Raw genomic sequence first — 63558 nt, 5'->3', positions numbered from 1 at the left:
TTGAATTGAATGCGCTGCGTCTGGAGTCTGTCTGAAAAGCAACATGTCTTTCAGAGCAGGGACAGCAGCCATGAAAAAGATGTTAGAGCCAAGAAACAAGAAAAGCTTCTGCTGCTGTTTCTTCCCAGTTTTTAGCAGCAGGACTGGCAGCGGGCAGCTGGCGTAGCTTCATCCACCAATCCCAGGCTGTTCCTCAGCTCTGATGGTCCCAGTGGAGGGAAACTGTCCCGAGAACGCAGCAACACACCGCCTCTAAGCTCCTCACACACTGTGCACAAATAGCTTTCATATGAGGAAACACATTTCCTGCTTTCTAATCGTCCAGTCTCCAGACAACAGGCAGGACGCTCACTGTGGGACTGTGGGGCTTCAGGCTGTAAATGAATGACGTTGCTGCAATATTAAGATTCTGTTTCTGTCCACACACAACTGAGATCTGATCTCAGTGGGACCAAGATCCATCCCTCACGCTCCGTTTGAGCCGGCTGGTTGGCTGCACCAAGGTTATTCTAGCTCACTAAAACTAAACTCACAACTAAAACTAGCTGTGAAAAACAATTTGGGTTAACGGAAAGAAAAATAAAAACTAGACTTTCAGGAAAAATTGAAAACTAATTGAAGTGATATTGTGTTTTTACAAAACTACAGTAACCTCAGTGTGTGTGTGTGTGTGTGTGTGTGTGTGTGTGTGTGTGTGTGTGTGTGTGTGTGTGTGGTCTCCCAGTGTCCTTCCAGTTCCAGTGCAGGGTGAAGCTGCTCTCTCTGGTTTCCACAGTGATGATAGTGAAGAGCATGGTGTACTGCTGTGGACTCTCTCTCCTGATCATCCACAGAAACAAGGGACCTGCTGACTGACTGTCCTGCAGCGCCGCTTGATGATGTCATCACCGACTGTCCTGCAGCGCCGCTTGATGATGTCATCACTGCCCTCCTCTTCCTGCTGTCTGTCATGGAGCTCCTCGTCTCTCCAAATGCTTCTGTGGTCTTGCTGCTGCTTGTTCTAAAGGTTCCAACAGAGAACAAACAGGAAACTCCTGGTGTCAAAGGCTCTGAATCAGCGCTGCTCTTTATGTCCTTCAGTTTTGGTGACGCTGTGTTTCTGTTGTGTTTGCTTTGTTGGGAACTGATTCAAAGAGCAGTTTTTATCCATCACATGTAAAATCAGTCAGTCTGCCTCATAGCTCAGTTCACCTGTATGAAACAGGCAGAAATCATAACAACTTCATGTCATGTTTTCCTTCTTTGTCCAGGTTGTGAGTTTGGCAGTGAACATGTTTGATGTGTGGACATGCAGAATGGATTTTAGAAGCACAGCTCTGTCTGTTTTCACCAAGAAATCTCATCCATTAAAACAGTTCCTGCACAGAACTTTCACTGTTTTCATTTGACTGTTTCTACTAATGCTCACTGACTTCATCAGTATTGTTATTATTATTATGACAACAACAATCACACTGATAATAATGATAGCGATAATAAGATTGATAACAATAATCAGAATGATAATAATAACAGTGATAATAATGACAGTGCTAATAATGATGGTGCTCATAATGAGAGCAGCAGAGGCAGCAGTGGTGGCAGCAGCTGTGTGCAGCTCAGCGGTGAGGACACATCAAAGCTGCAGTGTTGACAGTGAATCAACATTTGACTTCCTGCTGGGGGACACAGAATGTTCCAGACAGGCGCTGTGGCTTTCACAGCAGCTTCTGTGCAGCCTCCGCTCCGTTAGCTGTGGTTTCTCATATCAAGAAAACAACTGCTGCACCTCTTGGTTCTGCTCAAGAGCCCTTCCAGGAAGCCCACCACCCACTTCAACACACAGCAATCATACTCTCATATATATACTATATCTATATCTATAAATATAAATATACATACATATATATATACCAGCATGTATGCACTGGCAGTTATCAGATACCCCGCCGGGATCATAAACTGGTCAAAGGAGGAGACAGAAGCCACAGATTTGAACCCTCTGGTGCATGGTGGTCACTGCAGTGGACAGCTGGTTAAAAGTCATTTTCTCCTAAATGCAGTGGTTTCTATGGTGGAATTGCATATCAGCTATCAGATATTGCATATCTGCTTAGAATGCTCTCTGCTGCTCCCCTCCATTGAGCTTCATGCAGAGACTGTCAGTTCTTGTTGCTGAAAACATATTAATACCAGTATGATGACATGGTAATACCAGTCCTGCATCTTAAAGAAGTATGGAGATTCACAAAAATGTTCATGACCTAAGAAGAATAGAAACACATAAGAAAAAAATCTGGACTCAGGCTTTCATAATTCATAAAAGAGGAGTACAGGAGAAGAAAAAAGGAAAAATATATATAGATAAAATTCTGTGGCTGTTTAATTGGTTAATTAATAAATTACAATAACAATAATAAAATTCAAATATGAATGTATGTATATCTCATATACGTAGGACACATACACACACACACACACACACACACACACACACACAGACACTGTGATGTGGCACTTTATTGAAAAGGTCGATGCACATGAATTTTACAGAGCGATCACATCTGCAGCCACAGAAGAACCAACAGAACAGAAAATTCATCTCATGTTGGTTTTTGTTCAGAGGAGAATTTCACAACCAGGAGGGGAAACATTTGTTATGGATCCTGACCTGGAAAACAGATTTTATCAATAAACAAAAGCTCATGATCTCCTTCCAAAACATGGAGAAAATATGACGAGTCCATCAGCAAGAAATCAGCCAAAGACTGGAAGGAACCAAAGAAAACGACCAAAGAATTAGAAAGAATTCATTAAAAAATTACAACAAATCAAAAATACAATTATAATTTCATACGATCATATTTTAAGTAAATTACTTTGAAACTTCGCAAATTTAGCATACAATAAAATATACCATCACCAGAAATAACAGAAAAAAACAAACAACAAAGAAAATTATCATCAAAAACGACAAATGAACAGGCGACACTAAAAGTGAATTTTGAGAGTAAACTGCCTTTCCAAAATAAAAGCCTTTCAAAGGGTTAAACATAAAGTGACAACGTTTCCAACGACTGAGCAAAACAGGAAATGCAATTAACTGATGTCACTCTGCTCTGTGATGACATCATCAAGCGGTGCTGCAGGACAGTCGGTGATGACATCATCAGGCGGCGCTGCAGGACAGTCGGTGATGACATCATCAGGCGGCGCCGCAGGACAGTCAGTCAGCAGGTCCCTTGTTTCTGTGGATGATCAGGAGAGAGAGTCCACAGCAGTACACCATGCTCTTCACTATCATCACTGTGGAAACCAGAGAGAGCAGCTTCACCCTGCACTGGAACTGGAAGGACACTGGGAGACCACACACACACACACACACACACACACACAGACACACACACACACACACACACACACACACACATATTGATGCACAGGATTTATCATCACATCTAATGTGCGTGGCCACACACACAATCACACACAACGTGCAGTGAAATGCTGAGTGTGTCTGCAAAAGCAGCAGGACACAAAGCACCAAGCACACACAGAATAAAACACAGAAAGAACGGCAAAATCAAAACTGGCTGATAAAAATGAGGGGAAAGTAAAGTAACTAGAGTTCTCATATTCTGCCCGAACCCGACCCGACCCGACATATTCGGGTCGGGTCGGGCCTAAAATTTACGTGAATTGGGCGGGTCGGGTCGGGCTTCGGGTTCTGTGGGGGATTTTTTTTTTTTTTTTAAATAAAAAAATAGAATTATGTGTTCTGTTATTGATTATGACGTTTCATTTTTATGTGACTGGTGGAGAGAGTGAGAGACTGGATTGGATTTGGAGGGTAAACTTTCAGTGACAGACAGACAACCAGCTGTGCGAGCGCAGCGCAAACAAGTGAGAGAGAGTTGCAGCAGCATCCCGCTGTGCTGGCAGACTCGGCAGCAGGGACGGTTTTTGCTATGGGCAGTGCAACTGCCCAGGGCGCAATGTACTTGGGGGCGCACGAGAAAAAAAAAAAATCTCCAGTTTTCTAGACTACCGTATTGAATCGCACATGCCGCGGCACCATCAGTCGGCATCAGGTGGGCCGGCCGCCGCACCGTCCGATACCGTGCCCACCCGTCAGGTCTGCCGGATCTGACAGGTGAGCTGCCTGATGCTGGCCGGTGCCGCGGCCGGCCCGCCTGATACCGACTGATGGTGCCCCGGTGCCGCGGCCGACCGGCTCTGCTAAATAATGGCGAATTTGGCGATTTTTTTTTTTTTTTTTTTCGGGCTTTATCGGGCTGTCGGGCCTAAAGTTCGGCTAATTAGTCGGGTCGGGTCGGGCCTCGGGCTGGCCCAGTCAGGGTCGGGTCGGGTCGGGTCTTAATTTTCAGGCCCGATGAGAACTCTAAAAGTAACTGGCAACTGGGACACAAATGAAATTGAATGATGTGCAAGTGGAATCATGTGCAACTAATGTGTGCAAAGCCACATACGATGCAAAGGTGCAGATGTTGATGCTTGACATTATTGCAGCAGTTGAGTACGAAGAGCTGCTGTCAGAGCTCACAGTGTTACTGTCAGACAGCAGAAGAAGAAGTGAGATGCTGCTGTGCAAATGTTGAGCCTCCAGTCTTCAGGAAGCTGCTGCACTTCAGTCCAACGTGCTGATGGAAGTGAATTAGCGAAGGCAGCAGCTGATCTTACCGTCACTTTGCTCCCCGGCTGGCGGCTCTGCTGTGTCTGTGACTGGAGGGATGGAGGCTGCAGACGCTGCAAGGAGGGAAAATGTCATTTCTCTGCTCCTCTTGGCTTTTGGAAGAAGATCATCTGTGCTTTTACACCTGAACCACAATCACCTGTTGCATTTGCTGAATTATCAGAGCAGGCGTCATGTTTTCAAACTACCCATTTTGCACTAGAAAACATGAAAAAAGAGTAAAATATGAAAAAACATTTTACAGCCAGGTTGAGAGAAACTTCGCACTTTATGAAACAATCTGTCCATATTTCAATGAAATGAGTTTCTGCCTTTACAAGAAAATCAGGACCAAAGACAAACTGGCTGTGATGTGAAGCTCCCTCTCCATCTTCTTACTGGACTCTGTAGGTTCAGCTGAAGCCGTCTGATTTACTGAACTGAACTCATGATTTCTTGTGAATTAGCGAAGGCAGCAGCTGATCTTACCGTCACTTTGCTCCACGGCTGGCGGCTCTGCTGTGTCTCTGACTGGAGGGATGGAGGTTGTAGGCGCTGGAAGCTCTGAAACACAACATGAAGGACATGTTGGAGGGAAAAGTGTCATTTCTCTGCTCCTCTTGGCTTGTTGGACGTGTTTCCAGATGAAGCTAAATCACTGCTGAACACATGCAGCTAGAATTCATTACCTGGTGGTATCTTGGCCTCCACCGTGTCCCCTTGGTGTTTGACAGAGCAGATGTATTGAACACGTTTGAGCGCTTGCTGATTGATCCGCAGGATGGCAGCGGCGTGCTCTTCCTCTCTGAGCTCCACTTGCTCTCTCTCAGGAATTGTCCTCTTGTTGTCCTTTGTCCTCCAGGAGAACTGGACCTCAGGAGGAAACATGGATGTGGCCAGACACAGCAGGGAGCTCTTCCCCTTCAGGTCGACTCTGGTCGCTGGGTAGATGCTCACTTTGGGCGGCACAACTAGACGATCTGAGGTTTGACAAGAGCAACGAGCAGCACACAGTCACACTCAGTGTGAAAACCCTGTTTTGACTTGCCTGTGTCTTGTCCTGTGATCAATCTTGGCTCAGGAAGCTGCTGGATGCTGTGTCAGTCTTTGTGAGGCTCTCATCAAGTGGATTAAATGTTGCTCCAAGTTTTCCCCAAGAGTCGCTCCTGGCTCTGTTCTTGTTCTCTTCTTTACAATCTGGGTTAACAATCTGGATGACAAGTGTACGTCTGTATGCAGATGACGCCCTCATCTATTCTTACAAATATCTGGCAGCTCTTATTGATGATGGACTTTCTTCACTTTTTCAAAATTGGGGTAAAATACTAAAAACTGCTCCAAGCTGTCATGTGACATAAAATATATATTTACAATGTTTGACAATAGAAAATGTATCTGTTGTGATTTGCAAAACAAATATAATTGCTATCATATTTATTTTTCTTGTGTATTGGCAAAAAATTATCACACATCAAATCACATATTAAATCATGATAATTCATTCACCTTCATGTATCATATGAATATACATATTTTAATTTTTTTTTTTTTTTTTTAATTTTTATCCTTTCTTTAACCATTAAGTATCTTTACAATCATATACCATGTGAAATATATTTTGTAATTCATGGAATATAAAATATATTTACTATCATGTATGTAACATGTTATTGTTATCATTTATGATTTAAGGTATCATAACAGTGGAACAAGGGTTCTGGGTGATTTGTGCAGATTTTTTTCTATTGGGTGGATGTCACAACCCATCAGAGCGCTGGTCACCATGCACTTCATCTCATCCAGTTTGACATTTGGAAAAGTCACAACTCAAACTTTAATCTGACAATTCTGAAATTGATTTTAATTTTTTTTTTACTTTAATTGCAAAAATATGAGATTAAAGTCAGAAATCTGAATCAACTTTCAGAATTCTGATTGTAACCCAAACCCAATTCTGATCAGGGCTCCAGACTAACTTTTTCACAGGTAGCACTGGTGCCACCTAGCTTTTCATTTAATAGCACCAAAAGAAATTAGGTAGCACCATATTTTTCGTTGTATAGCGTGTTATTAATGCATGACCTTATCATGTTGATGAAATTTAAAGATTAAAAATGACCCAAACTTGTCTGCAAAATATTTTAATTTGAACTTTATGTTTCTCTGCAGCAGCAGTACAAAATAGATCATCTTCTTCATATAAACAAAACATAAAAATGAAAGTAGGGATGTCCCGATCACGTTTTTTTGCCCCCGAGTCCGAGTCATTTGATGACTCGGTTTCCGAGTCCAAAATTCGCTTGTTGCTTCCCTATTTTCAGACCCTCCAGCATCAGCAGCCTCCTCTGACACATTCTTTTTCTTAAAATAATCAACGATAGACCGCTTCATCTTCTTTGTTTAGTTTTTTTTAGCGGGATCGTCGGTGATCATTCAGTGAGCACGCTGCGTGTACGCGCGTGTGTACGTCTGTGCGCGTCACGCATTAAGACAGACAGGCAGGCAGAGACGGAGCGAGAGAGAGGAGAGATAGGAGTCGCAGGAATGAGCCAGAAAGTAGCCTAATATTTTTATTATCAACCACAACCATTACTGCACTAACATAGCGACGGGAGTGATGAGAGAAAAAAAATGTTTTTTTTCCCCACTCGTCCTCCTGCAAGTAGCACCGGCGCGACCTAATTAAATTTTAACTCGCACCTTAAAAAAATTAGGTCGCATATGCGACCTAATAGGTCGCACGCTGGAGCCCTGATTCTGACATATTTGTCAGGATTCTGAAATGAGTCCCAGAAGTGATTTTTCTCCATTTTGGTGTGGCCTGAATGCTCTTGGGTACAAACACAATGAGCTCAGCTCACATTTATTATCCATCAAATCCAAAGGGAAGCAGCAGAAGTTCATATGCACTCAGCGATCCTCTACATCTCTGCTGTTGTGTCACAGCCTGGTCTCAGACAAGAGCTGCTGCTGTGCAGCCTCTTCACTCTGTCAACACACACTCAAGCTGCTGGAGGAAACTTCAACAACTATTCTCTAGCAGCAGCGCACAAGCAGCAGTGGAAATAATGTGTTGTCTTTTGAAAATGTTGTCTTCATGGCTGATGGAACTTTGTTATAGAAGAGCTTCCACGGCCCGGCCCTGTCATCTTCAGCAGTTAGTAAGACATTGTAGTGCTGGCACATTGTACTGCTGTTGTATCAAACACACATCAACACAGTTTGGGAAGACGGCTTTTTCAGTTGAAGCAGCTGAACTGTGGAACTCCTCGCCAAATCAGATCAGAGAGAACACAACCTTCACAAGTTTCTAATCACACGAAGAAACAACGGCTGAAGGAGATTACTACTGTCTCTGGGAAAATCACACAAGAAACCAGAGAATACTGATATTTTTACAACAAGCTGCAGAAATATTATGCTCTCATTTATTTAGTAAATTTGTGAGTTGGTAATTAAAATTTCCAAAACAATGCAGTAAATGAAAGTTTTGTCTTCCTGTTGAAGGGCTGAGGCTGAGAGAAGAGCTTGATGAAATAAACTGTGAAGAATCATGTTCATCACAGAGACTGACTTTGATTAATTGTAGATTTGATAGAAATAGTGGATTAATGAGCCGAGCAGGAAAAGCCTCCACAATAATTCATCTATAATTGCCTTCATTTCTTTCAGGAGAGAGAAGAGAGAGAAGAAAAGCAGCCACAAGTTTCCAACAGCAGCACATTTCATTTACTGATCCTTAATACATGAACTCCAGCATCCAGCAACACACACTATGTTATTATGGGCTGTATGAAGATGAATCAATACAAGCAGTTTTCCTCCATCATGATCATTGAGTCCCAGACAGTGAATATCAGCCTGTGATAACACAGAATGGAATTAGAGGAGCACTGCTGACTTTCTCTAATCACTTGGCAGATTTTCAAGATGTTAGGATGCACAAGAAAATGATCCAGCCAAACAAACGTTCTTCACACACTCATTTAGTTTTTCATGTATGAATGGCTGCATATTGAATTGTCTGCCAGTGATGACAGACTGACATGGAAAGTCTAAAGCAGCAGAAAACAACGCTAAAGCCACATTTTCAACTTCTACAAGAAAACGAATGAAGGAAAAATGAATTTTGCCTCTTACCTGTTACATACAGCCTGGTGCCTGAGCCAAAGATCTTGTCGTCCCAGCTGTTGCTGTTGCTCCCCACAGTGAAAAGTGCTGTGACAAAAACCTGTGTGTGTTGTTGAATGTGTCAGCTGAGGTGAACACGTCCTATTTAAGTGTCATATTTGGGCTTCATGATGTGTTTCTCTGCTGTTGCTGCCAACATGACTGTCAGAGGTTGATTTCTTTTGCTTTATTTGAGCCACTGAGGTAGAAAGAGGCGGTATCCTAGATTCCTCCTCCAGCTGAAATGAGTCCAACAGATGAGACGTGCTGTCTGTCTCTTTCCAAAGATTCACAAACTTCTGCTTTAACTCTGAACTCAACGTTGAAAGTGGATTTGTCCCTGATCTGGTTTGTCACATTCAGACCTGACCATGGGTTCAGCACTTTGCTCAAGAGCTCCTCAGCAGTGGCTATTAAAGGATGGCAGAGGTGACATTTGAACAAGGAGCAGTGTGGACTTTGTTGTGCTCTAAACTGGCTCTCTTCATATCTATGGAGCAGAGAGTTTGCTGTTGCTGTTGGACACCATGTTTTGGTTTTGCTCCACTGACCTCTGAGGTTCCACAGGGATCAGTTCTAGAGCATTTTTTATTCTCTCTATATGCTTCTGTTAGCACTTATCCACAGGTTTGGCTTCATTTCTTATCAGTGTTCCTGTCTCTGGTGACTCTCAGCTTTAGGCTTTATGTTGGTCTGAGCTGAGGGGTTTTAGACAGTAATGTGTTTGCAGCACAGCTGTGTGTGTGTCATTACAGAGTGGACAGTCCACAGTTTCCTGCAGCTGAACCCAGCACCGGCAGGGGAGGACGCCGGGCAGATTATCCCTGCAGGCAGTTTCATGGCTGCAGCTAAACTTCCTACAGAGACACTCTGACCTCCTCAGCCTTCCAGATAAGCAACAGAAAATGAAGATGCATGAAGAAGCCGTTAGAGCCATTTTTCTGTTTTCCTATTAATTGTATTTATTTTGATTTTACTGCCTGCTATATGGAATTGATAATTGTTTTTGGTGTTTGATTATGAATTGAGTAATGTGTTGATTAGAGGTCACCTCCCCCTGTTGATTGAATAATCTGTGGGCACAGGGCACCTGTGCAGGAGAGGTGATAAGTGTGGGAGGCAGGGGCGGACTGGGACTAAAAAACAGCCCTGGACTTTGACTAAGCCTGGCCCAAAACAAGGCCGAGTGGGTGGGGGGTGGGTGAAAATAGAGCGGAGTGGCAACTGTTCGCTTTGTTACACAATCTATGTCAGTTCGCTGCTGTAGCTGGAGAGTTTCTCTGCCTTTTGGCTCGTGCGGTGCCGGTTCAGTTGTTATTATGTCAAATTCCGAGTTAAAAATAGATTCTGTTTTATTTGGCTAATTCCGCGATTCCGTGATCGATAAGTCGGAAGTCGGTCTGGACATGGAACAACAGTAGATTACAAGCAAAAAGGGAAAAAAAAAAGACTATTGAAAGTCTACTGGCAGCATCAGCCGTTCTGGTATTCTCCAGAACGTCCAGATGGCCAGTCCGCCCCTGGTGGGAGGTGATACGCTGGGGGAGAGAAAATGTGAGACGGGGGAAGCATTACAGTTTGTTGACCGCACAGGTTTTTTTTTTTTGTGTTTTAGTGGAAAGTTTAAGTTTATATTACGTGACGGAGTAAATAAATATTATTGTTTGACTGACGCAACTCCAAATTCCGCTATTTGTTTGTATACAAGAAGAAACGCGAGTACTCATCTATGATAGACTGCAACACCAAACCCCGATCAACAGTGGCTTTATTTAGTGAGTTATTTAAAAGCCAAAATATTAGTCAACAAACTTGAAAACACGCGGTGGAACAGGACAACGAGAGATTGTTTCATTTCAAAGTGGATGATTTCCTATGGACTGCAATCAGGCTGGGAAACGGTGATCATTGAGTGAACTTGTATGTGGACTTGGCGCTCCTCCCCGACGGCCGTGAGTAGTAGCAAACAAAGGAAATCTATGAATGAATGAAATGCTGCCCTGATGAAATGTTGTTGTTGGGATGCTTTTAAATTGGACTGAACTGGATAACTGGAGAAACGATAAAGGAAATGAATGTTAAATGAATGTCTTTGTTCAAACTGTGTTGACAACTAAATAACAATGGATGTGGATGTTTCGCCTGTTGATACCGCTGAGGCGGATGACCGATTAAAATCACTGTGCGGAAAGCGCAGAGGGAAACTAGGTGTATGCACTCGCAAAATGAATGAGATTCAAACTTTACTGGTGCAAGGTGGAAATGTTGATAAAGTGAATGACGATGTTGTCTCATTTAAAAGGTCACTGGATGAATTTAATGAATTGCATGAGTTGGTTCAAAATGTCTTACCTGCCCAAAATAAGGAGGAGGAGAGAATTCAATGGTATGAGCCAAAAATGTCTGTGTTCAATGATTTCTTCAATGGAGTGGAAATATGGAAAAATGAACAATTTCAGTTGACTGTCAATCCCCAGGACAGTATTTCCAATGTGTCAAAACGCTCAAAACACTCAAAAGCAAAATCAGCAACTTCCTCAGTTACCGCAGCCCGACTCAGGGTTGAGGCAGAGAAAGCTGCGCTCTTGGTGCGCGCAGCAGGTTTAAAAGACAAGCATGCATTGGAAATGGAGCAGGCTAAATTACAATTCAGAATGGATGAAATAGAAATGGAAATTAGCCTGGTGGAATCTGATGCAAAATTGAAAGTCCTGGCGGAATTTGAGTCCAGTTCACAAAGCCCATCACTGACTAAACCACCATCACAATTAAAATCACAGCCACAACAAAAATCAGAATGTGATGCCATGAATGAGTATCTGGAAAGTCAACAAAAACAAAGCAAACCAAATGTACCAGTGGACCCAGAGCCATTTCCAGTTAATCCGCTTGGAGCCCGGCCAAAAACACAACTGCAAATAAACCAAGGCCCAAGGCCACCAGAACAATCAGTAAACAACACAACCCAATGGCAACCAACTGGACCTGGATTTACAGTGTCAAACAATGATGACAAATTCTTAACTGTAATACAGAGGCAAAATGAGATTGCTGATTTACTGGTTCTTCAGCAAAAATTAACATCACTTCCCTCAAAGGAAATCCCAGTTTTTGATGGCAACCCTCTTGATTACCAAGCATTTATGAGGGCATTTGAACATGGTGTTGAAGAGAAAACCAGAAGCTACCAAGACAGATTATATTACTTGGAACAATACACCTCTGGTCCCTGCAGAGAACTGGTTAGGAGCTGTTTTCATATGCGTGCTGACAGAGGCTATATCCATGCTAAAATACTGTTAAAAAAGCATTTTGGAGATGACATAAAAATTGCTAGTGCCTATATGGAAAAAGGATCCACTTTTTGGAAACATTTATGATTCTCTTGCCAGTGTAAAGATTTCAAAACCCAGGACTGTTGCTGAGTCAAAATCAAGCCGATTTAAAAGCAAAGGAAGCAGTTTTGCTACTACAGTGGCAATAGTGTCAGACAGCAAAGCTGAAAAGTTACAATGCCAAAAGCAACATTGCTCTCAGTGTTTATGATCCACAATGTCTCTTCTGTACTGGCAAGCATCCTTTATCTGACTGTCAGAAAATTAATGCACAGGCACATGAAGCTAAAGGTCAGTTTCTCAGAGAAAAAGGACTATGCTTTGGATGTGTAAAAGTGGGACATTTGAGCAGAAATTGTAAAAGGAGAATGACCTGCCAGACTTGTCAGGACAAACATCCTACTATTCTGCACATTAATAGAACCAAAGTAGAGATGGCCAACTCTAAACTTAAGGCAGAACAGAGTACTGTGAAGCCTGAGGAGACATCATCTGTAACCAGTGCTTTGGTGTCACTAGGAGAGGGTGAAGGAACCGGGGCTGGTAAAGACTGCATACTTGCTATAGTGCCAGTTCAGGTGAAACTTTGCAATGGAAGTAAAAGTGTATTTACCTATACCTTCCTGGACCCAGGAAGTACAGACACTTTCTGTACAGAGAAGCTCATGAGACAGCTGAACGCTAAGGGACAGAGAACTGATGTTCCTCTGCAGACTATGTTAACAGAGAAAACTGTTAAGAGCTATGAGTTAACTGGTCTGGAAGTAGGTGATGTGGAAAGTGATACATATTTGCCATTGCCAAAGTTATATACCTAGAACAAGATACCTGTTACAAAAAGAAACATACTTACCCAAAGGGATCTTGACAAATGGCCTTACCTGCAGGAGATCAAGGTAAAGGAAATTGACGCAGATGTGGAACTTCTTATTGGAATGAATACTCCAAAAGCTATGGAGCCATGGAAAATTATCAGTAGCCAGGGTAATGGCCCCTACGCGGTGAGAACACTGTTAGGATGGGTGGTTAATGGACCACTTCATGTTTCCACTGCTATGGATGAAGAATGTCATGTGGCATCTGTGAATCAAATCTCAATTGTTCATCTTGAGAACCTTCTGAAAATCCAATATGCACATGACTTCCCAGAGAAGGAATATGATGAGAAACAGGAGATGTCAGCTGATGACCGAAGGTTCATGCAGATTGCATCAAGTTCTGTTACCCTCAAAGATGGACACTACCACTTACCTTTGCCACTTCATGATCAGAATACCATCATGCCAAACAACTACCAAATGGCAGAACAATGAGCATCATACCTCAAAAGAAAATTCCAAAAGGATGAGGTTTACGCAGCTGAATATAAGAACTTCATGAGTGACATGATCAGGAAAGGCTATGCGGAGAAGGTACCCTCTGAAGACCTACACCAGGAGAATGGTAAACTCTGGTATATACCACACCATGGTGTCTACCATAAACATAAGAAAACTCTCCGTGTGGTCTTTGATTGTGGATCATCTTATAAAGGTACATCACTCAACAAAATACTCCTTCAGGGCCCTGATCTGGCCAACTCGCTCATTGGGATTCTGCTCAGGTTCAGGCAGGAACCCATTGCTATTATGGCAGATATTGAGAGCATGTTTCACCAAGTGTGTGTTAGTGAAGAGAACATAAACCTGCTCAGATTTCTGTGGTGGCCAGATGGCGACACCAGCAAAAGTCTGGAGGAGTACCGAATGAGAGTTCATCTCTTTGGCGCTGTATCTTCTCCAACCTGTGCCAACTTTGCTCTGCAAAAGACTGCAGAGGACAACGGTGAGAAATTTGACTCAGAAGTGGCTAACACAGTCAAATCAAATTTCTACATTGATGACTGTCTCAAATCAGAAAACAGACAGAAAACCAAGCTATAAAACTTGTTAAAGATCTGAGAGAAATCTGTTCTCTTGGTGGATTCAAATTGACCAAGTGGGTTTGTAATAGTCAAGCTGTTCTGGCATCCATCCCTGATGAAGGCAAAGCTAAACAAATCAAGAACTTGGATCTAGACAGGGAGACGTTGCCTAATGAAAGAGCACTAGGGATGTACTGGGACATTGAGAGTGATACATTCAGCTTCCGTGTTACTGTTAACAACAGAACCCTTCCCAGAAGATCTATACTCTCAACTGTCAGCTCGGTATATGATCCCCTTGGTCTTCTTGCTCCTTTCATTTTGAAGGCAAAACAAATCCTTCAGCAGCTCTGTAAGGACAAGTATGGATGGGATGAAGCATTTCCTGTGGAACTGTCAAAACCATGGCAGCAATGGCTCAAGGATTTGGACCAGCTGGCCAGATTCCAAATTGACAGATGTGTCAAACCAAAGAACTTTGGTCAAGTAAAGACTGCACAATTGCATCACTTTTGTGATGCAAGTGAACAAGGTTATGGTACTGCAAGTTATTTGAGGTTCACAAATAGCATGGATGAAGTTCACGCTGCATTTGTGATGGGGAAATCGAGAGTCACTCCTCTTAAGACAATGACAATTCCGAGATTGGAACTCACTGCAGCAACACTGGCTGCAAGAATGGACAGAATGCTTCGATCAGAGCTCCAAATAGAGCTCCAAGAATCCATTATTTGGACAGACAGACAGCCTGTATTGAAATATCTGCTAAACAAGACCAGGAGGTTCCACTCTTTTGTGGCCAATCGAATTGCAGTAATCCATAATCTATCACAAGTCAAACAGTGGAGGTTTGTAGACTCCAAATATAACCCCACTGATGATGCATCGCGAGGACTGAGCATTGGCTCCTTCTTCAGTTCAAAAAGATGGCTTCAAGGACCAAAGTTTCTGGGAAAATCTGAAACACAATGGCCAAGAACCCCAGAAAATCTGGGCTCTATTCTCCCAGATGACCCTGAAGTAAGGAAAGAAGTAACTGTTTCCAGCAATGTCATCAATATGATGGAGAAATTTCCCACAATCAAGCTCATTGAGTATTACTCATCATGGTATAGCTTAAAACGAGCTATAGCTTGGATGATGAAAATAAAGAAACTTCTTTTGGAAATGGTACGAAGGTGGAAAGAGACTTACTCGCTAAGATCAAGTAGCAACAAGGGAAGGTCATTGAAAGACCAGATGCTGCTGCTAAAAGTGCCTTCATTTTCTTTGAACCTTTCTGTGAAAGACTTGGAAAATGCTGAAAACACCATTATTTGCCATGAGCAAAGACAGCATTTCAAGGAGGAAGTATCCTCACTGGAGAAAGGGAAACAGTGCAATAAAGGAAGTTCACTATACAAACTAGACCCAGTCATTGACTCTGGCATTCTGAGAGTGGGAGGAAGGACTAGAAAGATGGCTATGCCAACTGAGATCAAACACCCCATGATACTACCCAGACATTCCCATGTTTCAAAGTTGATATTGAACCACATTCACCAACAAGTTGGACATGCTGGGAGAGGGCACATGATCTCTAAACTTCATCAGAAGTATTGGCTGTCTGGGGCTAACTCTTCAGCAAGAAAGATTATTAAGAGAGCTGTGTTTTCTGTAGACGATTGCAGGCCAAAGCTGGAGAGCAAAAAATGGCAGCTCTTCCCCTAGATCGAATAACACCTGATCTTCCGCCTTTCACCCATGTGGGTATAGATTACTTTGGACCCATTGAGGTAAGACGTGGCCGTGCTCATGTCAAGACATGGGGAGTAATCTGAATGCAGCGTGAGGGAGGCTAATAGGTAAGTGGAGGACAATGCCACCTGGGGAATTTCACCCCAGGAAATTAGTGATTGAGGAAGCTAATGCACAGGGGCCCCATTCAAGTTCGAAACATCACACGCAGAGACGGTTTAAATAAAGACATATTTATTAAACAAAAAGAAATTAAGAACAAATAAAGCACCAGGGTATAAACACAATTTACTAAAACCGCTGGTAGGGAGAAAGGTCGGACAGGGCTGGGGCTTACCACAGCAGCAGGGGAATAATATAACAAAAAAAGGGATAGGTCCAAAAATCATCCACCCGTGTCACTGCACACCAACCGAAAAGGGAACGTGAGGAAAACACCGCCACCAGGAAACGGGAATGCTGCCGGGAGCCTCAGCACCTGTCCAGAGAGAGAGAGGGAGAAAATTAAAACCCTACCAGCCCCTTTGCCCTGGTGCATCTTTAACTAATCAAAATAATACATCTAATTTAGAAAACAAACAAACAAACAAACCAAAACAAACAAACAATTCACTTAAACCAAAGAAGGAAAAACAAACAAACAAAAGAACCCAATGCTAAACATTAACATTATAAAAGCAGGTCGCCGTGCCCAGACGCTCCTTCTAGTACCAGCCTCCAGGGTGTGGGGTCCGGCCACACCCGGCCTTTAAACTTTGACAGCGCAGCCTCGCCTTGGAGGGCGGGAGTGATAAACACATAACAAATGCAAACCGACAGACAACCACGCACAGCGGGCCTCCAGCGGAGCAGTCCTCCACTCCTGGACCAGTGGTCAGCCACACTGGGTGATAATATAACTTTCGTCGGCCGCCACGCCAAACAAAGGAGCCAAACTGCCCAGCACACTGCCTCTACCCCGGAAGATGCATCGGGGAAAGAGGAAGGCCCAGGCATGGGTGCCACCGACATATATAGGCTCCACTGATAATTAAAGTGTTGGAAGGCTGGCACAGTGCCACACAGTGGCCGGGAGGGAAGAACCACTTGCCACATCTACTTGCCTAATAAGCCGAGCTCTTCATCTGGAAGTTGCCAGTCACCTGAACACAGATGCATGCATAAATGCTCTTCGTCGATTTGTCTGTCGCCGAGGCTCGGTGAAAAGCATCAGATCAGACCAATGCACCAATTTCATTGCAGCACAAAAAGAGCTGGGGGAGTCAGTGAAACAACTGGACAATAACAAAATTCAGAAAGCACTGCTCAAAAAAGGTATTGACTGGATATTCAACCCTCCCTCAGGAGCTCACCACGGTGGAGTATGGGAGCGACTGATTCGACTGGTCAAAAAGATTCTCTTCAGTCCTGAAAGAACAAATATTGAATGATGATGTTCTACACACAATCTTGTGTGAGGTCGAGGCAATAATGAACGATAGGCCCATCACAACAGTAATGACCCAAACGACCTTGAGCCCCTAACACCAAATCATCTACTCCAGTTGAAGACAAATCCAATCTTGCCCCCAGGACTGTTTCAAAGAGAGGACCTATATTCACGGAGGAGATGGAGGCAGGTACAATACCTTGCCAACTTATTTTGGAAACGATGGACCAGGGAATACATTCCACTTATGCAAGAATGTCACAAATGCAATAAAATCAGACGTAATATTATCCCTGGAGATCTTGTTGTCATTATTGATGACAACGCACCAAGGAATTCATGGCTTCTGGGACGAGTAGTCAAGACCCTTCCAGGACCAAAAGGACTTGTTCGCAGTGTCTTGGTAAAAACCAAAACCAATGTTATCCAAAGACCTATCACCAAGCTCTGTCTGCTCCTGGAAGCAGCTGACTGAGCCAACCATGCCCTATTCTACTGGTCACGTGCACCTCTGACTGGTGGATAAATGGACTTTGTTGGGCTCTTGTCAGATTTTTTTCCCTGGAACAATAAACTAATGCATGCATACACACACATTTATGTACACATTTGCCTGGATCTAATGGATTTCAGATCTTTCATGGACTTTGAAATTATGAACACTTACACGGATTATGAACTTTGGGATTATGAACTTTTGTGTATGCAATACAAGGGACTTGAATAAGTATATACTATATGCCAAGGACCTTTGTTCTGTTTTCATTGTAATGGCTCTATGATGTATTATTATTTTGTAATTGCTATGTAATAAACAATTCGGGGCTGGTATGTTAGAGCCATTTTCTGTTTTCCTATTAATTGTGTTTATTTTGATTTTACTGCCTGCTATATGGAATTGATAATTATTTTTGGTGTTTGATTATGAATTGAGTAACGTGTTGATTAGAGGTCACCTCCCCCTGTTGATTGAATAATCTGTGGGCGCAGGGCACCTGTGCAGGAGAGGTGATAAGTGTGGGAGGTGATACGCTGGGGGAGAGAAAATGTGAGAAGGGGGAAGCATTACAGTTTGTTGACTGCACAGGGTTTTTTTTGTGTGTTTTAGTGGAAAGTTTAAGTTTATATTACGTGATGGAGTAAATAAATATTATTGTGTGACTGACGCAACTAGAAATTCCGCTATTTGTCTGTATACAAGAAGAAACGCGAGTACTCATCTACGATAGACTGCAACACCAAATCCCGATCAGCAGATTTAGTGAGTTATTGAAAAGCCACAATGCCGTTTGTGTGGCTTCAGCAGTGTCCTGGAAGAACCAGATGACAGCTGAGATGGGAGCTGAAATATGTGAAGCTGGGCTCAAATCAAGCTCTCTTCCTGTGGTAAACAGGGTTTGCCATCTGTTCATTTCTTGGTTAACGCTGCAGAGTTTTTGTACAGCGACGAGCCAACACTTCTCACTGTGGGAAACATACTTCCAACAGGCACAGTAGTAGGTGGCTTCATGGGAGGCTTTTACTTTGTTGATCACCAACTCACAGCCATTTGTGTCTTTTACAGCTGAGAAATCATTTTTTTGAGGATGGTTGTAACCTTTATGAACTGTACCGTCGTTAAAATCAATATGAAGAATCAGTTTGAAGGTTTCTGTCTCTTTCTTCTGGTACCAGTGCACATAGTTGTAGCTACACAGGTCAGTTCCTGTACATGTGAAGTAGACTCTCTCATTGGTTCTGCTGGTGAGTGATACCTGGTCCTGATGCAGCTGTGCTGCCATGGCAACCCCTGCTGTGGAGAAAGGGACAGGTAAATGAAGGTGAGTGTGCCAGAGTTTGCTGGATGCTGATTGGTTGGAAACACTCACCTAAACACAGAGAGCACAGAGCAACACTTGGCAGTGAAAGCATTTTGTCCAGTGAGGTTTCCTCTGTTGAAGCTGGGTACAAGTGGGGCTCCGATTCAGCCGAGGCCAAATAAGGACGGCCGCTGACATCACATGAGGGCGGCGTGCTTTCTAACGCCTCCTCAGATGATTGACAGCTGAGTGGGACCTATGGTGGAGGTTTGCGTGGCGTGGGAGCTTCTGGAGGGCGGAGGATTCATACGGCACTTTTCAAAGCAGCTTCCATCCTGACTTGTGTGTGGACCTCCTCCCCCCAGGATCCCAACCCCACTGTGACTGAGATCCTGGCCTCTCCCACAGAAAAACTGTGTGTGTGCTCAGTGGGAGCTCTGCTACCTCACTTTCACATGATTTGTCTGGCTGGATTTTGATCTCAGCAGCTCTTCACCTCTTCTAGAAGCTGCACTCAGTGCAGATGTTGTTTCACACTGAAGTTTGACAGAAGCCCGTCTTGGATTTCCACCTGCACACCTTTTCTTTGTCTTTTCTGGATCTGCTGACATTTCTCTCTCTCTCTCTCTCTCTCTCTCTCTCTCTCTCTCTCTCTCTCCCTCTCTCTCTCTCTCTCTCTGTGTATGTGTGTGTGTGTCTGTGTGTGTGTGTGTGGGGGGGGGGGGGGGGGGGGGATGAGTAAAAACATGTTGTGTGCAACATGAAGTCAGCTGTTGTCGTGTCTTAGAATTGGCGATAAAACAAAGCAACATGATGACAGAGAAATGTGTCCACAGAAATGGCCTTTATTCATGAAAATCTCATCAAACAAGGAAATCTGACATGGATGACATCATGTGGAAAATATAAGATACATGTTGGGAAATATACATACATTACATAGCATATATAGAACAGTGTAACATATCTATAAGACATGTTTGGTCCTAAATGATCAAATGTGGTCCCTGTTCCAGTAAAATGGACAAACTGAGTCAAGTCACTTTGATTTGTTCAGCCCATTTAAAACCAACAGGAGTCGAGTAAAAGTGCCTCACAGTCGTCACACACACACACACACACACACACACACACACACACACACACCACTTAGAAATTACAGTTTCTTTTTCAAAGATCACTCAAATAAAATCCAGGTATGGGTCGAAAATCCCATTTCATAATTTGGGGACAATAAACAGCAAAATGTCAGAGAGTAATTCCTGGAGGGGACATGAAAAAATTGCTGTCTGGCACGACTTGCTTTTATTCTGTACTCTGTCTGTTTATGCTCATTTCATGTAAATTATATTGCTGTGAAGCACTTTGGGCTGCAACCACTGCATGAAAGGTGCTATATAAATAAAGTTGATTATTATTGTTATTATTATTGTTATTATTATTGTTGTTGTTGTTGTTGTTGTTGCTGTTGTTGTTATCATCATCATTATTATTATTATTATTATTACTGTATCTCCCTCTTTCTCTCCTTTGAAACTTGCTGTACAGTGTTGAGCCCTCAGCATGTTCATATGTTTTAAAAAATGCTATTTAAATCAATAATCCTCTAACCAAATGTCTTTGCTCACTGTTCTAATTTCCACTACAGTCCATCAAAGCAGCTTTACAAGAACTAGAAACTCAAAAGAAGCTCTAAAACTAGAGGAAATACCTTGAATAATCCAACTACATAAAACTATTCTTCAAAAAACACATTTATTGTAGTGTCAACAAAAAACAAAGCACGATATGACATCAAATAGTGACATACAGTATATGTTTGAGCTGTACACTGTCCCTTTGAGATCAAATTAGAAACTGAAATGAAACTATGACACAAAATAATGCAACTTAAAATACACAGCCCTTATACATTTAAATTGTAAAGTGTAACTGTGGGCCGATACAACATCAAACTCAAAGTACAAATAGCCTACTTTAAATAATAATTAAAAAAAATAAATATCTGTCTAGATACAAATTCAAAATATCAGTCAAATATGAACTATTTCTGACATTAATATCCTGACAGACTTTTTGCCTTTTTGATTTTTGCCTATGATCGAGGTCACACAAAATCACATCAAAGATGATAAAGTCTCTCGGGAAATTCTCAATTTCAAATTCACTATGGATTATTTTTCAATGAATATTAGACATTTTAATATCCATTGTATGTTAACCCAGTGTCTGCTGTTTTTTAATTTTGTCATTGAATGTTTTTGTGAAGGCGTCATATTTAAAATGTGCATGAAAAAGTGAAATGTGTGAGTTTTGCTGTTTGCTGCTCAGATTAAAGTCAGGGCTCAGTTATCAAACAGGCTGAAGTTTGGTTTCTTTCATTTCTTCAAATCTCATTCACATGAACTGTCAGCAAATCCCAAACTAAAGCAGAAAAACACAGAATCCACAAGAACATGAGTTTCCTGTGAAAAGCATCAGCGCTGTGTAGATATGTGCCGACTATATTTAACAGCTGGAAAGTGAAATAATCCACAACAAATATTTGTCACGTCAGCGCCTTTAAGAAAGAAGGAGAAGAAGAAACGGAGCAGGAAAAAACTCCTAGAGGGAGAGCGATTCCAAAACAATCCAAGTTGAGAATGATCCAGGAAATGATTTGTCCAAGAAAAGTGTCTTTGTCCTGATGGAAGTGAGATATTTCAAGGTGCGATCAGTGATGCTGGACAACAAACCCAAATAAAGACGATCCCAAGCTGCTTTGTGAAGAAGCTCCAACAGGAGGCTGCACACTTCAAAATGTGGCTTGTGCTTGTGTTGCTGTCAGATGTGGAATGAGGCTGCGCTCTAAGAAGCGTCCTGAAGCCTCGTCAGCAGCACTAGTGAGGGATTTGTCAGCCGCCACACTGGACCGTGTGTGGCTCCCACTCCAACCAGTGCAAAAGCATTGTTTGGCCTGCTGGCTGAACTGGCCTGTGTGGTAAGAAGAGGTAGAAATGCTGCCAGCTGTTTCCTGTGCTGCTCTCTGTGCTGCTGAGCTCAGGATGTGTTGAATGAAAGCATTTTAGTGAAAGTCCCAGCCTGACATGATCCACGGCTTTATTCAAACTAAAGGACGTCCATCTGAACAAGTCCAGCGGCTCACTTTGAGCCTGTGCTGCCGCTGCTGTGAAACGGAGTCATTATCCAGAGAAACTTACGGCGCTCGTCGGGGAGACGCGTTCCCCGTGCGGTCCGGTGACCTCTGACCTCTGACCTCTGACCTGTGACCTCCACAGTGACGTAGAAATGAAAGAGGAGGCGACACGCGAGGAGCCGGAGGAGCCGCAGAGCGATGCCGTCGGGCCGCAGGTGAACTGTGTCTGTGGGACTCTTCCTGCAGAGCTGCCAGGAGGCGTTCAGGGCCCTCCTTCACAAACACAGCACACGCTCTCCACTCAGCACAGAGCCCCTCTGCTGCCCAAACACCACAGCGCCATCTAGTGGAGGAGCTGAACACAGACCCTGCCCCACACACTGAGCACAGCTGCACTGGAAAGCAGACAACATGAAGTGGAGAGTCAACAGCATCATGGAAACGTCCTGCAGCACTGACTCACTGACGGCTCCACTCCTCATTCAGACCAGGGCCTTCCAAACTTTGTCCTGCTCCTCACCCCGAGCTGACCTGCAACAAGCCGCCGGCCCCGTCTGAAGAGACTCTGCCCTGCAGAGACCCTGAGGTCCACACAGATTTGGCTGAGACAAAAGCAAAATGGAAAGACAAGAAATGTGATCCAGCATCACTGAGCTGACCTCTAAACACATCATTTTAATATCAGCACATGTATACAGTCAGCTCCATCAGTATGTGGACAGAGACACAATATTCATCATGTTGGCCTTGGACACACCTCAGTGGATTTGACATGGACTAATCAAGACTGAAGTGCAGACTTTCAGCTTTAATTTAAGGGGTTAAAGAAAAATATGGCATTAACCTTTTAGGGATTACAGTCCGTTTTATATTCAGTTTCATATTCAATTTTATATTCAGTTTTATATTCTAGTTTCATATTCAGTTTATATTCAGTTTTATATTCTAGTTTTGTGTTGCTGCTGTGAGGATGAAGTCGTCCTGTTTGTTGTCAACTTGTGGGCCTGAAAAGCCACAGAGAGGAAACAGAGATCCTGAGACAGTTTTACGGGTTGGTTCTGCCACGTCGGCTCTCTCTCTTAATTCACTGTCTAGCTCACTCGACCACCTCTTCTCGTATATTACTGTGTTGATCTCATTCCACGACTTGTGTCTTTTGTTATTCCACAATAAAAGCCCTCGATACATCCACTGTGTAACTGCTTGCAGACGGAAGTTAGATGTGTGTGGAGGTTGTTTCACCTGTGGAGACATTATCCAGGAGCCAGGTAACCGTAGCGACTGTCAGGTGACCGTAACAACCATCAGGTGACCTTAAGGACCCTCATTCAGTCCTGGACTCCTGGAGTGTGTAATAAAGTGAAACACACACCAGTATAATAATAATAACATCATTCATAATAGTGATAATCATGATTTTTTATTTGTTTATCTGAAGCTCTTTGAATCTACTTCAGTATGAAATCTGCCGTACAAATCAGCTGACTTGACTCGACTTCTCTGTTTTTTATTGATTTTAAACCAGTTGGTGACGACGTGTGTGTGCAGTGAGAACTTCAAGAAAATCTCCAGCAATAACACACTGGAGAGAAACTTTTCATTCAAACTGTGAACATGGTGTATTTCACCATGAAAAATGAATCAGCCTGTCCTATGGTTTGAGTTTTATAAGCAACATAAACAATAATTGATGCTGATTAATAACTGGGGTGACTGGTCTGGTCTGAGCAGCAATAATAAGTCACTGCAGAGAAGTCTTTGAGTTCAGAGCGGGACAGAAAAGCTGTCAGCATGATGGAAAATGTGGTGAAACTGTTGGTTGGTTTTCTAGTAAAGGCTGAGCCGGTGTTTCCTGGGAGCGGAGGCGGGGCTAAACCACAGTTTGATTGACAGCCGCTTAGCGCCGCGCAGCAGGAAGCTTGTGCTCTGCGGCGTTGGTCGGCCTGTTGGAAGGAACAGATGGAGGAAGCTCAGCTGATCTGCTCTGTTGTCCATCACTACAAACACACAGCATCACATGGTCTTTCCACCGCCTCCCTGTTGGTCTCAGAAAAACACTCCCATGCTGCTGGAAGGCTCTGACACCAACACTACATCCAGCAGAGCAGCACATCCACCTCACCTGTTGGTGTGTGACCAACAGGAGGATGTTACTGACGTGTTTGAAAAGCTCTGACACCATAGGTCCCACTCAGCTGTCAATCATCTGAGGAGGCGTTAGAAAGCACGCCGCCCTCATGTGATGTCAGCGGCCGTCCTTATTTGGCCTCGGCTGAATCGGAGCCCCACTTGTACCCAGCTTCAACAGAGGAAACCTCACTGGACAAAATGCTTTCACTGCCAAGTGTTGCTCTGTGCTCTCTGTGTTTAGGTGAGTGTTTCCAACCAATCAGCATCCAGCAAACTCTGGCACACTCACCTTCATTTACCTGTCCCTTTCTCCACAGCAGGGGTTGCCATGGCAGAACAGCTGGATCAGGACCAGTTATCACTGACCAGCAGAACCAATGAGAGTGTCTCCTTCAGATGTACAGGAACTGACCTGTGTAACACCTATGTGTTCTGGTACCAGAAGAAAGAGACAGAAACATTCAAAGTGATTCTTCGTATTAATGTGAATGACGGTACAGTTAAAAAAGGTTACAACCATCCTGAAGAAGATGATTTCTCAGCTAAAGGGAGAGGCAGCAGCTGTGAGTTGGTGATCGACAAAGTAAAAGCCTCCCATGAAGCCACCTACTACTGTGCCTGTTATGATTCCCACAGTGAGAAGTGTTGGCTCGTCGCTGTACAAAAACTCTGCAGCGTTAACCAAGAAATGAACAGATGGCAAACCCTGTTTACCACAGGAAGAGAGCTTGATTTGAGCCCAGCTTCACATATTTCAGCTCCCATCTCAGCTGTCATCTGGTTCTTCCAGGACACTGCTGAAGACACACAAACGGCTCTGAGCTCTGAAGCTTTGCTTTACATTGTGTCGTTGTGAGCATGATGTTAACTGTTGTGTTGTATTTTGTTTTGTGTTTGACTCTCTCCTGTCTGCTCTGGTTGCTGGTTGGTGTGTGACCTGTGTGGATCCATCATTATAAACTGTATAAAATGAATAAAATAATGATGATGATGAATAAATAAATAAATAAATAAACTGTATAAAAGTGAGAGCCAACCTGCTGGTCAGGTGGTGGGAATGAAACCCTGTCAGGTAGAGCACAAAGTCAGCTGAGAAAGGGACGGCAGCAACATCAAATACAACTCATCTCCTTGCCTGACGGTTTGAGCCCATGGGCTCTAGTTTCGCAGACCTGGCGAGGCGGGGGCGTAGCGCAGATGCGCTTCGCCAACTGGGTGTGGCCAAGCGGATTTTCCAAGTTTGGCACGCCGTGCTCGGTGGCGCAAGTACTCCGCCATCCCTCCTACCGGCGGAGGGGAGGAGAGAAGGCGTGGAGTGGGTTTGACACAGCCGATTCACATTTAACCAATCAAATGAGCCCCTGTCCTTGCCTTTAAAATGCGCTGCGTGAAGGCGTAATGAAAGTTTACACAGCTGACATGGAGGTCTATTGCCGCGGGCGGAGCGGAGCCCAGGAGACCGGCGCGGAGCGGAGACCGGCGAGCAGTGCGGACACGTCACCAAAACCTCACAGGCAGGCTTCCGGAATGTCAGACACATGAACAATGCAATAAATACCGAAAAAAACACTATTCAATGCTACGATCACAATCAGCACATACATATATCTCCATATCAACTGTCCCGTCACAGCTGATGTCAGATCAAAGGAGATTGGCACCGTTTGTGCTGATTGTGAGGTTTTGGTGATGTGCGCCAGGCAGCCAAACTTCCACTGCGCCAGCTCCGCTCCGCCTTGCGCTGAAAGTAGACGTGGTTTCAGATGGCGAGCTGTTGGCGCACCTCAGCGAAGCCTTTTGGCACGAAACTGTCACTGCGCCAAGCCGAACCTGTCGGCACCTCCCCCCGCTGCGCCGCCACTCCCATCTCGGCGAACCTCCGCCTGCGAAACTTGGAAACTGTCCGCCTCTGCCGTTTCGCCGGTCGAAACTAGCTCTGCGCGGGGTTCGCCTCATTGCGCCACCCCGCGCTGCGCCGGGAAACTAGAGCCCCATGTGTTTGTGTAAAGTGAGGACCTGTTCATGTTTCCATCACCTGCTGATGGGACATTTATTACTGTGACACCGTACCGACAATAACACGTCACCTCAGCCAGGACGTGCACGAAAAGGCAACGCTCACCTCAACACATCGTTAAATGGAATAAAATGGTGAATGGACTGCATTTCTAACCTACTGACCCCTCAAAGCACCTTATAACGTTTGCCTCACATTCACACTGATGGGAGAAGCTGCCATGCACGGCGCCTAGCTGTCCATCAGGAGCGGTGAGGGGGTCAGTATCTTGCTCAAGGACACTTCGACGCACTGTGGAGGAGCCGGGAATTGAACCGGGAACCCTCCGGTTACTGGACGACCGCTCTGCCACCTGAGCCATGCCGCCCCCTTCTGCCCTGGAACTGGAGATTATTTCAAAGTGGAAATAAATGATATTTTTCTAAAACGTGTCAACAATTTCATGAAGTGGAAAGAAACATTTTTGATGAAAACAGGCTGATTTGTGAACGCTAATTAACATTAAAGGCACAATGAGAAGGATTTGTGAGGCGGGGGGCCGCCATCCAAACAGGCCCCGCCCCCACAACTATTATGATACGAATAAAAAAATAAGTTTTTAATTATCTTTTGATTTTAGTTTGATTTGAAAGTTTTATATTGAACAACAAAAAAAAAAAAAGAGAGAAAAAGAGCAAAAAAAAAAAAAAAAAAAAAAAAAACAGACAATGAAAGATCATTGCTGGTCCATAGTTTTCTTCTGGGGTGTGGCATCCGTTATGGGCAGCAGAGTAACGCCCTTCATGCAGTTCCAATTGTGAAATATTTTAATGAAACTTGATTTTGTTAGTGTTTTGTGTGTGTGTGTGTGTGTGTGTGTGTGTGTAAATTTCAGCTGTTAGTCTCACATAAATAATATATTATGACAGAAACATGCGATGACCAAGGAAAAAGCTCTGCCTGCCCCAGGAGCGCCGCATTCACTAAAGAAGTTGGGGCCAAAAAGTGCCGAGTTGTGTTCAGCTCATTCACTGTGCCTCTATTCTGTGCACCTCATCCATGCCCCTATATTACAACACTTACGGTATAAAAATAAAAAGACGTTCGGCTCATTCCCGTCAGATAGCTAACTTTACAGTGTTACATTGCATTGTTTAATGTGGTTTTCCTGTTCAACCACTAGATGGCAGCACCAGACATGAATTGTACACACAGTAGTATTTTTGTATAGCTATATCAAGTTAAATGCCTCAAATACAATAGACTCAGCTGCTTGATATTTAAATTTGGTCTGGGTGGTCCCAATTCTTTAATAGCCAGTTTATCTATATTATTTCGACGACTGAATGGTAATTCTTTCAATGAAATGATGGAGTTGCTGCAGATCCTCATCATGTTCATCTTGCGGTCTCCCACCCGACGCATCACGGTACGGTATGTATCGTCCGAGCACGCATCAGTGCGTATGACCAAATCACGATGGGGCAATTCTATTGGTTGAGGTACAGTACATTGTATGTGTTTGAATTGTGTGAGGTCCTCTTTGATTGGATTAAAAATGTAAATATTCTTCCTCTCTTGTTTTATGTTTGTTTACTGCGGAGCCGCGGAGGGGCCATAGAGAGAAAAATAAAACACACCAGGCCACGTTTTACTACATTGTGCACTGGAAATGGTTGAATGCGAACCAGATATAATTTGAGTCGCTTTTTGAATAAATCATTTTTGTATAACTGTAGTCCTCCTTACAATCTGGTGCCAGGGTGAGGGCTTCCTGCTGCTGCTGGGGCAAAGCTCTCAAGTCTCACACATTGGGGGTGAGACACACACATTTCAACCCGTTCACACGCTCACACGCCACACCTTGTATTTCTCATGCAGAGAAATTACAAGGATAATGCCACTAAGTTGTGCCGCAATGGAACAGGTCAGTGGAATCAAGTGAGTTCTGGCTAGAGTTCAGAGGCCCTGCCACGCAGCAGCTGATCAAATAAAAAGAATATTCCAAGGATACATTGAATACATTGAAGTAGCTACAGGTGTTTCTGCTCTATACATCACACAGCATGCACGAGAGAACGAGAGAACGAGAGAACTGTTTTTTCCTCAATGACAGTAAGTCCGAGCAGAAATAAAAGGTATCATGAGAAAGGCAAGGCTTTGGGCTTTCAAACTGTGTCAAAATTATTTTCTAACTCCCAAAAATGTATGTGTTTTTGCGAGTTGAAAAAGCGTGTGTTTCTCCCTCTCTCCCCAGATTTTGAGTTCCAGATATAATGGGAGTCTATGGGGGAGAGAGCTGGCACTCCTGCCTCGTTAAGTGTCACTGTTTAAAAAGTTTAAGCTACTTTGCTTTTGTATTTACATTTTTCAAAGCAAAACTATTTTTCCTACTACTTTACCCGAAATTTTTGCATGTGGAGTGAAAATAGTGGCCAGTGGAGCAATTTTAAGACAGGATTTTTAGGTGATTTTCCAGGGCTGCTCCACTCTAGCCATCAGGTCTCTCACTCTAGCTCACGCAATGCCAAAGAATGACTGAGCTGTGAGGCTTTGAAAATACATGGGTGTCGGCCGGTTCCCCATTATTTTTCAATGAAGGTGAAAATCGCAATTTTAAACATAAATTACGAAAAATCGCAATGTCAGATCAGTTTGAAAATCGTCACACCGCTTCTACTCGATAAGACGCACGTTTCTTGTATTTGGTGCGTGGACGCAGGTCAAAAGCTCTGTTTTAACGAAATATGGACGTTATATAGACGTTCATATCTCAACGTCTATCCTCGACTAGTTCTGGCTGTCTGTTAACGTCTAGAATTATTGACATTCAGATTATGTTCTGGACGGACTGACGTGATACCTACTTCTTTTGGACGTCCATGGACGTTGCTTGCTCAGTGGGAAGTGTTGCAATATAGGAACCTCTGATTGTGCTTAAAAATAATGTGGGAGGATGTTAAAAGTGGGCACTTCCGGCACCATTTTCCTACACTCTTTGACAGCAAAATGTGTGGCCAGTTGATCAGGACCTTCAGTGTCGTGTCCCATGTGATGTGAGGCCTCGTTTGTCGCAGGTCACCTGGTTTTCTGTAAAGCGACACAAGCCTCATGTGACTCGTCCCGTCGTGCTCGGGACATGCCTCGACTTCAAATGTCCCAGCACTGCCAGTACTTTAAACTGTAGGTTACTCAATACAGTCAACTTCATAATCTGTGTCCAGTGTTCTGAAGTGCTCTGTTTAATTTTGTCGTGTGTTTGATATGATAAGTATCATCTCTGTGACAGATGTTAAAATTCACCGGCTCTGTGCTGTGAGCCAGTCAGGGTTTGGCTGCAGAGGGACTTTGTTTGTGTTATGATGCTACACAATATGTAATAAATCTCCCAGAGACAAATATAAAAAGGCTCTGGAACTGATCCCTGTGGAACCTCAGAGGTCAGTGGAGCAAAACCAAAACATGGTGTCCAACACCAACAGCAAACTCTCTGCTCCATAGATATGAAGAGAGCCACTTTAGAGCACAACAAAGTCCACGCGCTCCTTGTTCAAATGTGACGTCTGCCCTCCTTTAACAGCCACTGCTGAGGAGCCCTTGAGCAAAGTGCTGAACCCCTGGTCAGGTCTGAATGTGACAAACCGGATCAGGGACAAATCCACTTTCAACGTTGAGTTCAGAGTTAAAGCAGAAGTTTGTGAATCTTTGGAAAGTGACAGACAGCACGTCTCATCTGTTGGACTCATTTCAACTGGAGGAGGAATCTAGGATACCGCCTCTTTCTACCTCAGTGGCTCAAATAAAGCAAAAGAAATCAACCTCTGACAGTCATGTTGGCAGCAACAGCAGAGAAACACATCATGAAGCCCAAATATGACACTTGTTCAATAATTTGGACGTGTTCACCTCAGCTGACACATTCAACAACACACACAGGTTTTTGTCACAGCACTTTTCACTGTGGGGGGCAGCAAGATCTTTGGCTCAGGCACCAGACTGTATGTAACAGGTAAGACACAAAATTCAATTTTCCTTCATTTGTTTTCTTGTAGAAGTTGAAAATGGGGCTTTAGGTTTGTTTTCTGCTGCTTTAGACTTTCCATGTCAGTGTGTCATCACTGGCAGACAATTCAATCTGCAGCCATTCATACATGAAAAACTAAATGAGTGTGTGAAGAACGTTTGTTTGGCTGGATCATTTTCTTGTGCATCCTAACATCTTGAAAATCTGACAAGTGATTAGAGAAAGTCAGCAGTGCTCCTCTAATTCCATTCTGTGTTATCACAGAATGGAATACAGCCCATAATAGCATAGTGTGTGTTGCTGGATGCTGAAGTTCATGTATTAAGGATCAGTAAATGAAATGTGCTGCTGTTGGAAACTTGTGGCTGCTTTTCTTCTCTCTCTTCTCTGTCCTGAAAGAAATGGAGGCATGAAATTATAGATGAATTATTGTGGAGGCTTTTCCTGCTCGGCTCATTAGTCCACTATTTGTATCAAATCTACAATTAATCAAAGTCAGTCTCTGTGATGAACATGATTCTTCACAGTTTGTTTCATGAAGCTCTACTCTCAGCCTCAGCCCTTCAATGGGAAGACAAAACTCTTATTCACTGCATTGTTTTCAACGGAAATTTTAATTACCAACTCGAGAATTTAATAAATAAATGACAGCATAATATTTCTGCAGCCTGTTGTAAAAATATCAGTATTTTCTGGTTTCTTGTGTGATTTTCCCAGAGACAGTAGTAATCTCCTTCAGCCGTTGTTTCTCCGTGTGATTAGAAACTTGTGAAGGTTGTGTTCTCTCTGATCTGATTTGGCGAGGAGTTCCACAGTTCAGCTGCTTCAACTGAAAAAGCCGTCTTCCCAAACTGTGTTGATGTGTGTTTGGTATACGATTGTAAAGAGACTTAATGGTTAAAGAAGGGCTCAAAATGAAAATTAAAAATATGTATATTTTCATGATACATGAAGATGAATATATACATATGTTTTAAAATGTGATTTGATATTTGATTTTTTTTTGTTATGAGACAAAAAAATAAATATGATAGGGACTAAATGTTTTTTTTTTTTTTTTTTTTGGTTAAACATTGAAAATATATTGGGCGCACCGGTGGCTCATCGGTAAAGAGCGCGTACCAGGGCTCAGTCCTGATCACAGCGACCGGCGTTCAAATCCGACCTCAGGTCCTTGGCTGCAGGTCATCCCCTCTCTCTCCCCTGCCCTTCCTGTCTCTCTCCCCTGTGACTGTCAAATGAAAGAGAAAAGCCAGAAAAAAAAAAAATCTTCAATAAATAAATCTTTTAGGAAATATGTTTGTTTTGGAAATGACAGCAGATACATTTTCTTTTGTTAAACATTGTAAAAATATATGTTTATGCCACATGATAGGTTAGAGCAGTTTTTAGTATTTTACCCCGATTCTGAAAAAGTGAAGAAAGTCCATCATCAATAAGAGCTGCCAGATATCTGTAAGAATAGATGAGGGCGTCATCTGCATACAGACGTACATTTGTGATTCAGATTGTTAATCCAGATGGACAGAAGAAAACAAGAACAGAGCCAGGAGCGACTCTTGGGGAAAACTTGGAGCAACATTTAATCCACTTGATGAGAGCCTCACAAAGACTGACACAGCATCCAGCAGCTTCCTGAGCCCAGACTGATCACAGGACAAGACACAGGCAAGTCAAAACAGGGTTTTCACACTGACTGTGACTGTGTGCCGCTCGTTGCTCTTGTCAAACCTCAGGTCGTCCAGTTGTGCCGCCCAAAGTGAGCATCTACCCAGCGACCAGAGCCGACCTGAAGGGGAAGAGCTCCCTGCTGTGTCTGGCCACATCCATGTTTCCTCCTCAGGTCCAGTTCTCCTGGAGGACACAGGAGAACAACGGGCCGACTTCTGAGGGAGAGCGAGTGGAGCTCAGAGAGGAAGAGCACGCCGCCGCCATCGTGCTGATCGATCAGCAAGAGCTCATCACGTATCAATACATCTGCTCCGTCAAACACCAAGGGGGCACGGTGGAGGCCCTGATAAAAGGAGGTAATGAGGAAACAAACTGTGGGGTTGATTAGTAAAGTGTGCCGTGTTGCTGTGCGTCTCAGTCTCTCAGTGATTTACCAAATAACAAAATAGAAATAGTGTAAAATAAGTTGAATTGAATGCGCTGCGTCTGGAGTCTGTCTGAAAAGCAACATGTCTTTCAGAGCAGGGACAGCAGCCATGAAAAAGATGTTAGAGCCAAGAAACAAGAAAAGCTTCTGCTGCTGTTTCTTCCCAGTTTTTAGCAGCAGGACTGGCAGCGGGCAGCTGGCGTAGCTTCATCCACCAATCCCAGGCTGTTCCTCAGCTCTGATGGTCCCAGTGGAGGGAAACTGTCCCGAGAACGCAGCAACACACCGCCTCTAAGCTCCTCACACACTGTGCACAAATAGCTTTCATATGAGGAAACCCATTTCCTGCTTTCTAATCGTCCAGTCTCCAGACAACAGGCAGGACGCTCACTGTGGGACTGTGGGGCTTCAGGCTGTAAATGAATGACGTTGCTGCAATATTAAGATTCTGTTTCTGTCCACACACAACTGAGATCTGATCTCAGTGGGACCAAGATCCATCCCTCACGTTCCATTTGAGCCGGCTGGTTGTCTGCACCAAGGTTATTCTAGCTCACTTAAACTAAACTCAAAACTAAAACTAGCTGTGAAAAACAATTTGGGTTAACGGAAAGAAAAATAAAAACTAGACTTTCAGGAAAAATTGAAAACTAACTGAAGTGATATTGTGTTTTTACAAAACTATAGTAACCTCAGTGTGTGTGTGTGTGTGTGTGTGTGTGTGTGTGTGTGTGTGTGTGGTCTCCCAGTGTCCTTCCAGTTCCAGTGCAGGGTGAAGCTGCTCTCTCTGGTTTCCACAGTGATGATAGTGAAGAGCATGGTGTACTGCTGTGGACTCTCTCTCCTGATCATCCACAGAAACAAGGGACCTGCTGACTGACTGTCCTGCAGCGCCACCTGATGATGTCATCACCGACTGTCCTGCAGCACCTCTTGATGATGTCATCACTGCCCTCCTCTTCCTGCGGTCTGTCATGGAGCTCCTCGTCTCTCCAAATGCTTCTGTGGTCTTGCTGCTGCTTGTTCTAAAGGTTCCAACAGAGAACAAACAGGAAACTCCTGGTGTCAAAGGCTCTGAATCAGCGCTGCTCTTTATGTCCTTCAGTTTTGGTGACGCTGTGTTTCTGTTGTGTTTGCTTTGTTGGGAACTGATTCAAAGAGCAGTTTTCATCCATCAGATGTAAAATCAGTCAGTCTGCCTCATAGCTCAGTTCACCTGTATGAAACAGGCAGAAATCATAACAACTTCATGTCATGTTTTCCTTCTTTGTCCAGGTTGTGAGTTTGACAGTGAACATGTTTGATGTGTGGACATGCAGAATGGATTTTAGAAGCACAGCTCTGTCTGTTTTCACCAAGAAATCTCATCCATTAAAACAGTTCCTGCACAGAACTTTCACTGTTTTCATTTGACTGTTTCTACGAATGCTCACTGACTTTATCAGTATTATTATTATTATTATTATTATTAGTCATGGTGGTAGTACAAACAGTAGTAGTAGTAGTAGTAACACTAATAGTAGTAGTAGTAGCAGTAGTAGTAGTAGTAACAGATGTAGTAGTACTGGTAACTGCAGTAATAGTAGTAGTAGTAAAAGTAGCAGTCGTAGTACCAGTAGCAGTAGTAGTAGTAACAGATGTAGTAGTAGCAGTAGTAGTAGTAACAGTAGTATTAATGTAGTAGTAGTAGTATTTGTATCAGTAGCAGCAGTAAAAGCAGTAGTAGTAGTAGTAGTAGTAGTCACAGTAGTATTAGTAGTAGTAGTAGTAATAACAGTAGTATTAGTAGCAGAGACAGACAGACAGACTGACAGACAGACAGACAGGCTGCACGTCTCCTCAGGGCTGTATAGTGATAGCAGTGGTGATAACAGCAGTAACGACAAAGCGAACTGTGGTTGCTATGACAACAACAATCACACTGATAATAATGATAGCGATAATAAGATTGATAACAATAATCAAAATGATAATAATAATAGTGATAATAATGATAGTGATGATAATAATAGTGATTATAATGATGGTGTTAATAATGATGGTGCTCATAATGAGAGCAGCAGAGGCAGCAGTGGTGGCAGCAGCTGTGTGCAGCTCAGCGGTGAGGACACATCAAAGCTGCAGTGTTGACAGTGAATCAACATTTGACTTCCTGCTGGGGGACACAGAATGTTCCAGACAGGCGCTGTGGCTTTCACAGCAGCTTCTGTGCAGCCTCCGCTCCGTTAGCTGTGGTTTCTCATATCAAGAAAACAACTGCTGCACCTCTTGGTTCTGCTCAAGAGCCCTTCCAGGAAGCCAACCGCCCACTTCAACACACAGCGCTGATACTCTCATATATATATTACATCTATATCTATGAATATAAATATCAATATAAATATAAATATATACCAACATGTATGCACTGGCAGTTATCAGATACCCCTCCAGGATCATGAGCTGGCCAAAGGAGGAGATAGAAGCCACAGATTTGACCCCTCTGGTGCATGGCAGTCACTGCAGTGGACAGCTGGTTAAAAGTCATTTTCTCCTAAATGCAGTGGTTTCTATGGTGGAATTGCATATCAGCTGTTAGAATGCTCTCTGCTGCTCCCCTCCATTGAGCTTCATGCAGAGACTGTCAGTACTTGTTGCTGAAAACATAGTAATACCATTATAAAATACCAGTATAATGACATGGTAATACCAGGCCTGCATCTTAAAGAAGTATGGAGACTCACAAAAATGTTCATGCCCTAAGAAGAGTAAAAACACTTAAGAAAAAAATCTTGACTCAGGCTTTCATAATTCATAAAGGAGGAGTAGAGGAAAACAGAAAGGGACAAATATATATAGATGTTTTTTTTTTAATTGGTTAATTAATTAATAGCAATAACAATAATTAAAATCAAATATAAATGTATGTATATATCATATACGTAAGACACAAACACACACACACTGTGATGTGACACTTTATTGAAAAGGTCGATAGAACAGAACAGAAAATTCATCTCATGTTGGTTTTTGTTCAGAGGAGAATTTCACAACCAGGAAGGGAAACATTTGTTATGGATCCTGACCTGGAAAACAGATTTTATCAATAAACAAAAGCTCATGATGTCCTTCCAAAACATTGAAAAAATATGACGAGTTCATCAGCAAGAAATCAGCCAAAGACTGGAAGGAACCAAAGAAAACGACCAAAGAATTAGAAAGAATTCATTAAAAAATTAGAACAAAACAAAAAGTACAATTATAATTTCATACAATCATATTTTAAGTCAATTACTCTGAAACATCGCAAATTTAGCATCCAAAAAAATATCGTCACCAGAAATAATGGAAAAAAAAAAACAAACAAACAAAAAACAAGAAAATTGCCACCAAGAATACAATGAACAGGCGATACTAAAAGTGAATTTTGAGAATAAATTTCCTTTCCAAAATAAAAGCCTTTCAAAGGGTTAAACATAAAGTGACAACGTTTCCAACGACTGAGCAAAACAGGAAATGCAATTAACTGATGACACTTCGCTCAGTGATGACATCATCAAGCGGCACTGCAGGACAGTCAGTGATGACATCATCAGGCGGCGCTGTAGGACAGTCAGTCAGCAGGTCCCTTGTTTCTGTGGATGATCAGGAGAGAGAGTCCACAGCAGTACACCATGCTCTTCACTATCATCACTGTGGAAACCAGAGAGAGCAGCTTCACCCTGCACTGGAACTGGAAGGACACTGGGAGACCACACACACACACACACACACACACACACACACATTGATGCACAGGATTTATCATCACATCTAATGTGCGTGGCCACACACACAATCACACACCACATGCAGTGAAATGCTGAGTGTGTGTGTGCAAAAGCAGCAGGACACAAAGCACCAAGCACACACAGAATAAAACACATAGAAAGAACGGCAAAATAAAAACTGGCTGATAAAAATGAGGGGAAAGTAAAGTAACTGGCAACTGGGACACAAATGAAATTGAATGATGTGCAAATGGAATCATGTGCAACTAATGTGTGCAAAGCCACATACGATGCAAAGGTGCAGATGTTGATGCTTGACATTATTGCAGCAGTTGAGTATGAAGAGCTGCTGTCAGAGCTCACAGTGTTACTGTCAGACAGCAGAAGAAGAAGTGAGATGCTGCTGTGCAAATGTTGAGCCTCCAGTCTTCAGGAAGCTGCTGCACTTCAGTCCAACGTGCTGATGGAAGTGAATTAGCGAAGGCAGCAGCTGATCTTACCGTCACTTTGCTCCCCGGCTGGCGGCTCTGCTGTGTCTGTGACTGGAGGGATGGAGGCTGCAGACACTGCAAGGAGGGAAAATGTCATTTCTCTGCTCCTCTTGGCTTTTGGAAGAAGATCATCTGTGCTTTTACACCTGAACCATGATCACCTGTTGCATTTGCTGAATTATGAGAGCAGGCCTCATGTTTTCAAATTACCCATATTTCACTAGAAAACATGAAAAAAATAGTAAATTATGGCAAAACTAATTTTACAGCCAGGTTGAGAGAAACCTCCCACTTCATCAAACAATCTGTCCGTATTTCAATGAAATGAGTGAGAAAATCAGGACCAAAGACAAACTGGCTGTGATGTGAAGCTCCCTCTCCATCTTCTTACTGGACTCTGTAGATTCAGCTGAAGCCGTTGATTTACTGAACTGAACACATGATTTCTTGTATATTAGAGAAGGCAGCAGCTGATCTTACCGTCACTTTGCTCCACGGCTGGCAGCGCTGTTGTGTCTCTGACTGGAGGGAGGGAGGTTGCAGATGCTGGAAGCTCTGAAACACAACATGAAGGACATGTTGGAGGGAAAAGTGTCATTTCTCTGCTCCTCTTGGCTTGTTGGACGTGTTTCCAGATGAAGCTAAATCACTGCTGAACACATGCAGCTAGAATTCATTACCTGGTGGTATCTTGGCCTCCACCGTGCCCCCTTGGTGTTTGACAGAGCAGATGTATTGATACGTGATGAGCTCTTGGTGATCGATCAGCACGATGGCGGCGGCGTGCTCTTCCTCTCTGAGCTCCACTCGCTCTCTCTCAGGAATTGTCCTCTTGTTGTCCTTTGTCCTCCAGGAGAACTGGACCTCAGGAGGAAACATGGATGTGGCCAGACACAACAGGGAGCTCTTCCCCTTCTGGTCGGCTGTAGTTGCTGGGTAGATGCTCACTTTGGGCGGCACAACTGGATGATCTGAGGTTTGACAAGAGCAACAAGAGGCACACAGTCACAGTCAGTGTGAAAACCCTGTTTTGACTTGCCTGTGTCTTGTCCTGTGATCAGTCTGGGCTCAGGAAGCTGCTGGATGCTGTGTCAGTCTTTGTGAGGCTCTCATCAAGTGGATGAAATGTTGCTCCAAGTTTTCCCCAAGAGTCGCTCCTGCCTCTGTTCTTGTTCTCTTCTTTACAATCTGGGTTCACAATCTAGATCACAAATGTACGTCTGTATGCAGATGATGCCCTCATCTATTCTTATAGATATCTGGCAGCTCTTATTGATGATGGACTTTCTTCACTTTTTCAGAATTGGGGTCAAATACTAAAAACTGCTCTAAGCAGTCATGTGACATAAAAATTCATATTTACAATGATTTTTTCCAAAGATTTTATTCATTTATTTTTTGGGCATTTCTGCTTTATTTGACAGTCACAGTGCAGAGAGACAGGAAGGGCAGGGGAGAGAGAAGGGATGACCTGCAGCAAAGGACCTCAGGTAGGTTTTGAACCCCGGTCGCTGCGATCAGGACTGAACCCTGGTACGCTCTCTTTACCAATAAGCCACCAGTGCGCACAATAAATTTACAGAGTTTAACAAAAGAAAATGTATCTGTTGTAATTTGCAAAATATTTTTTTCCCTATGATATCTATTTTTTTTTTTTTTTTTTGTCCATCGGCAAAAAATTACCATCACATATCAATTCACATATTAAATCATACTGATATATTCACCTTCATGTATCATATAAATATACATATTTTTTAATTTTCATTTTTATCCTTTCTTTAACCATGAAGTCTCTTTAAGTTCATATACGATACTAAATGTATTTTGTAATGCATGGAATATAAAAAAATATTTACTATCATGTATGTAACATGTCATTGTTATCATTTATTATTTCATTTATCATAACAGTGGACCAATGTCTCTGGGTGATTTTTGTAGATTTTTTTCTATTGGCTGTATGTCACAGCCCCTCAGAGCGCTGGTCACCGTCCACTTCATCTCATCCAGTTTGGCTTTTGGAAAGGTCACGACTCAAACTTTAATCTGACAATTCTGAATTTGATTTTCAATTTTTTACTTAAACTACAAAAAGTTGAGATTAATGTCAGTTAGTAAGACATTGTAGTGCTGGCACATTGTACTGCTGTTGTATCAAACACACATCAACACAGTTTGGGAAGACGGCTTTTTCAGTTGAAGCAGCTGAACTGTGGAACTCCTCGCCAAATCAGATCAGAGAGAACACAACCTTCACAAGTTTCTAATCACACGGAGAAACAACGGCTGAAGGAGATTACTACTGTCTCTGGGAAAATCACACAATGAACCAGAAAATACTGATAATTTTCCAACAGGCTGCAGAAATATTATGCTGTCATTTATTTATTAAATTTGTGAGTTGGAAATTAAAATTCCATTGAAAACAATGCAGTGAATTAGAGTTTTATCTTCCCGTTAAAGGGCTGAGGCTGAGAGTAGAGCTTGATCAAATAGTGTGAAGAATCATGTTCATCACAGAGACTGACTTTGATTAATTGTAGATTTGATACAAATAGTCGATTAATGAGCCGAGCAGGAAAAGTCTCCACAATAATTCATCTATAATTTCATTCCTTCATTTCTTTCAGGAGAGAGAAGAGAGAGAAGAAAAGCAGCCACAAGTTTCCAACAGCAGCACATTTCATTTACTGATCCTTAATATATGAACTTCAGCATCCAGCAACACACACTATGTTATTATGGGCTGTATGAATATGAATCAATACAAGCAGTTTTCCTCCATCATGATCATTGAGTCTCAGACAGTGAATATCAGCCTGTGATAACACAGAATGGAATTAGAGGAGCACTGCTGACTTTCTCTAATCACTTGTCAGATTTTCAAGATGTTAGGATGCACAAGAAAATGATCCAGCCAAACAAACGTTCTTCACACACTCATTTAGTTTTTCATGTATGAATGGCTGCATATTGAATTGTCTGCCAGTGATGACAGACTGACATGGAAAGTCTAAAGCAGCAGAAAACAAACCTAAAGCCCCATTTTCAACTTCTACAAGAAAACAAATGAAGGAAAATTGAATTTTGTGTCTTACCTCTTACATACAGTCTGGTGCCTGAGCCAAAGATCTTGTAGCTGTAGCCGCTGCTCCCCACAGTGAAAAGTGCTGTGACAAAAACCTGTGTGTGTTGTTGAATGTGTCAGCTGAGGTCAACATGTCCAAATTATTGAACAAGTGTCATATTTGGGCTTCATGATGTGTTTCTCTGCTGTTGCTGCCAACATGACTGTCAGAGGTTGATTTCTTTTGCTTTATTTGAGCCACTGAGGTAGAAAGAGGCGGTATCCTAGATTCCTCCTCCAGTTGAAATGAGTCCAACAGATGAGACGTGCTGTCTGTCACTTTCCAAAGATTCACAAACTTCTGCTTTAACTCTGAACTCAACATTGAAAGTGGATTTGTCCCTGATCCGGTTTGTCACATTCAGACGTGACCAGGGGTTCAGCACTTTGCTCAAGGGCTCCTCAGCAGTGGCTATTAAAGGAGGGCAGAGGTCACATTTGAACAAGGAGCGTGTGGACTTTGTTGTGCTCTAAACAGGCTCTCTTCATATCTATGGAGCAGAGAGTTTGCTGTTGCTGTTGGACACCATGTTTTCGTTTTGCTCCACTGACCTCTGAGGTTCCACAGGGATCAGTTCCAGAGCCTTTTTTATTCTCTCTATATGCTTCTGTTAGCACCTATCCACAGGTTTGGCTTCATTTCTTATCAGTGTTCCTGTCTCTGGTGACTCTCAGCTTTAGGCTTTATGTTGGTCTGACCTGAGGGGTTTTAGACAGTAATGTGTTTGCAGCACAGCTGTGTGTGTGTCATTACAGAGTGGACAGTCCACAGTTTCCTGCAGCTGAACCCAGCACCGGCAGGGGAGGACGCCGGGCAGATTATCCCTGCAGGCAGTTTGACGGCTGCAGCTAAACTTCCTACAGAGACACTCTGACCTCCTCAGCCTTCCAGATAAGCAGCAGAAAATGAAGATGTATGAAGAAGCCGTTTGTGTGGCTTCAGCAGTGTCCTGGAAGAACTAGATGACAGCTGAGATGGGAGCTGAAATATGTGAAGCTGGGCTCAAATCAAGCTCTCTTCCTGTGGTAAACAGGGTTTGCCATCTGTTCATTTCTTGGTTAACGCTGCAGAGTTTTTGTACAGCGACGAGCCAACACTTCTCACTGTGGTAATCATACTTCCAACAGGCACAGTAGTAGGTGGCTTCATGGGAGGCTTTTACTTTTTTGATCACCAACTCACAGCTGCTGTGTTTTCTTTCAGATGAGAAATCATCTTTTTGAGTATGGTTGTAACTTGAATCAACTCCACAGGTCTGCCGATTGATATCAAGAATCACTTTGAATGTTTCTGTCTCTTTCTTCTGGTACCAGAACACATAGCTGCTGTCACACTGGTTAGTTCCTGTACATCTGAAGGAGACTCTCTCATTGGTTCTGCTGGTCAGTGATACCTGGTCCTGCTGCAGCTGTGCTGCCATGGCAACCCCTGCTGTGGAGAAAGGGACAGGTAAATGAAGGTGAGAATTCCAGAGTTTGCTGGATGCTGATTGGTTGGAAACACTCACCTAAACACAGAGAGCACAGAGCAACACTTGGCAGTGAAAGCATTTTGTCCAGTGAGGTTTCCTCTGTTGAAGCTGGGTACAAGTGGTGCTCCGATTCAGCCGAGGCCAAATAAGGACGGCCGCTGACATCACATGAGGGCGGCGTGCTTTCTAACGCCTCCTCAAATGATTGACAGCTGAGTGGGACCTATGGTGGAGGTTTGCGTGGCGTGGGAGCTTCTGGAGGGCGGAGGATTCATACGGCACTTTTCAAAGCAGCTTCCATCCTGACTTGTGTGTGGACCTCCTCCCCCCAGGATCCCAACCCCACTGTGACTGAGATCCTGGCCTCTCCCACAGAAAAACTGTGTGTGTGCTCAGTGGGAGCTCTGCTACCTCACTTTCACATGATTTGTCTGGCTGGATTTGGACCTCAGCAGCTCTTCACCTCTTCTAGAAGCTGCACTCAGTGCAGATGTTGTTTCACGCTGAAGTTTGACAGAAGCTCGTCTTGGGTTTCCACCTGCACACCTTTTCTTTGTCTTTTCTGGATCTGCTGACATTTCTGTGTGTGTGTGTGTGTGTGTGTGTGTGTGTGTGTGTTTGTGTGTGAGAAATAAAAATGAGTAAAAACATGAAGTCAGCTGTTGTCGTGTCTTAGAATTGGTGATAAAACAAAGCAACATGATGACAGAGAAATGTGTCCACAGAAATGGCCTTTATTCATGAAAATCTCATCAAACAAGGAAATCTGACATGGATGACATCATGTGGAAAATATAACATGCATGTTGGGAAATATACATACATTACATAGGATATATAGAACAGTGTAACATATCTATAAGACATGTTTGGTCCTAAATGATCAAATGTGGTCCCTGTTCCAGTAAAATGGACAAACTGAGTCAAGTCACTTTGATTTGTTCAGCCCATTTAAAACCAACAGGAGTCGAGCCAAAGAGCCTCACAGTCATCACACACACACACACACACACACACACACACACACACACACACACACACACACACACACACACACACACACACATAACACTTAGACATTACAGGTTCTTCTCAAACATCACTCAAATAAAATCGAGGTCAGGATCAAAAATCCCATTTCATTATTTGGGGACAATAAACAGCAAAATGTCAGAGAGTAATTCCTGGAGGGGACATGAAAAAATTGCTGTCTGGCACGACTTGCTTTTATTCTGTACTCTGTCTGTTTATGCTCATTTCATGTAAATTATATTGCTGTGAAGCACTTTGGGCTGCAACCACTGAATGAGAGGTGCTATATCAATAAAATTGATTCTTATTGTTATAATAATAATAATAATAATAATAATTATTATTATTATTATTATTGCTGTTGTTGTTGTTGTTATTGTTATTGTTATTATTATTATTATTATTATTATTATTATTATTACTGTATCTCCCTCTTTCTCTCCTTTGAAACTTGCTGTACAGTGTTGAGACCTCAGCATGTTCATATATTTTAAATAATTCTATTAAAAGCAATAATCCTCTGACCAAATGTCTTTGCTCACTGTTCTATTTCCACTACAGTCTATCAAAGCAGCTTTACAAGAACTAGAAACTCAAAAGAAGCTCTAAAACTAGAGGAAATACCTTGAATAATCCAACTACATCAAACTATTCTTCAAAAAACACATTTATTGTAGTGTCAACAAAAAACAAAGCAAGATATGGCATCAAATAGTGACATACAGTATATGTTTGAGCTGTACACTGTCCCTTTGAGATCAAATAAGAAAATGAAATGAAACTATGACACAAAATAATGCAACTTAAAATGTACAGCCCTTATACATTTAAATTATAAAGTGTAACTGTGGGCCGATACAACATCAAACTCAAATTACAAATAGCCTACTTTAAATAAAAAAAAAATAGATATCTATCTAGAGACAAAATCAAAATATCAGTAAAATATAAACTATTTCTGACATTAATATCCTGGCCAGTTCAGCCTGCTGGCTGAACTGGCTGTGTGGTAAGTGTTACTAAAATTCTGAGATCACCTACTGACAAAGGAGACAGATAACGACCAGTTGAGTAGTAAATTTTTACTTGCAAGGAGTGAGTAGCTTACCCCGTTGGGCAGCGACCTCTCACTGAGGCACTTGTTCACACATCAACAGTTATCTATTCTATTCTAACAGGAAATGAATCCTTATATGGTAATATTCAACAATCCAGCTACAATACAAGGATACAAGGTCATATTACACTCTCACTTGGGTGAAGAGTGGAAAACTACTGTCTACACACTTCTATATAGTGTCATGGAAATAATGGTAATATAATGTAATTTTATAAGATTAAAATGCAATTTTTATAACAGTAAGAAGAGGTAGAAATGCTGCCAGCTGTTTCCTGTGCTGCTCTCTGTGCTGCTGAGCTCAGGATGTGTTGAATGAAAGCATTTTAGTGAAAGTCCCAGCCTGACATGATCCACGGCTTTATTCAAACTAAAGGACGTCCATCTGAACAAGTCCGGCGGCTCACTTTGAGCCTGTGCTGCCGCTGCTGTGAAACCGAGTCATTATCCAGAGAAACTTACGGCGCTCGTCGGGGAGACGCGTTCCCTCTGCGGTCCGGCCGCCGTGACCTCTGACCTCTGAGCTCCACAGTGACGTAGAAATGAAAGAGGAGGCAACACGCGAGGAGCCGGAGGAGCCGCAGAGCGATGCCGTCGGGCCGCAGGTGAACTGTGTCTGTGGGACTCTTCCTGCAGAGCTGCCAGGAGGCGTTCAGGGCCCTCCTTCACAAACACAGCACACGCTCTCCACTCAGCACAGAGCCCCTCTGCTGCCCAAACACCACAGTGCCATCTAGTGGAGGAGCTGAACACAGACCCTGCCCCACACACTGAGCACAGCTGCACTGGAAAGCAGACAACATGAAGTGGAGAGTCAACAGCATCATGGAAACGTCCTGCAGCACTGACTCACTGACGGCTCTGCTCTGCAGGGGATTAAAATATGTTAACTAGTCAGATATAGAACTGTTCTGATGTGACTCAGCTGTGAAATGAAGTTTTAGATAGATAGATAGATAGATATACTTTATTGATCCCAACCAGGGAAATTCTGGTGTTCCAGCAGCAACAGTAGAAACATACAATAAAGTTAACTAAAAAAAGAATAAAGGCTAAAAATATACAATAGAGACTATAAAGACTAAAGACTCAAAAAATACAATAAGGGCTAACCTAAGGAAAGGAGATACGAGATGTGAAAATATACATATGGAATGAGCATGACAATATACAGATGGCGCTGAAGTATATGCATGATTGTATAGATTGTATAGATAAGGAGAGTTAGTATGAAACCAGGAGACTAAGAACCAAGTGGCAGAACCTGAACGCCCGGGACTGGGACAAGGAACTAACCGCCTTGTCCCTATTACACTATTTAGTGAGATCTTGACTTGGCTTTTGGAAACACTTTAATTAAAACAGATTGTAGATCCTTAAACACATATTATAGATCAGTGGTTAGAAATGAAAGATATATATTTTCAAAATGTCCTTGTGATTTTTCATTGTTTATATGATTGAAAATGTCACTTCTTTTAAGACACATTTAACACATTCTGTTTATAGCGTTAGACCTCTGCTCAACAGCAGAGATCTGAAAATACATTTTGTTAAAATGTCATGAAAACAAGAAGTAAACACATCGATTTGCACTCATCATGTCTCCAAAAAAAGGCCCCAGGCCCCCGGCTGCCCCAGGCCCCCGGCTGCCCCAGGCCCCCGGCTGCCCCAGGCCCCGGGCTGCCCCAGGCCCCCCGGCTGCCCCAGGCCCCGGGCTGCCCCAGGCCCCCGGCTGCCCCAGGCCCCGGGCTGCCCCAGGCCCCCGGCTGCCCCAGGCCCCCGGCTGCCCCAGGCCCCGGGCTGCCCCAGGCCCCCGGCTGCCCCAGGCCCCGGGCTGCCCCAGGCCCCCGGCTGCCCCAGGCCCCCGGCTGCCCCAGGCTCCGGGCCACCAGGTGAACACAGAGCAGGAACAGCAGGACGTGTCCCTGGATGGAAAAGCTGCAGCGTTGCAGGAGACAGACTGAGCTCCAGGTTCATTTTCAGTCTCCCAGCTCCATCTAGTGGCAGAGTGGAGGAACAGCGCTCAGCTGACCCAGCAGCTTCAGCTCTTTACACTTTGATTTGTCATTCCAGCAGGAAGTGGCTGGAGATCCTGGTGAGTTGTGTGACACTCAGTTTAACCACAATCACATGCAACAGACAGGGAACACACACACACACACACACACACACACACACACACTCACTCACACACACACACACACACACACACACACACACACACGGCGAGGCAGCGGCATTCCTCATCACACAAACAGATTATTAATCTGCAGCTGTGCAGATTATTCCTGCAGGTTTTACCCTCTCAGCTCAGCTCCGTGAAGAAGACGACATCAGTGCTCCTGCAAACCCGTCAACACGAGCTTTACTTTGAAAATATCAGTTTCAGCTTCTTCACAGTTCAGTGTGTACTTCAAAATAAAAGTCTGCCTCCTGTTCTGTACCACTTGGATGACAGCTTTTATTGTGAAAGAGTTTTAAATAAACCTAAATGCTCCTGTTCATTCTGACAAGATCATTTCTGAACTGACACACATGCACACGTGCACGCACACACACACACACACACACACACACACACACACACACACACACACACACACACACCAGTTCAGCCCCCCAGCAGCTGAAATTAACCCTTTGAAAACAAGAAACAACCCAAAAATAAACAATAAAGGCACAAGAAAATCAAATGGAAATTATTAAAATAATAACAATAATAATAATAACGAGAAAAACAGAGAAAATGACAATAAAATAAATGAATAAAAAGGACAGAGAAAATTCTGAGAATTATTCTAAAATTTATATTTGTAATTATTTTAAGAATTTAAATTTTAACAGAAAAAAATAGAAGAAAATCACCTGAAAATTGCTACAAAAAAGAATAAAATGAAATAAAACAAAAAATAAATAAAGTTTAATAAATACATTAATTGAAAGAAAGAAAATTATTCCAAAACTGGAATATGTACCTAAAAAAACCTTTTATAATTAATAATAATTGTATCTTTAAAATAATGCTTTAGCGAAGTTTAAAAATATAAAAAAAAAACCAAATAATAATACTAAAAAAACAAGAGAATCACCTGTAAATTAAAAAACAAAGAATAATAGCAAGCAAAATAAAATAAAGTGAAACAAAATGAATAAAAAATTAAACAGACAAGAAAATTATCCAAAAACCAGGAGAAAATGTCCAGAAAACTGTATTTATCATTAATATAATTATATAAAATAATGTTTAAAATAAGTGTAAGAAAGCAAAATAAAAATAAAGTCAAATTAATTCATTAATTAAACATAAAAAGGAGAGAAGACTGATGACCATTCGGTCCATCATGAGCTCCAGTGACCACAACATACCAAACACGTGAAGGAAGTCCTTTTATTGTTGGGTTGAAAATCCGTCACACATGCAAACAGCGATGTTGAAGCCGTGGTGTCATCAATATTTTATTAGCAAACGAGAGAAAAGTTAACGAAAAAAAAAAATGCAGGAACTGAACAATCTGTGTTTCTGTACAGGTCAAAGTATACTACAGTATATACTATTATACAACTGGATTACAATACATGGCGTTAGTACAGCAGTCACACAGGAAACTGAGTTCAGGCGTGTGGTCGCGGCGTGGGCCGACAGCAGGACGAGCCCACACGCTAACATTCCCTCTTTCTCAAAGTGCTAGGTCTCAGGTTTTGTTCACTCAAACGCAGAAATCAACCTTAGAAGCTGAAGAAGGAGAAGAAGAAGAAAACAGTAATTCACATTTTGAGACGCTGCGAACAGAACCGGGGGGTTGTTGTTGCCAAAAAAAAAAAAAAATAAAATAAAAAAAATAAAAAATAAAGAAAATTCATTCAGAAGTCAGGCCGAGAAAAAAAAACTAAAGGAGTTAAAGTGAAGCGAGGGGACTGAAGGTGAACGCTGAGGGGCCTGCGGGTCCAACTGAGCGACTTTAAGGCCGAAACGCTGACGGCGGCGGCGGCGGCGCTTCAAGAGCAATGGCTGGGATCATCTTGTGTCGGCAACAGAGGTGTGAACCGCCTCCAGCTTCTACTTCTCAGTTTTGTCATTTAAAAGTGCCTTTAAAGTGACAGTTGTGTTATTTTCTCCTCCATACGAGTGTAATACACCCCCCGTACCCCAGGGGGCGCTGACGGGGTGCAGAGAGAAAGTAGTTCCTGCAGTGTGGCGGCCGCAGCGCTGCGACAGAGCCTGGACGCTGACGCCCAAACAAACGTGTTGCTGCTCCTCCTTCTAAACATTTTCCAGCTCGGAACAGAGAGGAGCAGCGGCGGTGCAGCGCTCGCTCTCTCCACAGGGGGGCGCCGACGGGGCCAACCTGCAGGATCTGGTTCTCGTACGGAGGAGAAGACGCCACAGCTACCACTTTAACCCTCTGAGCCCTGAGCAGATTGGCTGCATTTCTCTCAGAAACATGAGGAAAAAAACACAACAAGCGACTTGGCGAGAAATGACCCGAGAATTTGCAAAAAAAAAAATCAGTACGAGGTCGTAAGAAAACGACAAACATTTCAAAAACAAATCTGCCGTCCATCCAGGATTCAAAGGGTTAACCTGCAGACAGCCGCCGCCGCCGCCGCCACCGCCACCGCCACGAGTCGACTCAACAAAATGAAGAAGAGACGAAGAGTCAATGTCTTCCCCGGTCTGGGTCACATTACTGCGACAGGCTCCTCGGCTGCAGCGCCCCCCAGTGGTCAACCTGGAAACTAATTTGTGGAAGTTCAGTGGAGATTTTTTTTTTTTTTTTTTTTTTTTGCATAGGACAGGAAGTGGAGAGGCCCCGTTCAGGCCCCGGGCGACTGAACAGCTCGACCGGTGACATTTCACCTATTTTCAAAAATATTTTTAAAAGGTTTTACTTTGGCCTTTGAAGATTACATCTGTTGTTGGAAAACATCTTGCCGTTACCAAAAAGTTAAAAAAAAAAAAAAAAAAAAGAAAAAAAAATTACATGACAAAAGCAAGAAAAAAATGAAAGAAAAGTGTGGTGAATATTTTAATTTTATAAGAATTTTCTTTTTTATTATTATCATTATTTATATCGCTGGAATAACAATGTGGCTTCTCCAATATAAAAACTGCATCCTCGTGAGCCAAAGTAGCATTTCTTAAAATATTTTTGAAATGAAATAAAGGGGTTTTGTTCAGAGAAGTAAATAAAAGCCCATCCATGGGTTCACGAGTTTCAAACTTCTTTTATCTTTGGCCATATTCTAGTATTTATGGGACGTTTCAAGCATAAAGCAACTACTGAACCATATGAACAAGAAAAGCAGCGTGAACAGATTCATCTCAACACTGAAACAAGAGCATTCTCTTTTCCATTGGCTACAGGCTCTTAATGGCATTCTCATGAATTACATTTTTAGTAACATCTGAAGTGATTTTTCAAACCAAACCAACAGCAAAACAGGAAGTTGAAATCTGTGAGAGGCGGCGAGTGTCACGACGCTTCTTCTTCCAAGAAAAAAGAAAAAGAAGAGCAGGCTGCAGGGTCAAAGGTCAGAGAAACAAACAGGGAGCCGGCGGCGGCCCTGCAGCCCGGCGGGGCGGCGGGAGAGCGGGTCATGTGATGAAGGCGACACGTGCACGTCGGAGCGTGCGCGATGGAAGCGGGACGTTACGGTGCCGGCGTGGGGGCGGGGCCTCTGCTCCCGCTCGGCCTTAAGACTCGGAGGATTCTTCTATCTACAGGAATGCGTTTGACGCGAGGCGAGCGGCGGCTCCTCGGCTCTCGTGGTTCTGTGGCGGCGAGACGAGGCTCCACCTTCTCTTGAGTCATGCAGCGAAGACAACGAAACACAATGAAGACCGAAGCTGTTGGATCCCGCCCGAGGCGTCGCCCGGAGGTGCCGGCGGCGGCGAGCCAGAAGAAACCCGCCCATCAGGAGTGATCCATGGGCTCGGCGGCGCCGCTCTGCTCGGCGTCCTGGCTCTCCATCTCCTCCGGCTCCTCCGAGCTCGCCGCCTTCCCGTCCGCTTTGCCGCCGAGCGCCGCGTCCGCAGGCGCCGGCTCCCGGCGGCCGGCGGCAGGGGAGGGCTGGGTCGCGCCCGCCTTAGCCCCACCTGTCCGCTCCCTGTTGGCCCCGCCCCCTCCGGCCGCCATGCTCTGCTGCTCCCGCAGGTGGCGCTCCATGGAGGCCTGGATGGAGGAGACCATCTCCTGCAGCTTCCTCCTCTGCTGCTCCATCAGGCCGGGGTCCAGGCTGCGCCCGTCCTTCGTGGTCACGAAGCCCGGCGCCATGCGCACCAGCTCCCTGGTGGCGTCCTCGGGGATGTCCGACAGGTCGGGGGGGCCTCGGGACACGCTGGCGCTCAGGTCCACGCCGCTGCTGTGCTGGCGGGTGATTGGCCGGTGCTCGGGGGGGGAGGAGCCTCCGGCGCTGCCCAGGGAGTGGCCTTTTCCCTGGAAGGCGGTGACGTTCTGAAGCTGCTCCTTCTTGCGGACGACGCCGCCGCTGCCCAGCCGCAGCACGCCGTGCGACGGGCTGCCCTCGCGGCTCCCCCTGCTGGCCTCCGAGCGCAGCTGCACCAGCGCCTCCTTCACCAGCTCCTCCACGTCCGGCCCCACCGGGAAGTGGCCGGCGGCGTCCACGCACAGCTCCAGCCGCTGCTCCGCCGCGTTGTACACAAACGTCTTCCCCGTCAGGTGAGGCAGCGTGCAGTGCTTCCCGTCCATCAGACCTGAGGGGGCGGGGCCACAAACAGGAAACATCATCAGAGAGGGACAAGGCCGCGTTTCCAAACAGATTACAACTGAGGGACCAGGATTATTTAGTCCCAGTCAGATTAGAGCAGGATTTAGTGGAAGCTGACCTGAACAAACAGGCAGTCATAATACTGTGATGCATGCTGGGATTAAACGGGTGAATCACGACACGGCACATGGCGGCGGGGGGCGGAGCTTACCCATGTCCTTCTTGACGATGTTGTAGAAGACGCCGCCCTGCTGGAACAGGTGGGGCAGCTTCTTGGCGTAGGACCACACGTCCTCACCTGGACGACAAACACACAGGTTAGCTCTCCAACGGAGGCGCCGAGGCTTCTGGGAGAAATGTGCCTCATCAGCGAGCGGCTCCAGCATCCTGACCTCATACTGACATCTGACATTTCAACAAGCAGGAATACGATTTTGTTGAAAAAAAAAAAAGTTTCGTTAATTTTTGGAAATTTTCTAGTAATTTTCTAGTAATTCATCTTCATCAGCATGGTTATTAGTAGTACTAATGGGGGGCCAGGCCGGGGCCCGGGGCCTCAGGGGGCCAGGCCGGGGGCCCGGGGCCTCAGGGGGCCAGGCGGGGGGTCCAGGACATGCAGAGGTGTGCAGGCCCCCCTCAGGTTATTTTCCCAGCACAGCAGTTTGTGCTGGAGGCTGCGGCCGCAGAGCCGGCGGCTCAGAGAGCAGAGAAAACGAGCGGCGCTGCGACTCGCCCTTTGTCACGCACTCTGTTGGCCGGCGTGTGTGTTTATCTGAATGTTCTCCAGCGTTGTAGCTCGCTGAACGCAGCCCCGACCTTTGACCCCGTTGGCAGGTGATAGAGGGCGAGGTGCCCGCGTCAGCACATTCACAGTCCCACCAAACGCTGAACAACAGGAGCGGCGGGCCGGCCCGCTCGCTCACCACCTGCACTCTGCTCTGCAGCCCGGGACCGTCCACACCCCATCCCACCTGGGACTCCTCTGACCAATCACACACTCTGATGGGCTCTATCACAGAGACTTCCTGTCTTAAAGGAACATTCCAACATTTTAGGCAAAATCCCCTTTTTTCCAACAAGATGTTGGGCACCAGTTTCCCCTCCAGTGGTTCAGTAACTATGGGTAGCACTTCCTGTTAGCTTAGCATAAAGACTTAAAGTCTATGGGAGTTGTTAGCCTGGCTCTCTCAAAGTGAAAAAATAAACCTTGCAGCAGCTCTGAAGCTGTCTGCTTCACACAGTGGATCATGTGGATTTGTACGACGGCATATTAGGGCTGCTGAAAAAAAAATGACAAAGCCACGGGGTTAATATGCTACTATTACCATTACTACCCTCTCAGATTTTTCCTTTTTTTTCCTCATAAATTACAGACATTATAAGGCTTTTTGTGATAGGCCCCGCCCCCTTTGGACCAAGGGGTGTGGAAATGATGTAATTAGGACGAACAAACAGACGCACATGACTCAGAATTTCCAGGATTAAAGTCAAACATTTATGAGAAAACTAAATTAGATGTTTCTCTCAGATTAAAGTTGTAAATTTAGGAGAAAAAAAACTCACAAATTCATGAGAAAAAAATATTCTGATATTAAATAGTCACGAATTTCCAAGAAAAAAATTTGGAGTTCTTTTATCTCATAAATTCATGACTTTAATCTCAGAGAATATCCTTCTGAGCTACGCTAAGCTAACAGGAAATGCTACCCAGTGGAACTGAACCAGTGGACGTCCACAGGTGAAACTGGTACCCGACATCATGTTGAGAAAAGGAGATTTTGCCCAAAACATTGGAATATCCCTTTAAATCCTACAAAAGGAAGAGTCTCACACAAGATTTTTCCAATCTGAAATTCCAAATTGAGGAAATCCAAAAGAGTCGATCAGACATCGCTTATCAACTCTGATGTCTGTTACCTAGCAACCGACGCTACAGTTCTCATGCCGGCCCCATGTGACCCGGCGGCAGCTGCTGGGCCACCGCCCGGGGGCGGAGCCTGGAGCTACTAACGAGCGTGATGTCATCAAACCTTCACAAATCTTCAAACATCCTCTCTCATCCACCTGTCCCTTCAAAATAAAAGTGTGTCTCTCTCTGCACCGTGTCCCGCCCACACTTCCTGTTTCAACAGGAAACACCTCACATCAAGACAGTAAGAGTCCATTTCATGAGGTCTTAAAGACAAAAAAAAAAAAAAAAGCATCTTCCAGACCTCTGTTTGAGTTACTGTGATTTTTCATTTGTTATAAAATGGAATAAAATAATTTAAAAGTTGTTCATCAATTACCTGCAGAATCTTCAATCTCGTGTGACTGACAGCTGACATGTCTCTCTTTCTTTTTTTTAATCTAATTTTATTTATTTTTCCATTGCTTTACTTAGTTTAGTTTTCACTTGTTATGTCCTAATATATTTTATTGTTGGTTAATTTATTTTTCAGACGTCTGTAATGTACAGTAAGTGTTTCTGTGCTGTTAGTGTGCTCTTGTGTGGTTTGTACACTATATGAAAAACCAAAATAAAATACTCCAAAAAATTCTATTTGTAGTAACAGGCTCTGCCAGTGTAGCTAAATATCTACACACTGCACCTTTAACACTCGTCCTGAGGCTTTTCGATCTGGGGAAGTTCGGACCTTTCCTGTTTTAGGATAAGATAGGGCCGCTGACCTAGGAATTATTAATTTGTAATAACTATTTTCAGGTCCAATCAGGTCCTAACCCTGGTTACCATGGTTACCAGACAGGTAAGAGGCTCTGCAGGTTGGTGGACTCGCCTCCTGTTTCCGAGCTGCTCGTCAAAACGGTTTAAATGATGTACAAAAAAAAAAGAAAAGACAGAAAAATCAGTGAGTCAACATGAACACACAGTGGAACCCCCTTCTCATTTCAATCCATCAAGTCGGGTCACACGTCGGGTCACACGTCGGGTCACACGTCGGGTCACACGTCGGGTCACACGTCGGGTCACACGTCGGGTCACTCCATGGAAACTCAGCCAGGTTCTCCCACCTGATGCCCTCACATCAGCTGTTTTTTCCTACAATATCTTTTGCATATTCAGTGGAGCCATGCAAAAGCTTACATTCATACTGTGAGTGAGTTACAGCTCCTCAAAGTTCATCCGGGTAGGTCCAAATTTCAGGCTGTTTTATTCACATTGGGTTTTTTTTTATTTGTTTTTTTTTTTCGTGTTTTTGAGCCTCCTAACTTTGTTCCTAACAGAGATCACCACATGAAATGTTCAGGGCTGAAAAACAAACTTGAGCTCTGTTACAAACTGCAGCCGAGTCAGTTTTACATCCGTCCTCAGTGTCACAATCTTAAATCTGTTTTTTCTTCGACATGGCCAGAGCATGAGCCCGGTCTCAAAACACAGCTAAACCTGAGAGCTTTCATCTGCCACAACTGGTTTTAACAGCCACCTGTCCCACATGCTGACGGGACCCTTCAAAATGCACTTTATCCAGTTTTCTCTGAATTATCAGAAGACACCTGACACCTCCAGGACACCAGCGCTGGTCTCTGTTCCCCTGAGACTCAGACATGAAACTGCTCCAGTTTTACTGCTGAAACTTTCATTTTTCCCAACATACTGATGCTCAAAGTTGGCTACAGAAAAAATCCAGTTGCAGAAACATCAGATTTTGTCTTAGGACTGTGACACCGAGGACGGATATAAAACTGACTCGGCTGCAGTTTGTAACAGAGCTCAAGTTTGTTTTCCAGCCCTGACAGTTTGATGTGGTTTGTTTCTGTTGGGTATGAAGTTATGAGGCTCAAAATGCTAGGGAGCAAAAAAAAATAGTGTGAATAAAAAAGCCTGAAATTTGGAAACGTATTAACTTATAACTTAAATATTTATAGCATGAATCTAAGCTTTTGCATGGCTTCACTGAATATACAAAAGATATTGTCAGAAAAAAATCAGATGATTCTGAGGAGATCAGGTGGGAATTTTTTTTCTGAATTGTTTGATTTTATCTGGAATGACCCATTACACATGATGCCCACCCCCCTCCTCACACTGCAGAACTACAAGCACGTCCACCAGCCCTGAAAGTACCTGCCTTTTCTGGCTCGACGTTCCTTTGTGGAGCAGCTTTTCCTGATATGAAAGTCATCAAATCTAAATTGAGAACAAGGCTGACAGATGAACATTTAAACGACTGCAGGAGAGTGAAAAGACGAGGAAAAAGCTCCTCCAGGAAAAGCCTCTACAGTGTCAGTCATCTCACTGTGAGAATGCACTCATTACACACATGCTGATGTGCCATGTTTGTTTTTTTTCTGTTGGTGTTTTTTTATGCACTATGTGGCCTTTAGAGAACATTTGATAAATGGAAAACATTTGCTGCATTCAGCTGGTAAGGATTTAAAGTTAATTGATGAATGGTTTGATACGCTGTGAATAAAAGTAAGTATATAAGACATGAGGAGCTCCTGGCTACTTTCACTCTTAATTTAATTAATTCGTTTATTTTACAATAATTTAAGTAGCTCTTGGAATTAAAAAGGTTGGAGACCCTTGCTCTAACGGGAGGCTGTAATTGATCTGAGGGATTAGAAATTGGGGAAACAAACCTGAGCAGACTAAACATTCATCAAGAAACTTTAATTACGGAGCAAAAATCGATCGCCATGCTCGTTAACGTCAAGAAATAACTGCCTGTATAATTTGATTGGGCCAGGATCTGACCTCAGACCTGCTCTCTGCGGCGGGCACGCGGCTCAGCTGGCGGGCTGAGCCATAAAACTTTGCCAGCAGCAGAAACACAGAGGAGCAGGGCGAAGCCCGGCGGAGGCGGCCTACATGTCAAGCTCTTCCGTGCTCTTACCCATCAAGGTTGCTAGGAGACAGAGGGAGGACATCTCAAGGTCGATGCTGTCCTGGAGCTCCCGGCTGCTCATCCTGCCAGATGTGACGGCATCCTCGCTCTTCACCGAGTGCAGGGACGAGTGGGAGCTGGAGGCGCGGGGTATGGAGGCCGGGCTCTTGTCCTCTGAACCCCGCAGGATCTCCACCGTCACCCTGTCGCCGTGCTGCAGGGCCACCGGCTCGTTCTCCTCGCCGTCCTTCGGGGGGACGAGCTCTTTGGGCGGGAAGCCGTAGCGGATGCACTGCTGGGCCGGCGGCACGGCGAACTGGTTGGCAATGCTCCTCTGCAGCTCGGAGAAGGTGGTCTGAGCCTGCAGGGTCAGCATGGCCTGCCGGCCATCGCTGGTTGTGACGCGGATCTTCTTCTCCTTATAGGACGACGGCGAGGAGGCGGATTTGGTGGGCGTGGCTGGAGCAGAGGAGGAAGAGGTTTCTGGGGAGCCACCGGGGGAAGACGTCCGACCATGTCCCCTCTGCTCCTGCTTCAGCCTGTCGGTCCGTCGCTTCTGGCTGACAAAGGCCTGCTCGCTGATGCTCTGCTGGAGGCTGCGCTCCGTTCTGCTCATGGTCAGCTCCTCTTTGTGAAGCGTCTTCGCTTTCTGACCCGTCAAGATAATCTTTGTGGGTGGCTGCGGGTCCGCGGCCTGCGGACTTTCCGTGGCATCGGTGAGCCTCTGGGCGTGGGCGCCGTCAATGGACACGGGGTTGTACTCGTCTGGGTTCTTCTTGGCAGTATGATGCAGGATGGTGTTGACCACCTTCTGCACCAGGATCTCACTGCCGAACTCGCCTGGGAAGTGCTTGGTGACCAGCTTCATGGCCACATCATAGACGTTGCTATTTAAAGCGGCGTCTGTCTCGTACTGGAACCAGTACACCGTCTCCCGAACCACTCGCCCCCCCCACTCCAGGGTGATGGGAAACGCCTCAGGAAGGTTGTCATATTCCTTCCCTTCCCAGAAATGCTTGAAGCCGCATCCGCATTTCCCTCCCTGGGAGCGGGTGTTGGTTCTGTCTCCGTCCAGGTACACCACCGACCCATCTCCGCGGACGTGGCGGACCGAGGTGCCATGGCACCAGTTGCAAGTGTTGAGGGAGCTCAGCTTGTAGTCAGGGACGAGGACGTCTCTCTGAGGGTCGTAGGAGCAGACCACATTGTTGAGCGGGAAGCTGTAGTTCTTGTCTGGACGCAGCTGGCCATGTGTCGACTTGGCTAGGTTGTAGAGCTTGCCGCCAGGTGCCAGCCACTCTGGTGGCACGTGGAGCTCGGAGAGGGCGCCACAGATCAGGCAGCGGTGCAGCCGGTTCTCCATCACGGACTTCTTGGTGGCCTCGGTCACCTCCTCAGGCTGGACGCCGATCACCCCGGTCCGCCTGTAGACGTACTGGTGCATGTCGGCCACCAGCGAGGGGTGGATGCCGTGCTTCTCCATGAAGACCTCCTCCATGGCGTTGACCAGTCTCATCAGGTACTTGTCCTGCAGGCTGCGGTCTCCGCCGATCACGCAGCTCCCGTCCGTCTCCAGCTTGATGTACTTCCTGATGAGCTCCTGAGGGACTCCCCAGGCCTTTGGGAGGAGGCGAGCAGCCAGCTTGGGCAGCACCGTGTTCTTGATTCCCACCAGGGGGATGTAGTGGTTGCGTCCCGAGCTGCTCCAGGCGATGCAGATGGGCTTGTTCAGCTTCCCATCTTTCCCCTTGCACTGCTCCTCTGGCACCAGCCCCGGCAGGAAGGTGGCCGAATAATCTCCCGAGCTCCTCATCCCACTCAGGGAATCCAGGAGGATTATGGGCCGGTGCAGCACGTTGGCCAGGCCAAATATGTGGATGTTTCGCAGTCCTAGCGGGACGCCTTCGGGCGGGATGAACAGCGGGTCACATTCGTTGATTATGTCCTCCCATTCGGCAGCGTCGATAAAATCCTGGAACAGGGCCTTGTAGCGGTCCAGGTTTTGTTTGAAGTTTTGTTTCAGGTTTTCCCTCAGCGCATGCCAGAACAATTCCCGGCCCACCAGCGCCCTGGACACGGCGTGCACCAGGCAGTGTCCGTCTCCGTCCACGTGAACGGGGATGAGGCATTCTCTGTTGCCGTTGGCTTTCTTGATCTCCTCCAGGGTGTCGTGGAGGTAGATGAGGCTGCCTGACCTGTCCTTCCCATATCCCACCGTGGAAACGTGGTCCGGCTCAATCAGGAAAGCCCGGTCACCCAGCAGCGAGCAGTCAAAGATCTCACCTTGGTTCATTTCCCTCAACAGCTTGGCTTTGCCGGTTTGTTTATCCATGCCGTACCTGGTCAGAACCGGAGACAGGAGCTTGCAGTGGTAGTTGGAGAGCCCCATCACCTTCACCAGCTCGGTTCCTTTCTTCGGGGCTCCGGTGACGCCGAGCAGGGCGTTCCTCAGCAGGTTGTGAAGCACCACATCCGGATCGGTCACCTCCTCGACGTTCAGAAGGTTCTTCTGTTCGTGGCGTTGCCCACACTCGGTGCACTCGATGCTAATGGAGCCATAAGCAGGGAAGAACAGCCTCGCCTGGCATTTCGGATCTGGGCAGGTACCAGACAAAATGCGCTTGTCCTTCTTCTTGGAGCTTTGCAGCAGCGACATGTCGGATGTTAGAGGTGGCCTGAGCGTCAGGTTCACAGGATCATGATAGTTTGACTCGTTGCGGGGCTGTCAGACGCGCTTTCACTCTCCTAACGTTAGTTATTTGCTAGAATAACAGAAGAACAACACGGAAGCGGTCGGTTTTTTCTCCACCGACTGGTTGTTGCAAAACGTAATCTGCGTGATGACGTCACGTTATGGGAGTTGTAGTGCGGTGCTGTGTTTTTGCTTTCAATTCTTTCATAAATACGAGTCAAAGACTCTGTTTTCTCGTCGGCCTCTGTCGATAATCTAAAATTAAAGGGAAGAATCGATCTTATTTAACATCCTTTTACTCGTTTAACGGGTAAAGTTAGCGACATTAGTGACCCGATGTGCCTCCATTTCCCAGAATGCAACGCGCAGCAGCAATGTTTTGCTTTATCAGGAAGTCGATAGGGCAGAATCAGAGTAGATGGATCGGTTTTCTCTGTCTTGTTGATTTGGGCCTCACAGGTTGAATAAAAATATTGTTATTACTATTATTGTTATTGTTCCGTTACTGGCTGAACAGTGTGACCCGGTGTTTTACTGAGATGTGGTTTGTATCAGTGGACATGAAGCCCGGCACATCACAGCCGGGCGGAGTTTATCCCTGCCAGCGTAAATCGAGCGCATCCGCGCAGGAGGCCCGGCTGAGCAGCCGGATCGACCTGCAGGGTCCAGATGTTTAGCTGGCAGCTGGCAGCTCACTGTGTGTACAGTTTGTAGATGTATATATGTTTTAATGGCATCCTTAGTGACAGTGCGCTGCGTGGACAGCAGAAGCTAATGCTAGCTCCGGTTAGCTTGCCGTCTGTTAGCCGAGGTTTGGCTGCTGATCCCGGCTCAGAGCTCTCAGCCCGCCGCACGCCGCACGCCGCCGCCGGCTCACAGGGCCAGGGGTCCGGCTGTGGCTGTGAGGCGTGCCGCTGCGGCGTGGCTCACAGCCACAGCCGCCGGTGCGTGTGGAGGCTGGCTGCCTGACGACGGAGTTGGGACGAACCTCCGCGGATAAACGTGCTGAAGTTCTGACTGACTGACTGACTGACAGACAGACAGACAGACAGACAGACAGCTTCTGGAACAAGACGGCTGGCTGACTAGCAGAGAGCAGATGCTTTTATTCAGTGTTAGGTGCTTTTATACTTTTCCTCTTAACTTTAATTTATTTTAACACTTTACGTTTTTTTTCTCGTCTTGGCTTTTATATATTATTCTTTTAATCTTTGCATTGTCAACCCCTCTGCCACGATTGTAAAGTACTTTGGGTCACTTTTTTTTTTTTTTTTGTAATAAGTGCTGTATTAATAAAAGTGACTTGATCCATCAAACAGCATCTTAATTCAATGAGATTTCAGTATTTCCTGTTGCTGGTGGTTGAAAACCCACCTCTTGGGCCAGGACAGTGATGGCCTCCTCTTCCACACTTTTGCTTATTCAGTAACTCAGATTGAACGCAGAATGTGACGCAGTGAAGTGGTTTATTATCAAACCTCATTATACCTATATTGTACCTCAGTCAGAGAACAATAAACCGAGTCGGCCCATGGAGCAGCTGATTCAAAATCTGTATTTCAGCTGCTGTTATACCTTTCATTGTCTATTTATTCTGTTGAGGGACCAAGATGAAGATCTCCTCTGCCAGTTTTATTTTTACAGTCAGTATGAATCTTTTACACCATTAATACTTCTCAATTAACATTTCAGTTATATAATGGAGTCTTGTATTTGCGCCCCCCGCTAAAAAATAATGTATATTTAATAATAAACTGTACTGTACATCATCAGGTTACATATCAAGGGCACTGTTTTAATAACTTAAAACTGTAGTAAAATATTTTTCCACATGCTCCGCACGATAGCTTTAGTAGAGTAAAACTGGGAATAACAAGGGAAGCGGTTTTATGGAGACGATTGGCCCAGAGGAACAGCGGTGTTAAAATGACAGCTTTTTGAATGGAGTCTGGTGCGCGGTGAGCAGCTGGAGTTCATGTTCAGTGTAAACTGACGGGTCTGCTGTGCAGTGAAGTGACGCGGTGGCGAGTTGATCATCACCTTCAGCTCCATTTAAACACTTTTCCAAGAGGCTGTTAAAAGCGCCTTTCAAAATAAGAGGAATATGGAACAGGACGCAAGAGTAGACAAAATGGAAGCCAGTAAAAATGTTAAATAAATTAATTATAAACAGGATTGTGAAGTTGCTTTCTTCAACAGTTTCCAGAAGTAATTTAAACAATGAAGGTGTGAAGTCACACCTTTTACTTCATGCAGAGTTGTCCTCAAAACATGACAATGTTTGGTAGAGGTCCACTGATACTGATTTCTCAAGACCAATTAGATTGTTTTCAGTTTGATTCTTTTGATTATTAGTAATTCAGCACACTAATAACCAATATATAGAGCTGATGGAGCTGATTCATTTGTAGTTAATTTGAAAATTGATTAATTTTGTAAAAAAAAAAAACAAACAAACAAAAAAAAAACTTATAATTAAAAAAAAATACATGAAAACTGTATTTATAATTATGAAAATGCTATATTTGCAGGTCAGATTTTTTGTAAAATTACAAATGTAAACTGCAACCCGCACACTGTTTCAGACAAGGAGACGAAGCCTGAGCTGTTTTCATATCAGCCGTCATGTCGATCAGAGTCCCTGAACAGAGGACCTCCAGCAGCCTCATGGCAGCTGCAGGTCAGCTCTGAGGCCTGCAGGGGGCGCCAGGCGGCAGCAGCTTTGAGTTTCCATGTAGAGAAGACTGGAGTGTTTGAGCTGTGTTTGTGTCTTTTTTCTTTTCCCAACATCATCATTCATTCACTGATCTTCAAGCAGCAGTTTGTTCCACAGTATGAAGCAGTTACAGCAGTGGACACATGACGGCTGTGGAACATCTTCAGGATGAGGTCAAAGGTCACCAGTAGAAACCAAACAGCAGTGGTGAACATCATCTGAAAACTGGAACCTGAAGATTAATTTGAGCTGCAGCTCAGCTCTGAGTGTCAGTTACACTAGTCATAAATCTGGAATAAACATGATGTTTATTGATTCAGAGTGTATGAAGCCATTCTCATGTTCAGGTATGTCTCATAAGTTGTTGCAGTCGATGTTGTGCAAACTTAATCATTTTTGACCTCTGGAGATTTAATAAAAATGGTCAGAAATCCTCCAAAATCCCACATTAGGACCCCAAGACCTTGAGGAACACTACAGAAAAATTCAGGCTTTAATTTGGAGTCAAAAACTTCTGCAGATTTCTGTAGGACCTGCATGTTTCCTGTGATGGGATGTTGAGCGTTGTGTTGTGTAAATGTGTCAGAAAGTGTCCCTCACTGTCAGTCCAGCTGGAGAAGCAGAGCTCCTCTGAACGGCCTCGCTCTCTAGTTTGTGTCTGTAAAGTCTGATGAGGCTGTGATTCTCCTAGAGGTCACTAGAGGTCATTTTCTCCAGCGACGTCCAGTGTGACAAAAGTCTCTGCCTGCAGTGAAATGGCTGCTATGGGGGCCAACATCATCACACAGGAATCAAATGTGGCTCATTGAATCCACAAGAGTCTCAGCTTTCCAGTCAAAGCAACTGATGCAGCTCCAAGACTGTTTTTATATAGTGGTTGTATTTTTTTTTTTTTTTTTAATTTGTATTTGTTTATATATATATATAAACAAATATATATATATATTATAATATATATATATTAATAAAGGATTCTCAAGACCTTCCCTGTTTAAATGAATGAATACGCGACATTTCATTGTGTTCAGTGTGTACGGCATATTCCACACGCGTCTATTTTTTTTTTTTTTTTTCAAATCTTTATTGACAATTCAGATTAATACAAACACGTTTGGATAGAAACAAAAACAACAACAACAAAAACAAACAGACAAAAATATAGAGTAATACTCAGTGTCATGCAATTACAATAAATGATGGTAGTAAATAAATAAGAAAATAAATTAAAAGGACGTAAAATTAAGTAAAGAGGGAAGGAAAAGAGTACATACATTGGTCACGCAAAGAACAAGATTACATTCATTGATTGTAACAAAAGTCCAGGCTGTCGTAATACTGTAAGAATAGTTCGTTTTTTTTTTTTTATCGTTTATAATTCTTAGAGACTTTAGATTAAAGTTGAATTCAAGCAAAAAGACTTTAAAAAGTGGTTTGGTTTTGAGAAATCTATGTTTGTGTATAAAGAACTTACAACAAAGTATGAAGTAATTGGTTATGAATTCAATAGATTTGTTGTTATGTGTAAAATAGCAAAATACATCTTTTTTTGGTGAACAAGTATGACAGACCAAGAAATCCAGAAAAGTAATTTCTCAGGTCAGTCCAAAAATCCCAAAAAATCCACACGCGTCAATGAGCGTGTGGGTTCTGAAGCCATGACGTCACGCAGAGCCCCGGCCAATCACAGGAGCGTCCGCGCGCCCCTCCACTGCCCTGCTGGTCTGGGAGCTCGAGCGGCTCCTGCCTGCGCCAACCGCCGCTGGACGTCACCGGGACACACACCTGGACACACACACACCTGGACACACTGACACACACACCTGGACACACACACACCTGGACACACTGACACACACACCTGGACGCACCGGGTCGCAGCAGGGAAGTCCACCTGTGCTTTTATAATTCACATTTTGGTAGTTGTGTAGTTCTCCGAGCAGCTAGCTACCCGCTGTTAGCCTCGGCAGCTAACGCTAACCGGGCTGATGCTAACGGCTGCTAGCTAAGCCCGCGGCGGGTTTTGACGTGTGTCCGCTGTGTGTCCCGGCAGGCTCTGCTCACCTGACCGGGGAGACGTTTGGACGGTTTAGACTCGGCATGAAGGTGGAAGCAGAGTGTGAGTGAGCGGTAAGCACGGATACTGATGATCAGGGCTGATCGATCCAAATCTGGTTCCGATCCAACCAAGTGGTACCAAGTGATGGACAGAACCACCAATAACCATATCAATACCTTTCACTAATCAAAAGCTAAGGTGGAACAGTTAACATAAATACCTTAGATATGGCAGTCTGATCAATCAAAATCAGATCAGAATCAGAAATATTTTATTGATCCCTTCGGGGAAATCGGCTCAGTTGCAGTTGTTCAGATTCTCAAGAGAAGAATTAAAATTTTAGAAGTCATAAGAAATATATCATTATCTGCATTAGAAATGTGTATAATTTCCAAACTGAGGACTGGGGAACTGCAGGGGTCCTAGACAGGGTCCCAGCGGCACACCGGCGCCAGGAACTAGAACCAGCCTGCGTTCCAAATCACATACTTATACTTTTTACTTTTAGTATGTACTGCAGCTGCCCTTACCAAGTATGTAGTTTAGTATGTATTGGGACATACTAATTATTTTTTTCCCTACTAAATAGTATGGTAGTATGAGTATTGGAACGCAGGGCCAGTTTCAGAATCAGAAACGGAAATGCGTTATTGATCACTAAAAGTTAAATCGGCTCAGTTGCAGTTGCTCAAATTCTCAAGTGAAGAATGAAATGATAGGAAAATAGAAAAAGAAATGAGAAATAAAAAATTAAATGTGTGACAAAATTTTGTAAATGATAGATAACCTGTTTGTGTGGCACATCAGACCCCAGTATCATGTGAATAACTCTCAGTGAAGCCACGGGGAGCAGGGACTTTTATTCTGAAAAGATGAATTCCTTTCAAAAAACATTTTTCAAAAAAGGGGCCAAAAATAATGCTTAAATATTAGAATAAACTCACCTTCCTTTGCTTTTTCTTTATTTTCTATTTTCAACACTTTCCAACCAAATCAGGTTTGAGAGATGAAGGAGAAAGAAAAGGAAATTTGTGCAGTGAATTAAATCAAAGCGTTTCAGAGTTTTTCATGTTCTGGACCCCAAATAGACTTTGAGTGAGCCGAGGACGCCGT

At 44.1% G+C, this 63558-nt stretch overlaps 5 protein-coding genes and 1 gene segment (V, D, J or C); 3 read left to right on the top strand and 3 right to left on the bottom strand.

Moving 5' to 3' along the window:
• Positions 1–3159: 3159 nt before the first annotated feature.
• Positions 3160–19270, bottom strand: LOC115374958 (immunoglobulin lambda-1 light chain-like). Of its 2 annotated transcripts, XM_030074155.1 has the most exons (6): positions 19115–19270; positions 18695–19038; positions 8813–8846; positions 5362–5652; positions 5162–5236; positions 3160–3336 (listed from the first exon to the last, which is right to left on the bottom strand). In XM_030074155.1, the coding sequence occupies exons 1-6, from the start codon at positions 19155–19157 to the stop codon at positions 3206–3208; spliced, it is 918 nt and encodes a 305-aa protein (XP_029930015.1). In that variant the 5' UTR covers positions 19158–19270; the 3' UTR covers positions 3160–3205. The 2 variants fall into 2 exon arrangements, 1 of the variants encoding a protein (XP_029930015.1); XR_003929675.1 differs by lacking the exons at positions 5162–5236; positions 5362–5652; positions 8813–8846; positions 18695–19038; positions 19115–19270 and adding an exon at positions 4681–4927 and having other exon boundaries at positions 3250–3336.
• Positions 19271–24396: 5126 nt separating this feature from the next.
• LOC115375417 (T-cell receptor gamma chain V region DFL12-like) lies at positions 24397–25167 on the top strand. The segment is given in 2 exon segments: positions 24397–24552; positions 24629–25167. Coding segments are annotated over 2 exon segments (582 nt in total).
• Positions 25168–27676: 2509 nt separating this feature from the next.
• Positions 27677–33822, top strand: LOC115375415 (uncharacterized). Its single transcript, XM_030074806.1, has 5 exons — positions 27677–27736; positions 28189–28248; positions 30223–30316; positions 32068–32358; positions 33179–33822. Exons 1-5 carry the CDS (start codon positions 27677–27679, stop codon positions 33307–33309), a joined length of 636 nt encoding a protein of 211 aa, XP_029930666.1. The 3' UTR covers positions 33310–33822.
• Positions 33823–35855: 2033 nt separating this feature from the next.
• Positions 35856–41220, bottom strand: LOC115375414 (uncharacterized). Its single transcript, XM_030074805.1, has 6 exons — positions 41111–41220; positions 39771–39874; positions 37350–37640; positions 37150–37224; positions 36679–36744; positions 35856–36152 (listed from the first exon to the last, which is right to left on the bottom strand). The coding sequence occupies exons 1-6, from the start codon at positions 41218–41220 to the stop codon at positions 36022–36024; spliced, it is 777 nt and encodes a 258-aa protein (XP_029930665.1). The 3' UTR covers positions 35856–36021.
• Positions 41221–46797: 5577 nt separating this feature from the next.
• On the bottom strand, positions 46798–57637 carry vcpip1 (valosin containing protein (p97)/p47 complex interacting protein 1). The gene is made up of 3 exons (XM_030074095.1): positions 54991–57637; positions 50364–50450; positions 46798–50138 (listed from the first exon to the last, which is right to left on the bottom strand). The coding sequence occupies exons 1-3, from the start codon at positions 57635–57637 to the stop codon at positions 49339–49341; spliced, it is 3534 nt and encodes a 1177-aa protein (XP_029929955.1). The 3' UTR covers positions 46798–49338.
• Positions 57638–62185: 4548 nt separating this feature from the next.
• Positions 62186–63558, top strand: part of LOC115374941 (myb-related protein B-like) — a 17729-nt gene continuing 16356 nt past the window's right edge. For all 3 annotated transcript variants that reach the window (XM_030074124.1, XM_030074126.1, XM_030074123.1), the window contains exon 1: positions 62186–62516. The gene's annotated coding sequence lies outside the window, so the exon portion shown is untranslated. The remainder of the gene's footprint in view (positions 62517–63558) is intronic.

Source organism: Myripristis murdjan, chromosome 17 (assembly GCF_902150065.1).
Source record: "Myripristis murdjan chromosome 17, fMyrMur1.1, whole genome shotgun sequence".
NCBI lineage: Eukaryota > Metazoa > Chordata > Actinopteri > Holocentriformes > Holocentridae > Myripristis > Myripristis murdjan.
The sequence above is the reverse complement of the archived record's forward strand: the minus strand, read 5'-3'. Positions and strand labels throughout refer to the sequence as shown.

Bases quoted from the DNA above. Each gene is read 5' to 3' on its own strand.
- LOC115375415 (XM_030074806.1), top strand. From the start codon at position 27,677: ATGGAGTTGCTGCAGATCCTCATCATGTTCATCTTGCGGTCTCCCACC. The intron at 28,249-30,222 runs GTGAGTTCTGGC...CACCTCAGCTGA, and splicing joins GAACAGGTCAGTGGAATCAA to CACATTCAACAACACACACA. The intron at 32,359-33,178 runs GTAATGAGGAAA...GTGGTCTCCCAG, and splicing joins GGAGGCCCTGATAAAAGGAG to TGTCCTTCCAGTTCCAGTGC.
- LOC115375414 (XM_030074805.1), bottom strand. From the start codon at position 41,220: ATGGCAGCACAGCTGCAGCAGGACCAGGTATCACTGACCAGCAGAACC. The intron at 37,641-39,770 runs GTAAGACACAAA...GTCAAACCTCAG, and splicing joins CACCAGACTGTATGTAAGAG to ATCATCCAGTTGTGCCGCCC. The intron at 36,153-36,678 runs GTAAGATCAGCT...GTGGTCTCCCAG, and splicing joins AGCCGGGGAGCAAAGTGACG to TGTCCTTCCAGTTCCAGTGC.
- vcpip1 (XM_030074095.1), bottom strand. From the start codon at position 57,637: ATGTCGCTGCTGCAAAGCTCCAAGAAGAAGGACAAGCGCATTTTGTCT. The intron at 50,451-54,990 runs GTAAGAGCACGG...TTTGTCGTCCAG, and splicing joins TCTCCTAGCAACCTTGATGG to GTGAGGACGTGTGGTCCTAC. The intron at 50,139-50,363 runs GTAAGCTCCGCC...CCGCCCCCTCAG, and splicing joins CATCGTCAAGAAGGACATGG to GTCTGATGGACGGGAAGCAC.
- LOC115374958 (XM_030074155.1), bottom strand. From the start codon at position 19,157: ATGCTTTCACTGCCAAGTGTTGCTCTGTGCTCTCTGTGTTTAG. The intron at 8,847-18,694 runs GTCGCTGTACAA...TGGGACGACAAG, and splicing joins ACAGTGAGAAGTGTTGGCTC to ATCTTTGGCTCAGGCACCAG. The intron at 5,653-8,812 runs GTAAGAGGCAAA...GTCAAACCTCAG, and splicing joins CACCAGGCTGTATGTAACAG to ATCGTCTAGTTGTGCCGCCC.